Source organism: Melitaea cinxia, chromosome 6, assembly GCF_905220565.1.
Source record: "Melitaea cinxia chromosome 6, ilMelCinx1.1, whole genome shotgun sequence".
NCBI classification, from domain to species: domain Eukaryota; kingdom Metazoa; phylum Arthropoda; class Insecta; order Lepidoptera; family Nymphalidae; genus Melitaea; species Melitaea cinxia.
The window spans coordinates 10,892,524-10,964,612 of NC_059399.1; the positions used below are offsets into that span (position 1 = coordinate 10,892,524).

Consider the following 72,089-nt stretch of genomic DNA (forward strand, 5'->3'; position numbering starts at 1 on the left):
CTAGGATCCATAATATCTGTCAAATATTCGTAATATATTTGTAATATCTATGTCAAATATTTGTTATTTGTGATAACCGTGAATCAAAACATGTTTTACACAGACCCTAAAAGCTGCTTGTGCCTCCTGCTGAAACACTCTCTCTGTATTTATAAAGTACCCATGTACAAGACAAGATAAAATTTAATAGCAAAAATTGACTCTGGCCTTAATAAATAATAGCAAAATACATAAAAATTTTATGGGCTTAATAACAATTTAAGATGATTAATTTGTAAGCAAACTAATAATAACGGCTATTTATATTTTTGGAAAAACGATGCAATAAAATATTATTTAAAGGCGGATAAAGGCTATAAAGTAAAAAAATTAAATCGTTAATAATATTATAGCACCAAAATACGCTAAATCGATGTCTGACGTAACGAGTTTTGGCTGGATAGCAAAAATAAATCGTGATGAATATTATAAATACTTCAAAGAAAATTAGTAGAGCTGTTACTACTTATTTATATAAGTTATACTATATTATATTAAAAATAGAAAATAGACATTATTCTCACATTGTCTCAATATGATATGAAAAATGAATATTGTAATAAAAAGCTACAGTATAACTAAGCGTGGGACTTTACTCAGGTGCGGAACATAATCTTAAAGTTTATCCTTTACTTTATATGCTTTCATTTTATCGTTTTACGATATGAAAGATTTATGATAAATCTTATCAAACCTGTCAAAAAGGAATTCAAGTTCTATAAGACAACATTTGCGGCTGTCGAACTTACGCAAAAAAATTATTGGAATTTCGTTTACATTCACGAATTCTGGAAATAATTCCTAAATAATTAGAAATCCCTTATTATAGGAACATACGAGTACGTTCTAAAAGTAATTAAGAAAATAATATCTTGTTTCTTGATATTTAATAATGTAACTTGGAACTAATTTTACTAGATTTTAACCGACAAAAAAGAAGGAGGTTACTCAATTCGACCGTATATATATATGTGTATGTTCGGGGATAACTTCGTCGCTTATGAACCGATTTTGACAATTCTTTTTTTGTTGAAAAGGAGATATCTCTGGTGTGGTACCGTGATAAGGAAACCAGGATCTGATGATGGGGTCCCAGAGAAATCGAGGGGAAACTCTCGAAAATAAAATACGCATAACTTTTTGCTGGGTGTACCGATTGTGATGATTTTTAATTTAATCGAAAGCCGATGTTAATCATGTACATTTAAATTTCATCGAGATCTGATAACAACTTTTGGAGTAATCTTTGATAATGCGTATTTACTCGACTATTTTTTCGTCTAGCTACGATGTATTACTTATCGATTATAATTGAAGTCGGTTTTTTTTAGTTTTTGTAAGTTTAGTGAGCTATTTAATATATAAAGACATTTAAAAGATAAAACTTCCAGATTTGTTTTTTCTCTTTTACCATCAAATTTCGTTTTTATTGAACAGATAGGTATTCGCAACCTATGAAACCAAATTTCGTATTTCTTTAGTTGAGTTAGGCATTTACCGTCAACCCATCAGTGACCTATAAACAACTGGCGAAATTCGTACTTTGAATACTAATATGCGTGTGCCTAAAAATCTACGATAAAAAACAAGTAAGTTAGGTTTTCACATATTGTTTTCTTATGTTTACGAATTTCACTCATTATAATGAAACAACTTTTTCGGATTTTATCGCGGTTTATTAAGTTATAACTTTAAAAATTGTTACAGAAAAAACTAGTAATTTTCTTATTAAGTTTCATTAAATTTTAAGTTCACGTGATTATTATAATATCTTAAAAGATATTCTTGATGTATCACTTACCGATTCTTTCTCTCTAGCGGAAAATGGTATCATTATTCAGTAGTAGGAAATGAGTCTCAAAAGGAGCTGCGATAGAATATAAGTACAAAAGTAATATGATATACGCTTTACAATATCGGTCATTATCGAGACTACAATTTGCTTCTCTCAGAATTTTTTTAATGGCGCTAGGAATCTGAATAGGGTTAACCCTAAATAGGATCTGTGAAACAGGAGAAATTATTTTGTACTTTTAGCTCTTTTAAGAAGTTATTTATTTTTAGTATCCAGACTGCCGAGCTCCTCTGGAATGAAAACAAAGATAATATTTCAGCTACGAAATAACTTGACTACAAAGCAGAAAGAAAGCTAGATTGACTTTTTACGTCCATAACCCAAAGTTACAAATTTCTCGAAGTTATTAGAGCTGTTTTCGAGGTTGTAATTTATATACTTTGCTAGTTTAATAGTACATACATTCATAGTTTTAATAATAAACAACGTATCGATTGTCATACAGTAAATTACATAGTTTACATAAATTATAAGTTTTGTGATATCCATATTTAAAGTATTAAAATATTTAGACATTAGCATAATTTAGTTTGTATAAAGCTACTATATATGACAATGACCTCAATATCGATTTCTCTTTTCTGATACACACTGCTCATAACGAATCTACTCAAATGTAGTAACAGTTTATTTTTGTTTAAAGCGTTAATCTTGTTACTTAATAGCCCAATAAAAATGAAATAGTTCGTTTATTAACTATCAAATGAAATAATGGAATACCTCGGAACGGTCTTATAAACACTTTACTATCACATGTGGTAATCCGAATAAAAATGAAAGACATCGCGGCTGTAACCGCAAGGGGTAAATTTTATTATACAATACAATGACAATTTCATATGACTATTTGTAACATTATTAGGATATATTTGACTGTAACATGACTCGTCGTTTCTTATTGCGCAGAGCGTATCATATTTCGTATTTCATATTTCGTAATTCATTTCACATTTTCATATTTTTTTCATACCACGAACCGTGTATTATTGTTTAAGAATTAAACTCCAAACGCTTGAAAACTTGTGCTAACCCCGATTAAAACGTGTGATCAAATGGTATCTACTAACATATTCTATTCCATCATGGATCAATATCATAGCTGTATATGTACGTATGTTACAAAAATAGTACGTTTTGTGGTTTAGTACCTCGTAAATCCGCTTGTAAGGGATACGAAGAGACTGCTATTAGCTCGTTTTCTATTACACATTAATTCTTAGTATCGCCCGCAATCCGTACTACTTAGTATTACGATTAGATAGTATTTAGCGCGAGCACTGGTCATTATGTACACCCACACCAGTCATTATTGTTGTTCCCCACATTAAATGCAACGTCTTTCCTCGTCCTCAAAAGAACAATTACATCTGGAATTAAAATTACTTATATTAAACAGTTCATAACATAAATCATGCAAGTATAATAAAGTGTTAGTGTTGTGAGCTTGATATAAGAGAAAACCTTCAAAATTCTTTTTCCGTCAGGCTGTATAATATCATACTAGAGCTTATAGGAACGTATACTAACCATAAATGTCAGTTAAGCTAATAAGTACAGAGACTGTGAGGAAAAACAAGTCAAATTAATGTTATTGTTGAAAAGAATTTCAAATATAGACAATGTTGGAGTAAAATTTATACGGAGAGAAAAAAGGTTTTTTTTTTGTGTCGTAGCATCTGAATCAAAATCAATACGAGGCCAATTTAACAGGTGCTCGAACGAGTGTTATTTATACATGCGAAAACGAATGTTTCAACTTCCACGTTTTCAATTGACGGATAATGACGGAGATGACTCGGCGTTTTTACTCGATTTGCTTCAGTCAGATGCATTTAACGTTTCAGTAAGATTCGTACGACTTTTTTATGTATATACGTACAGCAAAATCCGATACGATAGCATTATTTTTACTACTAAATGTATTTTATATTAGTAAATAACATAACCGAAAATTTCTTAAAAACTTAATTTATGTAGATTATGTTAGTTATTGTTTTCTACTATTAAGTAATAAGCAAAAATGTTTGCAAATTTCGCTTTCATTAGAGTTACCTACTCCAATTATTATTATCGTTAATTATTATAGTAACTGTCTTCGTATTTAATAATAATAATAATAACAAATAACTTTATTGCACACAGTAACATATAACAATTACATAAGTATAAAGCTTAAAGGGAAAAAAATAATTACGTCGCATGCAACGGGCGGTCTTATCACTAGATGGTGATTTCTTCTAGACAACCCACCAGAAAGGAGCTTGTTGAATTTAAGGGCTTGTGCTGCTTAAAAATATAATATAATCTACAATTATATAATATATGCAATCCATATATTATACATATATTCGCACATGCTCAATACTCACAGTATTAAAAAGTATAAATAGATAAAAAATAATTAAACATATAATTTAATAAATAAATAAATAATAATAATTAATATTGTATATCTTATACTATTAAACGAGCAATTCTTGTATATATATATATATAGAATTTGGATCTCGGAAACGGCTCCAACGATTTTCATAAAATTTAGTATATAGGGAGTTTCGGGGGAGATAAATCTATCTAGATAGGATTCATTTTCAGAAAATGTCGTTTTATCCCTATTTTTAGGGAGTGAAAAAAATATCGTTAGAATGCGAAGGTAAATTTCGCGTTCATCAAATTAGTTGCAATAGCTCGGTGGGAAATCGGTCGGTCGGGATCAATCCAGAAGATCATGGTTCAAATCCCCATGTCCCTGATCAATTATTTTTTCTTTTTATTTTTCTAAAAGCATTCGTTATTTTTTTATTTAAATAGGCTGTTCTTATTTTTTATTATTATGTCGGTAAAATCGAAAAATATTATTCATATTTTATCATTATTATTTTTTAATAATTTTTTATTTTTGATTTTTTATATTTATTTATATTTTTATTATTATCGGTAAAAAAAAATATTATTCATATTTTATAAATATGTAATTCGTATTTAAATGTGATTTTCAGAAAAAAAAAAAACAAGATTTGAGCGCCTGTCAGTTTTTGAGACGCAATTACTCTCAATCTTGTAATTGTGTGTGACACGCGTTGGGGCAACGGTTACGCCATGGATTGTACCTGTTGCGTTGGCGGTTGCGGGTTCGATCCCCGCACGTGACAAACGTTTGTATTGGCCATATAGGTGTTTGCCGTGGTCTGGGTGTTTGTGTAGTCCTTGTGGGTCTCCCCACCGTGCTTCGGAGAGCACGTTAAGCCGTCGGCCCCGGTTGTTATCATGTACACCTGATAGCGATCGTTACTCGCTTAGTAGGGAATATATCCGCCAATCCGCATTGGAGCAGCGTGGTGGATTAAGCTCTGATCCTTCTCCTATATGGGGAAAGAGGCCTATGCCCAGTAGTGGGATATTACAGGCTGAAGCGTTGTAATTGTGTATTTTGTATCAATTTTTAATTTATCGTTATTTTTTTTGCGTTAATTCATTATTAATAATTGTGTTTGCAGGCAAACGAAAAAAAAATCGACTTCAATTACATCGACAAGTAATACGATGTAGGTACACGAAGAAATAGTCAAGAAATACGCATTATCAAAGATTACTCCAAAAGTTGTAATCAGATCTCGATGAAATATACACATGATAAACATCGGCTTTCGATTAAGTTAAAAACCATCAAAATCAGTACACCCAGTAGTATGTTAAGTATTATGTAGTTAATATAAAGTTATGCGGATTTTCGAGAGTTTCCCTTGATTTCTCTAGGATCCCATCATCAGACCCTGGTTTCCTTATTATGCCACCACACCAGGGATATCTCCTTGCCACCAAAAAAAGAATTATCAAAATCTTTTCATAAACGACGAAGTTATCCCCGAACATGCATTAAAATATATATATAGATAAGGATTAATGCTGTATTGGTTAAGATCGCTTTGAAATTAGCCATTATCTGTCGTAAAAAGTAAATGACAAAAATATGTTATTGTGGGATATCCATAAGAGATAGACATATACCATTGCGGAGTTTTCTGTAGAACTTTTCAATGTGTATAATACTTAGTACATTATTTTGATAAATCTCGTAGGGTTCAGGCTGCGTTTGCAATGTAAGCGGAAAAAATGTAATTATTTACGACATCACATTAGAAACCTCAAAAATAACAGAATTTCTCCACTATTTAATGGATTTTATTATACATATAAACCTTCCTCTTTAATCACTCTATCTAATAAAAAAAACCGTATCGAAATCCGTTGCATAGTTTTAAAGATTTAGGCATACATAGGGACATAGGGACAGAGAAAGCGACTTTGTTTTATACTATGTAGTGATATATATATATATATATATATATATCGCACCTTCGGTGCAATAAAGTCAAAAAAGCTCATTTCTTAATTTTACAGGAGAGGACTTTTAATTTTTTTTTTTTTCGCTTTTACTTCCTCATTTCTGGATTACTATTTATGGTAGGTTTGAAATCTTTATAAAATTAATAGTTTACTTTCTTTGCTATAGTTTAAAAATCTTATATTAAATTATCAAAAAGTCCTAATAAAAGACATAACAAAAAAAGTGTCCTGAATTGTGACTTTGTTGCACCGAAGGTTGGATATATATATATTGAGTTTCCTTCAGCCGAATTGAGTAACCTCCTCCTTTTTTGAAGTCGGTTAAAAAAGACTTCATCCAAACCGGCAGCGAATCATTTTAACTCTCTCTTCTACTACTAATCCTTCACGATTTACTAAAAATACCGAGCTGGGCTCGGTCACCCAGGTACTCTCGTATAAAGTTCTCTCATTATAAGCATATACTTTATAATCACGGAAATCTTATATATTATTGATACCTTACTATCTGTGAATAAAAAAAAATATCGTCCTGTTCGCAGAGTAACAAAATAAATAAATTTCTAAAATAAAAGTAGCCTAATGAATAATCCTTATTACATCAGCTATCTGCCAGTGAAATTGCCATAAAAATTGGTCTAGCCGTTTCAGAGATTAGCTGGAACAAACAGACAGACAAAAATTGTAAAAAAAAAATATATTTTGATATATGACCGTGTATACATCCATATGCATTTAGTAAAAAGTGGTTATTTTAATGTTACAAACAGACACTCCAATTTCATTTATTTGTTTATAGGTATAGATAACATTATATAAACAAATAAATGAAATTGGAGTGTATAGATAACATTGTGCTGTGTGGCTACGGCACTAAAGAATTTAGCCACCCCCTCTCTTCCCGTGGGTGTCGTAAGAGGCGACTAAGGGATAACAAGGTTCCACAACCACCTTGGAACTTAAGAAGCCGACCGATGGCGGGATAACCATCTAACTGCTGGCTTTGAAATACACAGGCCAAAGACGGGCAGCAGCGTCTTTGGTGCGACAAAGCCAGTACTGCGGTCACCAACCCGCCTGCCCAGCGTGGTGACTATGGGCAAAACACATGAGTTCACGTTATTTTTGGCGTAAACTTGTGGAGGCCTATGTCCAGCAGTGGACTGTATAGGCTGTAATGATGATAGATAACATTCACACACAGTCCAAGTCTGTCCTAAGGCAAGCAACTTGTGTTATAGGTAACAGCTGGCTGATATAGCTAAATATATATATTTTGATAAATAAAATAAATAGAAATTATACATATTTAAATACAAATATTACAACCAAACTCAGGCGGGAATCATAACATTAAGTCGCCTTCCATCCTACCATAGGAACAGACAAACGTGCGTGTATATTATAGAAATTATATTTATATATTTATTAAATAGATAAAAAATGTTAAATCTTACATTACAAAAAAAACACTTATCATTTTGTCATATACAATTCTAATAAATTATTCTATTATATTATTCATTAAAATATTTAGTATCGCTAGTGCTCTCAATACCCAGAGGAATTGCGTTGCTGATTTCGCTTCAAATTCTAGTATGTATATCTATTATACAATTAATGTGAAATTATGTGAAAGCTTATTTTGTTAAAACTTATTTTAATAAAAATAAAACATAAAATATTATCGAATACTAATAATAAACATAAACATAAATTAAAATGAAACATTAACACCAGCTACATGTAACTACAGTTCCCATTTCACATATTCGAATGTATCAAAAACATCGCAATAAAGCAAGCTACGTAAATATTAATGTATAAATCCGTGCCGCAGCTGACCGTGTGTTTACCGCCTGAGTCAGTAGTCTGACGATGTGATCATAAATCCTAATTCATTCAAAACAATCTCTATTTCTAAAGCCATCACTTGGTTTCAAACATCGACCATAGTTTTAATTCTGTAGGAGTGCATTAAAACGTATAAATAAACAGAGCAACGTTGAACTAACGTACTCTACATTGTATCCATTACACATACGGTCGATGCCGACGTAGCGCTGTGGAGTTGCGTTCTTTGACTCTATACATCGAATAAAGGAGTAAAATATTTATTTATAAATTTATTTTTATTGTACATCATTATACAGGCACATATAGAAAAGATACAATACAAGATGTACAAAGACGACCTTGATAGCCTTTGGGCATAGGACACAATAAGCAGTAGTTAGAAATATGCAAAAATTAAGAAGGAAAATAATAATAAATAATATTAAACGCATCATGTCCATATTTAATAGTAAAAATACAAGGACTTCTATACTTAATTCTTAAATAGAAAAATCTTTATTGTTGTTTTTTTATTATTATTATTATTATCCTAAAACTTGCTAATCCACAATAATAGTGACCAACTATTTTAGAATGTAGCATTTAAAGTGGAAATGTAACTAAAGTTATTGATAAAACAACAAAATTATATGAATGAAGGTGGTTATGGAGTAATCTATGAGGTTCTAAAACCTCCGACAAAACTCATATAAATTTTCCAGACCAAGGCTTTGTACGGTCTATACAAAAAACCACATTAATGGGAAATCGTCTGAACACTTTTAACGCAATAGTAATGTAGCAAAAAATGCGTTAACATTCAATAACTTTTCCGTTAAATCACAGTCACAGCAATTAGTTATGAGTTAGGTTAGGAAAACAAACGAATTTTTATTACATTTTTTATAATATGTTATAGTATATGGGAATCTATATATTAAATACGTGAAGCAATAACTTTGTACCCCTTTTTACAGAAATTGCGCGAACGGAGAAGTATGAAATTTTGCACACTTTTAGTTTATATAGAGTAGGAGTCCAGAATGCTAATATTTTTTTTTTAATTATGTATGACAAATACATTAAATCAATTAAAATCCATTACATACACTCCCATGTATTTGATCCCACGTTTGATACACGTGCATTTATACTCTTTTGTATAGTCTTTGACAACGAACATTAATAATGTTCAAACTTATAAATATTAAATTAATTATGGTCGAATTTCGACCACTGGACGACCACTAGTATGTAATTAATTGGTAATATAATATTTATCCAATTGACGATTAAATAAAAACTCTTATAACATTAAGTAAACCCTAAATGAGCTAATGTGCTGTGTGGCTACGGCACCAAAGAATATAGCCACCCCCTCTCTTCCCGTGGGTGTCGTAAGAGGCGACTAAGGGATAACAAGGTTCCTCTACCACCTTAAAACATAAGAAGTCAACTGATGGCGGGATAACCATCTAACCGCTGGCTTTGAAACACACAGGCCGAAGACGAGCAGCAGTGTCTTAGGTGCGACAAAGCCAGCCCCTGCGGTCACCAACCCGCGTGCCCAGCGTGGCGACTATGGGCAACACACATGAGTTCACGCATTTTTGGCGCGAACTTGTGGAGGCCTATGTCCAGCAGAGGACTGCAATAGGCTGGAATGATGATGATGAAATGAACTAAAGTACTAAAAAATTAAAAATAGTCCAGTTAATCAGTTAAGTTAGCCCAAGAAATAAGATTTTTTTTGCACTGTTTAGCTTAAAATTATAAAACTTACCGTTTATCGGAAGAACACTATAAAACTCATTTTTGGGCCCTGTGATTTTGAATATTTTTTTTTCATGAGACTTTTCACATTTCATTTATAATCGTGTTCCGAACAACTATACCAATTTTAGCTCCATGCGAATCGTTGTATCCTAAAATGTCTAACTTGTCTGAATCTCAAAAAAAATTGTTCATGATTGTTTAAAATAATTATGTCAAAAACGTTAAATAGCAAACAATATATTTTGCTTGTATAATGTTTCGCATTTATTCCAAAGTATTTATTGTTAACATTATTTATTATGATCTGTTTCACATGCTGTTGCTTTTATTCCGATGATCCTTCGAAATCAATCATCCCAGCTGAGGTCGATTAATCATCGCAGGTATGATGTGAATGGATTAAACATAAAGATTTACACAATGCTTTCACTCAATAACGCCCGCTCTACATATAAAGTGCTACAACAAATCCATACTGGCCCAAGAGTGACTACAATAACCAAAGGGTGCGAAGCAATATTTCTTATATTTCTGCGAAGTTGGGATATTTCTCATTCCGAACGTGTCGCCTCAATTGAATTTGTAAACATGAATATACGATTCTTCGTTGCTTAAAAGCTTTTAATTTACCTACCATAGTAGGCACTCTAATCGCCGGTTTTAGAATTGCCAAACGCTGCGCCATGTAAATTTAATGAAAAGCGCACGTGAAATGCGCGGTCACGCTTCTATTTAAGGTGGAAATAAACATACAAAAATACCTTTTACAATATTTAAATAATACTAAAAAATTAAAAAAACGTTCTAGAAATAAGATAATCAAATAACAGCTGTACAATAAAATTTTGAATATCAATTTAAAGGGAATCGAATTTCGTGTCTACATCCATCCGCCTTTACAAGTCCTCACATACGCAAGTAAGCTTGTTTACTTTATAAATCAGTCGGCTTTTACTCTCCCCCTATCGAACGAGTTTGTCACCGAGATTAATATCATAAAGTATAACCTTCCTAAAGAAACCAAATAATCAGGAAGCTGAGCTCACACTCAGTCACACTCAAAGCCATATTTTCTTTAAGGTACATGTAATTGTTTAGTCGTCATCAATTAATATATATATACGAAAGAATAAAATATAACGTATAGGGTAAACTTTATACGATATATTCAAAGACTTACTACTGACTAAACTAATTTTAGCAGAAAATACCATAAACCACCAGTAACTTTGCTTTCTTGTAAATTTTAGGACTGTACCACTAAAAAAAATTTATACCCAATCTTTTATTCGCTTTTAGTAGTTTTTCAGTGAATTCATCCTGTTTTTCTTCAGCTGTTTGAAAGCAATAATAATCTCGTATGAATTATATAAACATATATGTATATAGCACGGTTAAGGTGACTCTAACGAAATTTTAACCCCCGTTAACCGTTAGAGACTAACCCGTTGGCGCAGTTTGTAGTGACCCTGCTTTCTGCTCCGAGGGTTGTGGGTTCGATTCCCACCCCGAGTCTGGGTGTAATATAAATATTTATTTATATATTTATATATGTATTATTTATAAGTATGTTTATCGAAAAAAAAAATGTAGCTATATATCAGTCGGCTGTTACCTATAACACAAGCATTAAGTTGCTTACTTTAGGAACAGACGACCGTGTGTGTATTGTGTAGATATTTACATTTATTTATATTTATTTATTTTGTTATTATTTATTTTGTTTTGGAAAAAGTTACTATCTTATATTTTGACTCTCACGTATGAGGAATATTTTCCGGTTTTTCTATCTAAATCAATCCGCAATGTTATCTTATTTTATAGACTATAACATATTAGCTATTTACCAATGTTACAAAAATGACCACAGACGGAACATCGACTACTGTATCATGATGCTTTAGTCAATAATCACAATTTATGGTACATTGTTGCAAACTTTGATTTTCATTGAGACTCAATTGAACCGCTTACATCTGGATATTTATAACTTGTCGACTTGCGCAGTTTTACTCACATTTAGCCTGAATATGACCCGGTAAACATGCTATAATTATACTAACCTTCATCAAAATCCATCGACAAAAATAAATAGACAAACTGATAAATAGACATGAAAACAGGCAGCAAAACAAATATATAAACTGTTGACTTCTCAATCGGAGAACCATAAAATAATGACGACCGCTCTGGTGTAATGGTGCATGTGCTGTAACACCGACAGCCACGGGTTCGATTCCCGCTCGGAGTGTTTATACAAATATTTGTTTTCGGTCTGGTTGTTAGTACTTGTGAGTCTCCCCACTGTGCCTCGGAGAACACTTTCAGCTGTCAGTCCCCGTTATTATCATCATATAATGTACACCTGATAGCGATCGTTACTCATAGTAGGGAATACGAGTATATCGCCAACCCGCATTGAAGCAGCGTGGTAGATTAAGCTCTGATCCTTTTCCTACATGGGGTAAGAGGCCTATGCCCAGCAGTGGAATATTACAGGCTGAAGCGTAGCGTGAAGCGTAAAACAATGTTCCAAACTGATCTCTACCGTGCTATTAGTGATATATGTAGACTTTAAAACCCAATGCGTTTATTTAATAGGTATATCCCATATTATCAATACAGAACAATTTTCGCGTACGATGTGTTCACTTTTAATAAGAGATACAATATATTTATCCTATAAAATTACAGTTTAATAAAATATTATGTTAAAAATATAACTATTTTTATATGATTTTGCGATAAATTTGAATGAAAATTTAATAAAAAGTAGCGTATTCAGTATTTATACTAAGCGTCGGAGAAGAGTATATCATTCTTTCATCACATTGCGATCGGTATGGTCACTAAAAATAGACCGAGGTCGTGGGTGATACGGGGCTGGTAGATCCACAAGAAGCTTTATCATACCTAACAGTGTCATTTCAGAGAAAAATAAGTAAAAAACGTATTTCTAGTTCCCATTTTATAATTTATGTTTTAAATTGACATTATCTTTTATCTTGTTATGAGTTAATCAAATAAAAAAAATATGTAGTACTAAATAATAAAGAGAAAATTTAAATTTACAAAAAAAAAGTACGAATGAATGAATAATATATTTCTATAATATACGGTAAATATTAAATACTATGTAGAAATTACGGTGGAATAAAAAGAATCGGCCACGTGGACGTAATTCCACGCTCGTGGGAAATAAATTATACGCATACACATATTATTCGATAGCTGTAAAAAAGTTTTATAATAATAACTAGGCATATCAATTATGTAACACAACAGAAAGGAAAAAATTTTCTGTCCGGTTGTACATTAGTTGCGCATCGCACTAAAACTACTAAATAAATTTAAATGAAAATGGGCATAAATAATTTTTATGGCGAAATTCAATAATTCCTTAGCGAGAGGCCATTAAAATCAAATTATGTATTCAATTGTAATTTATAAGCTAATAATCCGATTTCATACATTCTTTTTACTTTTGTTACAAAGAAAATGTTTTAGAGATGAACCTGTTAATGTTTTAAGGTGCAGCACTGTATGTTCCAACTTAAGGTAGTGTACCTTAAGTTGGGTTATACGGCGTTGTCTGTACCTTAAAACATTTACCTTAAAACATTTACATTTTTTTTTAGCATTACTATCTCTAAGTAATTGTAAAGAAATATAAAAATGCAAATACAAAGTCGTGGGTAAAATCTAAATACAGAACATATTGGATATCTTTTGAACTCTTCAAAGAAATCAAAGCTGGTGTCTCAAATGAATCCAAAGAAGTTTTTGAATTTTAAACATATTTTTTTCGCACATTTAATATATCATTTTTTGGTTCTTTATTTAAATTCATTTTATGAGTAATTACGTGCAAATAAACAAACACAGAAATAATGTGCTGAAAAATAATCAAATATAAACAAACGAACAAAAGATTCAATATTTCATCCCTTCGTTTCGTAATTAATCCTTCATCGGCTACTCCAATACATTTAAGATTCATAAGACTAGTTCAATATTGTGAAAGCAAGATTCTTGTTTAGAGGTAAGTTTGATTTAGTAAATCATTAATATTATTTTTATTACTTGTGTGTCTTACTTATTACATATTGAGAGAAAATTTTAAAGTCAAATCTATTATGTATGGTTCCAAAGATATAGCTTAGTAATAGATAATGAAAACTAGACACAAGAGTCTTAATAGTGCCCAAAAGAATTTCTTTTGACACGAAACCCTAAAAAGAAATATTTTTAGGCATTCTACGAAGGTAATAATGCCTAGATCCTGCAGTATAAATATTCTCTTGTCATATAATAGAGTGGACATTAAGCATTAAAGCCTCAACTGTAACAGGACAATAGGCCTGTTTTGACAATTCCTTCATTTGGTCATTACATAATACATATACAAGACCTGCCCATAATAGTGCACAAAATAGTGAATAACGAGATTATCTATAGGCAGCTAATTTATCAGAATAATTTATTAGGTTATTATAATAGGAATCGTAACCGACGTCTATAAAAATACAACATCGCAATTAAAGGATTTCCGCTTTAATAACCTATTAACTTTACGAGCCTTGAATTCCTCGATTAAACCACTTTGTAGATCCTCAATTCCGAAACATTTCACATCCGTTGCTGAAGTACTGTATAAAAATAAAAATTGGTGAAGACATTTGGAAGAATACAATAAGTTGTAATGTTTTGATTGTGATATATTTGATAAGTGCTAATGTTTTGATTTGTGGCTAAAATCGCTAATTAAACTAGAATTACACCTTGGTTACAATTACAATTAAAATTTAAGGGCATTTCATCGCGTTATTTGTAACTATAACCCATTGAAATGCATAATTGTTTGACTACAACTTAAAATGTCAAATTATAACTTACCGAACATTTGCTAGAGTGTGACGACGACTTTTGAGGTATCTCCCGTGATACTTCTGAAGCTCACCGATGCTACCCTGTTCAGCCTGCATCTTGCCGTGAGTGGTCGCGGGCGCGTCGTCTCCGACTTGCCCGGCAGGCGACGCGCTAGCAGTGCTGGAGCCACGCTTACGTGCTTTGTTAGACTTCCTTGCTGCTGCTGATACACATATCTTTACGGATGAAGGACTTCCAAAACTACGCTTCTTTCCAGAGCTTCTTGACGAAGTATAAACAGTATCAGTACTACTCTTTGTGCTTTTGTAAGAGGGAGTAAGAGTGGAATCTGCGGCGTCCTCGAGAGGCCAGTCGGAGTCGTCCTCCTCTTCGATACCGGGCAAAGGAGATTGCTGGCCGAGTGGACGTGGAGAACTTATTACCGTCTCCGGAACGACTGTAAATAGACAAAGAGATTACCAAAAATAATTATACAAGTAACATTGCCATATCACTCGATAAATAAGCACATATTATTGATTGGAGCTAATAATTCTTAATGACATGGTCTGATAACGAACACTTATTTGTTTTAATTTGCTTCAATTTTCGTAATAGTACTGTTTGTTTTATGAAAAGTAATAAATCGTTTTTAAAAGATCGAAATCGGTCCTCCCAGTCAAAAGTTCTGAAGTTAGCATACATAAAAAACAGTCGAATTGAGAGAATCTCGCTATTTTTGAACTCGGTCAATGATAATGATCGATGGTCCCGCCTTAAGCAACCAATGTCTGTAGATACGCATATTTACAGGTCCTAAAATAATTATTTAATTACGTGTATACTCTTATATCTAATCTAATACTATTAAACGAGCAATTCTTGTAATATATATATATAATCTGAATCTCGGAAAAGGCACCAACGATTTTCATAAAATTTAGTATATAGGAGGTTTCGGGGGAGATAAACCCATCTAGCTAAAATTCATTTTTGGAAAATGTCGTTTTATCCCTGTTTTTAGGGAGTAAAAAAATAGCTGAAGGCAAATTTCGCAACTGTCAATTAAGTTGTAATAGCTCGGTGGGAAATCGGCCTGTCGGAATCAACCGAGAAGATCATGGTTCAAATCCTCATGTCTCTGATCAATTATTTTTTCCTTTACGCTCGTTATTTTTTATTTCAATAGCCAGTTCTTATTTTTATCATTATGTTGGTAAAATCGAAAAATCATATTCACATTTTATCATTACTATGTTTTAATTATTTTTTTATTTTTGATTTTTTATATATATGTATATATTTTTCAGTATTGTCGGTAAAAAAAATATTATTTGTATTTTATAAATATGTAATTCGTATTTAAATATGATTTCCAAAAAACACGATTTGTTGGAGCACCTATCAGTTTTTGAGAAGCAATTACCCTCGATCTTGTAATTTTGTAATGTGTATCAATTTTTAATTTACCGTTATTTTTATTTTATACATTGGCTTTGTTACACATCGTGCGTTAATTCATTATTAATAATTGTGTTTGCAGGAAAACGAAAAAAAAATTAATTTCAGTTATATCGACAAGTAATACAACGTAGATATACGAAAAAAATAGTGAAATAATACGCATTATCAAAGATTACTCCAAAAGTTGTAATCAGATCTCGATGAAATGTGACCACATGGTAAAACATCGGCTTTCGATTAAATTAAAAATCATCAAAATCGGTACACCCAGTAAAAAGTTATCTGGACTTTCAAGGGTTTCACCTCGATTTCTCTGGGATCCCATCACCAGATCCTGGTTTCCTTATCATGATACCACACCTGGGATATCTACTTTCCAACAAAAAAAGAATTATCAAAATCAGTTCATAAACGAAGAAGTTATCCCCGAACATACATTTATATATATATATATATATATATATATATATATATATATATATATATATATATATATATATATATATATACTAGCTGACCCGGCGAACTTCGTATCGCCTAACACAAACTTTATCGTATGGTTTTAAAGTTCAAATTGACTTTTAAGTATTATCACAAATCTTTTGTATGGGAGTATAGAAAAATGTTGTTTTTAGACTTTTTCAGGAAATTTTAATTTTTTTTTTTTTGAATTTTTTTCTCCGTAAGAACCATCCTCGTACTTCAAGGAATATTTTTAAAAAAGAATTAGCGAAATCCGTCCAACCGTTCTCGAGTTTTGCGCTTAGCAACACATTCAGCGACTCATTTTTATATTATAGATATATATATGTACAATATACGGTCGAATTGAGTAACCTCCTCCTTTTTTGAAGTCGGTTAAAAAAGACAATCCAAACCGGCAGCGAATCATTTTAACTCTCTCTTCTACTAATCCTTCACAATTTACTAAAAATACTGAGCTAAGCTCGGTCACCCGGGTACTAAGTATGTTTATGTAAGTCTATAAAATCGTAGTTTATATACACGTACTTATGATAATGCCTTGTATTTTTATTATTAAGTATGTAACCAACTTGTTTAACGTTATTTATTATTGTTTTTCCCTCCTTAATATGTGCACACTTCTAACCGCTGCTTCTGTATTGTAATCTGTGCACAAAGTTTATCTGAAAAAAATCACTCTTTATCGACAAGATCGCCTTTGCATATCTTAATTGAAATCTGACAAGTTACTTTTTGAGTTATCTTTAATAATGCGTATTTAGTTGACTATATTCTCGTAGATCTATGTTGTATTACACCTCTTATTTTATATTGGGTGAACCAATTTTGATGACTCTTTTATTAATCGAAAGGTGGTGCTTGTCAAGTGGTTTCATTTAAATTTGATCAAGATGTGATCAGTGCTTTTTGAGAAGGTAATCTATACTAATATTATAAAGAGGTAAAGTTTCGAACTTTGTTTGTTTGTAGGGGGTAATCTTCGCAAATACTGATCCGATCAAGAAAATTCTTTCACTAAAAGAAAGCTACGCTATTCAGGAGTGATATAGGCTTAATATTTTATTGTTATTGAACAAAAAAATTAGTGAAAAATAATAGTACATGTAAATTAAGTCGGAGAAATAGTCGAAGATGAAAACTTTACCATATATTTGCATCACAAAAATAATTAACGCCCAACGAAGTTGGCACTGGTCGGCTAGTCTTTAATAAAGCGTATTTACTTGACTATTTTTTCGTCTACACTTCAGCCTGTAATATCCCACTGCTGGCATAGGCCTCTTTCCCCATAGGTGTGCGCCGCGTGGGAGTTACAGCGGCGCGCGCTTTCGGCGGTCCTCGGACGGGATCTCTCACTGCCGAGCGTCGTAAAAGCCATGCTCGACAGTGAGAGATCGTGGCAGGCGGCGGTCTCCTTCTGCGAAGAGGTAATGACGCAGAAGGAGACCGCGGAGCGGGCCAGGGAGAATGACGTCTCCGCTGACCCACTCCGGCGCAGACGTACGGGGGCAAGGAGGTGACGATTTGCCCACCTCCTCCCCCCCTCGTAATAGTGGGGTCGCCGGCCGATAGTCGGGGGACTTCGGCCGGCCGGGTGACACGGTCCCACACTTCTAAGGGGTGGCCTTGTTGTGAGTGAGGCCACCCAACCATTGTGCCGGGGCCCGGCGGCTTTATCCGGGCCTACCGCCGGGGTGAGATGGCGAATGCTAACGCGACCCCATCTCGCCCCACCCAGGCGGATGACTGCTCACACGTGGGGGTAGGCCTCTTTCCCCATATAATGACGTCTCCGCTGACCCACTCCGGCGCAGACGTACAGGGGCAAGGAGGAGACGGTTTGCCCACGTGCTCCCCGCCTCGTAATAGTAGGGTCGCCGGCCGATAGTCGGCGGACTTCGGTCGGCCGGACGACACGAACCCACATGTCTGAGGGGTGGCCTTGTTGTGAGTGAGGCTACCCCCACCATGGTGCCGGGGACTCCATTTCGCCTCATCCAGGCGGACGACTGCTCACACGTGGTAACCCTCTGGCTCTCCCGCGCCGGAGGGTATCCATGATGTATTTTCCAACGTAAAAAAAGGCCTCTTTGCCTATTTAGGACATGGAGAAGGTAAAATAATGAATGAATTAATTAAAAATATTGTGTCTAAATCAGCATTTGTCTTTGAGACAGAAATATAAAAAAATGACAATTGTAAAATAACTTTTGTTGTTTTATTTTTATTTTTTTATTCAAAATGCTTTAAAACTGTTAAAAAAACTGCCAAAAGACAATTTCGTGAAAACTGTAGCATGTTACAATAGGCACCGGGTACAGTAATCGGATATTGAGCGCTTATCTTCAACCTGCGCAGAAACGAATTTAGGTGTCTTTGTTAGTAGAAGTAGCGCAAAGAAGCGAGGGAATCATATCATCATACAATGAGCAGTCATTTGCAATACTAAGTTACTCCTTAACCATCGTCTAGTACAAAAATTTGCCAATTTTTTTTTTTATTGTGACGCAAATAAAATCGTATTTTCTTAAATTAAATTAACATGTGTTTTTTAGAAAAAAATAACGAAGATGACACTTTTAGTTTCATTTTACAAATCGTCAGATCATTATAGTACATTGTTTTCTTATATGAAAAATTGTCAAAGCTACACTATGCAGGAGTTACACAGGCAATATTTATATTGTGATTGAACAAGAAATTTCGGTGAAAAAGCTTATATATAAAATTCTCGTATCACAATGTTAGTTAAAATACTCCTCCGAAACAGCTGGATCAATTTTTATGAAATTTTGTGTGCATATCGGGTAGGTCTGAGACGGCCAACGACGGCCTTTCGAGTTTTGTATCAACAAACTATGTTATAGGTTAACTAAGAATGAGATTTTACCGAGTAATTTGTTCCCAATTGTTTTTGCTGTCGGAGAGATGTCTTCAATACACTACAGCTGCTACCCTTTTGCAGTGAATTGAAGACATCTCTGCGAGTCTCTTTCGTAGTCTGATCCTATAAGGCTTGCGTGTTAATTATACGAGCGTTTCAGTATGTCCATACTTAATAAGCTATCTCTATAGCGACCTCTACGTAATCTAATTTTCTTAGTTATATTTTTACAAATCTAATAAAAAAATATATTCTTATGTATAAAATTCTTTTGATTTGATTTGATTGATTTGATTTTAATGAAATTTTGTGCATATCGGGTAGGTCTGAGAATCGGCAATATCTATTTTTCATACCTCTAAGTTATAAGGGGAGGGGGGATTAAGGAGGTTAATAACATATATGGCAAAACAACGTTTGCGGGATCAGCTAGTAGTAATATAAAATGAAAGACGAAAATTTTTCCGTACTACGTGACTTCGTTGAAATCATCCGTGCTATTTTGACACTTGTGAAAGCCATTAATTCTAATGAATAAATTGATGGACGAAAACCGAATATCTAAAATGTAGAATAATTTCATTTTACGAACTCAATAACAACGTTGATAAAAAAATCAATACGAATAGATATATAAGCAGTGAAAAAACATGAGTGATGCAAAGTATTACTAACTATTACATATGAATTAGGTGCATATAAAATAAAATAAAAAAAATGGTATATTAATCGTCTGTCGCCTAAATGGCTGTCATTAAAATGACATGTCTACCTTAAGAACAGTCAACCGTGTGCGAATATGAGATCGAAAAAAAATTATTTTAAGTAGTATTCATAACTCAAACACTAAACTGTTACTTGTTTGAAAAATTTAAAAATACCGAACATAGGTTATTAAGAACGAAGTATCTCTACCGTGAACGGTCCCAATAGAATTATGTTACGATAAAGTAACATATAGATGTTCGGCATAATTATATGTCGATCGCGTTATTCGTGTGTGGAGGCTCGAGTTTCGATCTTAAGTAGATGTTGTCCTATAGAACCTACGAAGGATACAAATGAAACTCTGGTTTAAACTTTACCCGTTTATCTATCAAGGAGCTGTATCAGTTGAATAGGTGATAAAGAAACGCAAAAAAAATCGTACCAATATGAAAAAAAAAATAACAAAAATATCTATTTAAGACTAGTGATTATATTGGTATTACATTTATTAAACATAAAAGAAATACATTAAACCATAAAAATATAATCATAAGGTGACAAGTGATGATGTGAGATGTGATGTGATGTGAGGTGAGGTGATGCGTATAATAACTAATCCCAGATAACCGATAACGAGTAGCAGGTATACAAATAATTTATATAAAACGTATATGCCGTGTAGTGTCGACCGAGTAGAGTAGAGTAGAATAGCACCACCCCCTTTCTTCACGTGGGGTCTTAAAAGGCAACCGAGGGATAAACCTGGCTCAAAATCGTCAGGGTCCTGGAGAAGAAAAACTTCATTTGAAACCCGGAATGGGGTCTCCGTCAAGCATTCGTGGCATAGCTCTAAAATGCGAAAGACTCATGCAGCCGAACTGGCTCCACACGTATCGACTCGTCGATCCTGTGGGCCTAGCCAGTGAGGTCGTGAGGGTGGCGCAGAGCTTAGGCAACTCTGCGTTTTCCTGAAGAGTGTCCTAGGCAACACAGTGTCTGTCTGACACTGTCTAAATCGTCTGCAATAGACGGACGGGATGATGATGGTGATATAAAACGTAACTATAAATGTCATTACGCTTACTCTTCAGAATTGGATCTTTTGGATATTACAATATCCAACTGCTGGGCCTTTTCCCCATGTAGGAGAAGGATCAGAGGTTAAAACACCAAGCTGCTCCATTGCGAGTTAGCGATTCCCTACTATGAGTAACGATCGCTATCAGGTGTACATGATGACAACCGGAACGGACGGCTTAACGTGCTCTCCGAGGCACGGTGGGAAGATCCACAAGAACTACACAAACACGCAGACCATGGCAAACATCTGTATGCCCAATAAAAATGCAGGGATCGAACCCGCAACCGCCAGCGCAACAGCCACAAACCAGTGCCCTGACCGCGTAACACGTTGCGTTTTCGTCTAGAAACATGTCATATAAGTAGGTATATTAAGATAATTATTTCTGATATAAAATTAGTAACATTAGACATAGATGTTATATTATGGTAGCCCAAAAATTTTTTTCTCTCTCTGGTACCAAAATATGTAAGTTGACAATGTTTTAAGAGTCCGCTCCAAAAGGCAGGTCAAAAAAAATTTAGATGTCACACCAAATTTTAACTTTTTTTTTTAAATCGTCTAATATACATTTTTTCATTGTTTTTCGCATTATTTCATTTTATTCTTAAAGAAAAATTATAAAGATACTGAAAATCTCAATTCGAAATTCCAATATTAAAGGTCGCTCCAAATATTTCAAAGTTTCCAAGACAAGTATTTTATACATTTTCTAGCTACTTCAGAACATGAATATCAACGAACTCAATTTTTTTTTTCTTAAATAGACATTGTTTCAGTATACATATAGTATATATACAGTAGTACAAAACAAATAAAATTCAAGTTTGACTGGCATTTATCCAAGCAAAAATAACTAATAAAATGGGCTAAGTTAAACAAAGAGACTATCCGCGAGAGAACGAAAGTAACCGACGTAGCCCGCAGAATTAGCAAGTTGAAGTGGCAGTGGGATGGTCATCTGTGTCGCAGGACCGATGGCCGTTGGAGTAGACGGGTCCTGGAGTGGAGACCGCGTCTTGGCAAACGCAGTGTGGGACGTCCTCCGGCCCGTTGGACCGACGATCTACGTAAGATTGCCGGTGTAGGCTGGATGAGGATTGCGGAAGACCGGGATGTCTGGCGCGAACTTAGGGAGGCCTATGTCCAGCAGTGGACTGCGACAGGCTGAGATGAAGTTAAACAAAGGGGTAAAACATTAATCACATGCTGTTTTTAGCAACTTTTTCACCCTCTACCTCCCTTATGAGGTTGAAGCCCCCCCTTATAACCCTACTAATTTCAAGATTGGCTTCGAGACTGCAGGACGTTGGTATTGATTGTGTTTTGGTTTAGAAAAATAAATACACACGGTATCTCCATAAGCCCCCTCCCCTCCCCCTTGTGATATTTCGTGATGTTTTTCCAAACCCACAGCCCCCTGAGAATCGCGTATTTAATGAACGAACCTAAAGGCTTTAGCATGATAAAAATTACTTTTTTATTTTTTTTTTCATAGTTTACTTAAATTTACTTTAAAATATATCATTACAATAAAAAAAGAAACGTAATTCAGTAACGATATAAGCTAGTCTTCATTGCTTGATGAAAAAATGCTACTTTTAGTAGGGGTCGCCAATATTATTGTAAAATAATAAATCAGCCAACGCCCAGTGGAGCGTGGTGGATTAAGCTCCAATCCTTCTCCTACGTAGAAAAAGAAGCCTATGCCGCTAATGCCTAGCAGTGGGTTGTGACTAAACTATATACATTGTGTATAATCTAAAATTACAATGTTATAAACATTAAAATTCACTAAATATAATTTAAAACTCGACCCTCCATGTAAGACGAGAATAACTAATGTAATAAGGTGCTAAATAACAAATAAATTTTTATTATTCAAACTTACCAAAAACGAAAGAGAAATACAATAAAGGATCCAAACTCAGCCTATATAATAATTAATCCTAATGTCTTACAGGAATAGTCCATCTTAATTTTATATGAAGCAATTTTTAAACCACACTTTATTTTGTAAATTTTGGTTACTACTACTACCACCAGTGTAGAATAAAAATAAAGGATTTTCTATCGCTTCATTATTTGACTAGCCCGTTGGCGCAGTTTGTAGTAACCCTGGTTTCTGCTCCGAGAGTTGTGGGTTCGATTCCCACCCCGAATCTAAGAGTAATATAAATATTTATGTACATATTTATATATGTATTATTTATAAGTATGTTTATCGAAAAAAGAATGTAGCTATACAAGTCAGTTGTTACCTATAACACAAGCATTAAGTTGTTTACTTTAGCAACAGACGACCATGTGTGTATTGTGTAGATATTTATTTATTATTTATTTATTTTTAATAGTTTTAAATATTTTATCTATAAGACAAAAATAATTAACATAATCTGTTAAAAGTATTAAAGTTTGAAATATCATTAAAACGAAACAGATTTGTTTGGTTACTTTCTTCGAATCTTTACGAAAACAGTTAACGTTTATATGAAATTAACATATCCCACCAAAAACATTTTCATGTAAAATGTTGCCAAGACGAGATCATATGGCTCGCATTGTCAAAAAGTTATCAGATCTCATGTAGAGACAAGCTTCTAACTCTACACGCCCTAACTTCACAAACTCTACACCTTAGTCAAAATATCTGGCTTGGCCGTTTCGTTACTACCGGCTGCCGATGTTGTAGATGACGACTTTCCTGTCTCATTTATATAAATATATTTTCTCTTTTTATTTTTATTTGTATTATATGTATATCAATTATTCTTCTTCTTTTTATTTTTTCTTTAATAGAACTATTGTATGACAGAAAAGTAAAAAACAGTGAAAAGAATTTTCACCTTACGCCCACGTGACGGTAGCGAAACGGCCAAGCCACATATTTTGACTAAGGTGTAGAGTTTGTGAAGTTAGGGCGTGTAGAGTTAGAAGCTTGTCTCTACATGAGATCTGATAACTTTTTGACAATGCGAGCCATATGATCTCGTCTTGGCAACATTTTACATGAAAATGTTTTTGGTGGGATTTCACTTCTTTTTGTAAGTTGCTTATGACAATATTATAGTTGCATTTTACCTCCGACACATTTTATACCATAAATATCATCCAATCTTCACCACATTCGGTTTAAGCACGCTGTTTTTGATTTTATGTTGAACTGATATGCAAACGGTGATGTCCGCCAAAACTTAAATACCAAAATTACAAAATGTAAATTTTCGACATAAACTAATAACCGATTTTTATTTTTTATGTATTTTATTATTATTATTAATAACAAGGAGTCCCTATATCAATTTTCAGACCTCTAGCATCAAAATTTGCGGAAGTCTCATACAAACTTCCATCTCCTAGTTTAAGGGGTTGGGGGGTAAAAGTTCCAAGTTTTAGAATTTTTTTGTTGTTTGTGTACTAATACTAGCTTACATACCAAATTTCAGCTTTCTGGGACTTCAGGAAGTACTCTTTGAATTTTGATGATCATCAGTGAGTGACGAAATCGGGGTTTTTTAGATATCAATAAAATCTAAAGTATAAGCGCTATGCAATTGAAACTTTATATGTTTAATAAGTTCACTATTGACATCATATCCCTAGAATTTTGTTTATCTAGTATAATCCAAACCCAAGTTATGAGGGTTCAAAAAAACGACGAAGCACTTCGAGAAAAGATAGGTAGTGCTTTTCGTTTTTTTTTTTTTTTTTATTTCGTCTTGGCGGGGGCACTACCGTGCCCCCAGATCATAAATAAATAAAAATACAATGAATGAAATGATTTTGAGAACATTTCTAATTAAAAAACTTGTGAAAATTTATAAATTATAAAATACGATTATTTAATTATATATAATAAAATCTATATTTCTAAGAATACTAAAACTACTTACGCATATTTGATATCTTCATACATTATGTCTTACTAGATTTAGTTCACGATGTTGTTGTGGTTAAGGGGAATTTGTCCGTCATTCACTTGGTTTTCATATACCATAATACTCTTTAAATGTACGTATAACACCGTTTTATGTAATATTTTAAGATCACAATATTTACAATATATCCACAGAAATGTCTCATCGTTAGCTAATTTAATCGTTTTAGAATTTTTAAAACGTGATTAAAAAAGGTTTTAGTGCTTATCTTTATTTATTGCAGAGATTAATCCTTACGATTATAAAGTTATAAAAAATGTTAACGTTCATTAATTAATACATATTATGTAAAATTATGTACACATAACGAAATTTACATACGACAGAGGCTTTTAAACAGTATTAAATAATTATATTCAACGTCGTTTTCCTCTTAGATATTAAGATCTTCACAAAATAAACTATTGAATATGTTAATTTTAAATTACTTAATAATGAATTATGTTTGTAAAGTGTAAGTACAATTTACGCACGCTTAATCATAAATTACAAATAATTCATTTCAAATTATATATAATTGAAGGATGTTTTGATAAAATAATTGTTATAGTACATATATATGTTGTTGACTTCTTCTAAGACTTCTAAACAAGGTTACAAGATTCATTACTTAATCCGAGCACTAAAGCATCCTATGTACATACGTCTGTTTGAAGAACGATACGTATGTTTACAGTAGGAGTATTATATTTTAAAACCCCGGTCCTAAAATAAGTATAATAACATAAACCGTTGTCCTACACTATAACTAATTTTATCTATATTTATCTGTATACCACGCACCATTGTAAATTAATGTTATTATAGATATGAAATTACTTTCGACCTGTTATCGCACGTACGCATCAATTATACTAATTATCATGTCCCACAGCAACATATCGATCAGTCATTGCTGTCGGTTTTTGTTGGCCATGTTGTTGTCGGTCTATGAGTCGCATTCCCCTTGGGTTACGAACACCATGGCCATAGTCTCCAACAATATGTTGTATGCCTGTATCACCAGTGGTGTTTCCTACCTTGGCATTAATGTCTCCAGTGATGAGTAATAGCTCTCTTTTAGGAATCTTAGCCATAGAAGACTCAAGTTGACAATAGAAGTCTTCAAATTCTTCATCCCTGGCAGAACTTGTAGGAAAATACACTTGAATAATGTTAAGTGGGGTACAAATATTTAACTCAGTATAAAGTAGGTCTCAACGAGTTAGCTGATGTCACGTAGGACGGATATACTTAAACAACCCAAGACGAGCACGCTAAGTCGTAGTCAATTAACTTTCTGATCTCGCTTTCTCTAGAAAATAAAAATTACCTTTGACGATCACATTATAAAAACACGGATGTTTACTTGAAAATTTGGCTCCCAAAACAAACTTTGATTATAATTTAAGTCCATTTGCCAGCTCCTTTTATAAGTGAGATATGAATGAAAGTATTTTAATACGATAACTAAAAATAAACAATATAACTCTAATGCGCAAACTTTAAATATTATACTTTATTTACGATAGGATTATTCTAATATTTGCCGGCTAGTAATTTACAATTTACATTTAACAAACTTATGTCTATTTGTTCGATCTTTATCTAAAAAGGATAAATGCTAATTTTTTAAGTTATCTCGTTACCAGATTACTAAGGGTTGACAAAGATAAGAATATAATGTCTAAAACTTACCGAAAATTATAAATATAGTACAATGTAATATGATGTGATACGATATGATACAATATAATACAGTATAATATAACATTAATATAGTATAACTAGCTGACCCCGCAAACGTTGTTTTGCCATATATATTATTAACCCCCTTAATCCCCCTCCCGTTATAACTTAGGGGTATGAAAAATAGATGTTGGCCGATTCTCAGACCTACCCGATATGCACAAAATTTCATAAAAATCTGTCCACCCGTTTCGGAGGAGTATTTTAACTAACAATGTGACACGAGAATTTTATACATAAGAATATAATTTTTTTATTAGATATGTAAAAATATAATTTTGCAACTTAGATTATGTAGAGGTCGCTATAGAGATGGCTTATTAAGTATGGACATACTGAAACGCTCGTATAATTAACACGCAAGCCTTATAGGATCAGACTACGAAAGAGACTCGCAGAGATGTCTTCAATTCACTGCAAAAGGGCAGCAGCTGTAGTGTATTGAAGACATCTCTCCGACAGCAAAAACAATTGGGAACAAATTACTCGGTAAAATCTCATTCTTAGTTAACCTATAACATAGTTTGTCGATACAAAACTCGAAAGGATCAATAATATTAAATGCGTTTAACAAATTTTTTCAATAAGTAAGTCTAAAAATGAACTCGAGCATAGTAAATATTATCTCAAAAATACACATGAAATACTCATATTTTGTTTAGCAGAAAATAAGACAACTGAATAAAATGACACATAGTCCATCTCCGAGAACTTTCCGAAATCTTCACGTCAAAGAGAATATTACGTTAGTACCTGAAGATATATATTTTTTTAGTTTTATTGACCTCGTAAGGTTAAGCTTCCTAGGCAGTAATGAAATGAGTGATTGTTGACATAATGAGTGATAGTTGGCACTGAACGAAATATTTGAGGAACTACTAAATGATTATAATCATCGGAACCCAAAAGTACTAAAATTGTGACACCATAACAGATGGACAGATGATCTTGAACGAGTCGCTACGAATTATTGGTTTCTGGGGAGTAAAAGCGCGACCATTCTAAGTTTCAAGACTATTAATTAAGCAACGTTAAATTTAATTTATATGTTCATTTTCTGGCGTTTGATTTTAAGAAAATTATCTACGGTAAAAAATAGAGAATATACTGGTTAGAGAACTTGCTTAATACACCTGCATTCATAATAGTTTGAAATATTTATTTGCCTACACGCTTTGAATTTTGTTAAAATTGAAGAATGAATATTTATTAATTGTTTATACATACAATTCAACAGCTTATTATACTTAACGGTGTAAACAACAAATAAGCTTATTGTACGGGTAATAAAATATTAATTACTTTTTTTGCTAGGTTCAACCATGTGCAAAGTAAATTAATTATACATCAGTGATAGGAGAGATCCGTAAACTTAATATTAATCATATTCACCACCACAAGCAACTAAATCAAACATGTATAAGGGTCGTCGGAATTACACACGTCCGCATTAACTGAGTATAATTCATGTCTACAGGTATAAAGGAAATGGATATTTAATATTTTTAACCGACTTCCAAAAAAGGAGGAGGTTCTCAATTCGACTGTATTTTTTTTAATGTATGTTACATCAGAACTTTTGACCGGGTGGACCGATTTAGACAATTTTTTTTTAATCGATAGGTGGTGTGTGGCAATTGGTCCCATTTAAATTTATATGAGATCTAACAACTACTTTTCGAGTTACATTTAATAATGCGTTTTTACTTGACGCTTTTTTCGTCGACCTATGTTGTATTATACCGCATAACTTTCTACTGGATGTACCAATTTTTATAATTCTTTTTTTGTTGGAAAGGGGATACCCCTAGTTTGGTACCATGATAAGGAAATCAGGATCTGATGATAAAATCCCAGAGAAATCGAGGGAAACTCTCGAAAATCCGTAATAACTTTTTACTGGGTGTACCGATTTTGATAATTTTTAATTTAATCAAAAGCTGATGTTTATCATGTGGTCACATTTAAATTTTATCGAGATCTGATAACTACTTTTTGAGTAAAGTTTGATAACGCGTAGTTACTTGACTAGTTTTTCGTCGATCTACGTTGTATTACTTGTCGATGTAATTGAAGTCGGTTTTTTTTCGTTTACGAGCAAACACAATAATTATTCAAGTATAAGATATGGCATTATGTAATTATTATTTGACAGTTAACGCCGCGTTGGCGCAACGGTTACAGCCATGGATTGTACCTGTTGCGTCTGGCGGTTGCGGGTTCGATCCCCGCACATGACAAACAATTTTATTGGCCATACAGGTGTTTGCCGTGGTCTGGGTGTTTATGCAGTCCTTGTGGGTCTCCCCACCCTGCCTCGGAGAGCACGTTAAGCCGTCGGTCCCGGTTGTTATCATGTACACCTCATAGCGATCGTTACTCATAGTAGGGAATATATCTGCCAACCCGCATTGGAGCAGCGTGGTTGATTAAGCTCTAACCCTTCTCCTACATGGGGAAAGAGGCCTACGCCCAGTAGTGGGATATTACAGGCTGAATCGTTTATTTATCGGTTAATTTGATGGAACCTATATTAATTAGCTGGAAATCATTTTGTGTACCTATTGACAATTACATACGTCTTTATTCAGTATTTTCTAATTTTTTGTGTATAGTAGTAAAGATTAAAAAATTAAATAAGTCAGGACACAATAACATTTATATACCTTGTTTACAAACAACAGGTGTAGTGGTGCGTGTACCATGTAAGCGCTTAAACACCTGGGATTTGTGGGTTCGATATCCTCTCGAGATAGATTTCGAGATATAGAGTATTTGTACAACCGGTTCTTTTCGGTTTGGATGTCTGTTCTTGTGGGTCCCCCCACCGTGACTCGGAGAAGACATTATGCTGTTGGTTTATTGTTAGTTGGTGGTTGTTGGTTGGTTGTCATCATATACACCTACTAGCGTCTGATTCTCATAATAGTAGTGTGGTGGATTAAGATCCGATCCTTCTTCTATACAGAGAAAGAAGCTGAATCGCTATCGTAATCGTTGTATAACATAAACGTGACCAAAACGGCGAATATTATAGGTACTCGATCAACTAAATTACTGAACTGTAAAAAGTAGGTATATATAAATATTAATTTATGCATCTAATATACGAAATAGGTACATTACTTTGAGGTGGTAATAAATATTATTTGATTTTATAACGGGTCTATAAGGGTTTTTTTTTTTTTTTTTTATATGTCACTAGGTCGGCAAACAAGCTTACGGCTCACCTGATGGTAACCCAACAAACATTTACGACGTTGAGTAGACGTTTTGGTGACAACTTAATGTTATTTAGTATAATCGTATAAACGACATTAGAACGTTTACTCGACGGCATTAGGGCCCATTTTATTCAACTTAAGGCGCTAAGAGTTTCGTGTAACAGTCATATAGATACCTATATAGTCGCATAGGAGTCATATACACGTTGGCGATTTGACTACATGTCATGTAATGATAGCTGTCGCGGCGTGTATTCGACTTCGTGTCGAGTAATGGCACACAATATGACGTTTATCTAACGTATTCGTTGTATTATTGTCATTTAAAGATGATACTTTTATATTGAACGAATGAAAAATTGTAACAGATTATAAACATAACACACACTAATTGAATTTGGCAGTTTTTTTGACAGCTGAGTTAAAATATTGTATTTTTTACTTTGTTGAGGTGATAAAACCATTTCATCAGTTACAAACCATTGTGCAATCGAATTTACTGATTAATGTGAGGTAACTTTGTAACAAATTTTTCATGCGCTTTTAAAATTTTAATGTTTTCGTATATTTTTATTAATAATTTATTAAGTGACTGCGTTATATGACAACTATATAACTTCCCGACGTATATACTGCGTACATATTGTAAATGTGTACGCCATGACAGTTGATTTAGGGATCAATAATAAAATAATAAAACGCCTAGCTAACTTATTTCAAATAATTTATATTTTCTGAACAGAAGAATTTACGAGACATATAACTTAGTTAAGTCTGAATAATACTTTTTTTTAGATATACCCCACAATTATGATCCATATTTATGTGGATGTTGATAAGTTTTTATCGAAGATGGACTTCATCGAAATGATATGCGCACATTTGAAATGGCCGTGGTCATTATCATTTTTGTAATACTTTAGGATGTATACAAGTTACACTAGTACACTTATTCGACTTATATATAATGGTTACAAGTACTACGTGTAAACAATTACTATTCGTTTAGCAGATGTTTAAAAGGTAATTATATGACAAAATTAATAGTATTATGACGTTTACACTACGAAAACGTTTACACGACGAAAAGTTGTATATGTAAGTTTTATAGATGTCTTCATAGACGCTATTATATGACGATTGTAAAGAAATGTCGAAATAACGTCTATACGACAATGTTATACGACAAAAAATCTATACGTCTATTTGGACACATAATGCACCATAACATGACGTAGAGTTAAAAAAATACTGTAATATAACTTTAATAAGACTCAAAGTCATATAATTGTTTGATTATATGACAAAAATGTTTGTTGGGAAGCGATTACCGTAGCCTATAGACACCTGCAACACCAGAAGCATCGCAAGCGCGTTGCCGACCCAATCCCCAATCCCCCCAGGAGCTCTGGTCACCTTACTCACCAACAGGAACACAATACTGCTTGAAAACAGTATTATTTTGCTGTGATCTTCTGTAAGGTCGAGGTACTACCCCAGTCGGGCTGCTCCGTATTTTGAGCAGGAAATTCCTGCTGTGCCCTACCTCAGTTAAATCTGGTCTATCTTTTTAATAACTATAATTGAAATTCAAATGGATATTACTTATCAATAACATACGATGAAATGAGAGACACATTACATTTACATTACATTACATTGGTACATATGTACATGTATATATAATAAAATTACCATTTCATTGTTAGTACTTGATATTTTTAAGAAAAACAAATTTTTAATTATTTTTATGAAATCAATACAATTCCAATAACTATTCGAAAGAACGCGTCTGCCTGTATGTTCATCTAATATAAATTAATATGAACAGAATATATTGTAATATATTTTTTTTACTTTTAACTATTTCATAAAATTTGCAGTAACATGTGTTGTAGTTCTAGAATTTCCCATTAACGCTTGATGTATGTTAATATTTCGTCTGGAAAGACAATTACTCAGAGCTGTATAGTAGAAGTTTCCAAAATAGTAATTTGTATCGATATATCGTGTCATAATGTATCGCATGCTTTTGTATTATTTACGATATTATGGAATTCTTTTGTATCGATAATATCGTACGGTATTTTCGATATTTTTATCATTACGATATAATAGAGGTAAAATTGTAGCTTTTAAGTCTACTCTCTTAACTTAGAGATTTGAATTTTTAACAATGCAAGAATTTTTTACAATTTTTTTACAATTTTACAATTTGATAAAGCAAGAAGTCGGTTTTTGCACGACACCAAGGAGGCTGTACTATAACTCTCACAAAATTAAAATTACAGAAAGCACTTACTTTTGAATCACTATATTTTTATAACGACTCATTAATATGCTACAAAACACACATTTTATACAGAATACACATCGAATCATAAATTAAATATCATATGAATACTAATATAGTAAAAAGGAGGAACATTTGCTCCTAGGAGGCCGTGCTTTATTTTATATATTTTATTTTTTTACTTTGTTTGTGATGCAACAATTTTTTCGATTGAAGCTATTTGTGAGATAAAATCATATCAACTTTTTAATTTTAAAAAACAATTAACAAAATGATTTTTTCTAAATTGTCATTTGCCAGAGATATATAGCGTAACATACCTACAATATTATATTTATTTCTCTAAACAATTTATCGAATATTTCCTAAAACATGTAAGACTGCCTAAATGTGTTTCCCTAAAGGTGAGTGGGTACACATATACCTACGTATACATATCTTTTTTTAATAAAAATGTACATTTTAGGTTAAAAATCATATATCTTTATATAAAAAACAAAGTCAGTTACACTATCTCTAACTCATGAATGGCTGAAGATTTTTTTATCATATTACATTTTTTGGATTTCTCTTAGTCCGAAATAGAATAATAATAAGTATTAAAAACATTGGAAAATTGACAAAAAAAAAAAATAAAAGAACAGAACAATAATTTTCAAAAACAAAATGTTCATGGATTTCGTAATTGTCAAACATATAATGTTCATCCCGTTGATACGGTAAACTATCCCCTAAAATTAAAGAACGTGTTTAAATAAAGGTTTCGATACGACTATATAACTATATCAATCAAAAATCATCGAAATCAGTTTACCTTGTCAAAGTTCTGAGGTAACATACATAAAAAAAATACAATCAAATTGAGAATCTCCTCCTTTTTGTATGTCGGTTAATAATTCAATAGTTAGATCTCTATGAATAATAAACAAACACCTGCGAAATGATAGGAGAATTACCATGTGAATTCAAAACAAACGGGCGGGCCGCAGCCTGCGTTGACATCGAGATCGATTCAACAAGAGCCAATATTTGAATTTACCGCTCCCAACATCATACATCACTCGATGGTCACATTACAAAACCCTCACTATTTTCTTTTAATCTATATTCTTTTCAATCGCTTCATATTTTTATAGAATATTGGTTTATTTTATTATTTTAGCTGTCTTCTGAACCGAATTCCTTCGAAGAACTTTCCTGTTCTCAATTCGACTGTATTTTTTATTGCTGTTACTGTGTAACTTTTTATTGGTCGATTCCGACCGATTTCCGACGATTTTTTTAAATCGTAAAGTGATGCTAGTTATGTTGTCTTATTTAAATTTATTCGAGATCTGACCATCACTTTTTGAATTATCTCTAATTAATGTCTATTTACTTGACCATTTTTTTTTTTGTTTACCGACGTTGTATTATAACTTTATACTGGGTGGACCGATTTTGATAATGATTTTTTTTAAATCAGTGTTGGTCCCATTTAAATTTGATCGAGATCTGACAAATACTTTTTGACTTACATCTAAAACTGCGTAATTACTTGACTATTTTTTCGTCTACCTACGATGAATGGTCAATGTAATCGTAGTAAGTTTTTTCCTTCGTTTGCAAGCAAACACAATTACTGGTTCTGTTAATTTTGTCTTATTCTTCAAAACAAGTTAAACAAGCTTAATGAAATGTATTCTTTGAGAAATTAACTCTGAAACTTTGTAAAGAAACTACGTCTAACCAAACTTTGTCAAATGAACAACGAACTTGGCAATATGGTAAGTGTGAAAACCGAAAAGTTATTTTCTTCTTCCAAATATTTAGAAATTTTATTTCATTTCAGTCAAACTAAAGTTGTTATTTTACATCATACTTTCACCAAAGTCAATTATTATATTAAAATTATAAAAATATGAAGCGGCAATGCTATCTTTCTTAGTTGTTATAAAACTAAAATTCATGAATTTCTTCCGAATCAGTTAAAACATATTTTTTTTATAAATATTATCTTGGTACGTACCATGTATAATTTTTTAAATTATGCAAAACATGAATAACGAAGTCTTTTTAGACTAATAACAACATAAACGTAGTTATACAGTTCAAGTATAATTCAATAGAAACGAACATATCACAATTAGTCGATCTACTCGTATATTGCAGTAGCCATTGATATTTCATATTTAATTGTCATGGATAGATTATTGTTGATTTAGAATTTCGGATAAATTGTATTTTCGTACGGCAAAATACATGACACTATATATATAGGATATAAATAATAATTAACTAGTATATTAAGGAAAATGTTTTTTATTCCTTCAGTCATCTACAAATCTATAAATATACTAGACTTCCTGTGATAAGTAATGTAAGTCGAGCTGTACCCTTTTTGAGACTTAAACATGGGCATTATCAGAAACAATAACGATTTTTTGTAATTTTTTTCTGTATATATTATGATTACGGAAATAATTTCTGCACAAAGTGATGTAACTATTAAAAAATTCACGAATATCGATATTTATCAACTTGTACACTTTTGTCAGTAATCAAACACTCTAAATATTCCACAATATTTTCATTCTTTAATTTTAAGTATATTTTTCGATAATACTGATGTATCTAGAGTTATCATCTTTTAAACCTAGCCAACTTAGTTCACGAACAAGAATTTTTTAAACGTTTTTCTTTTGTTCTTCTATGAATGATGATTTTTTACTTGTATCACTTGTCCACAAGGCACCATTTTACATATAAATATGTATTTATAGTTCCTAGAGATTAGTTTCGATGACTAATATAAACTCATATAATTTTAGTTAACAAAAAACACAAATAGCATATTTGTTTTAAATATGTGTGTATGTGCAATGTGCATGTATACTCGTATATAGCTATATACAATGTGTGAATGCACGTGAATCCGTAATATTAATAAAATTCGTAATCGTAGCTACAATTAAACATAAAAGTAAGTATCATTTTTATATAGTAGCTGTATAACTCAACGAACAGTAAATAACAAATTGAATTATACTAGTGATATTTTGTAAATAATAGTACTACACTCACATAAACGCAGTAGTTGATTACAACTACTCTTAAAGTTTAGGATACACACCTACAAAATAAAACTGAAAGTTTTTAAGAACGTCGTAAAGTGTCTTCATGTAATATTAACAATGTAATGTTTAAAATGTTTAATAAAGTCAATCTAGTGAGTCCAGAGATCTATTGCAAGTTAATGAGTTGTAGAGCTCAAGTGACCCACATGCAGCCTCCTGGGTGGTTTAGTGAATATTTGGCAATGGGAACACATCATGATAATTAAAGTTTTCCAAGTGAAACTCATATCTAAACACACGATATTTACAAATATAGTCAAACAAATTTAATTAAATTTAAACGACTTCAAATTAAATTTATATAAATTAAGCTAATCAAACAATTTTATGGTTAACACAATTATTCAATTACCGTGCGCGGCTAGGTCACTAATGGAAGGCCATTGTAATGTCATTCTACTGTTGAAAAGTTTTTAACATATCCATATCTATTACCTTACTAGAAATGTGACCGCAACTCAAACACATTAAACTTTCATTAACATAGGGTGCCTGTTTAATGTACCGAATAGTATTTTCATCTACATAAAATGTATGTTTGACTCTTATATAATAAAAATAAACTAGATTTTAATGTAAGCACTGTCAGCTTCGAATATTATTCATGTTTCAAGCAACCAGACTTACACAACAAAATTAAATTTAATGTACCCGCTAGGTTCTTTCGTAATTTTGCGCCATTTTATATCACAACTTCTAATAGTAATTATCGTCGAAATTCCTTTACTTTTAGATCTACTACACGATTTAATGACTTTTTGCGCGATCATCGTTATGTTGATGTTTTTCTGATTAAAATGGGATGCGGTCGATCTCTTAGTCCATTAAGTTGACAGAATCTTAGACTCAACTTCAAACATTTTTATTTAATATCATCGTTAGTTTTAAAAGTACAATATTTTTTAAGAACAGCTTATATTTATCCCTTGACACAGTTCGAATAAAAATCCCTACTAATATTATAAATGTGAATCTGAGTTTGTTTGTTACGCTTTCACGCAAAAACTACATAACCGATCATCATAAAAATTTGTACACATATTCTTGGAGGTATTAGAAGTTACATAGAATACTTTTTACTAAAAAAAATGTAATACGAGCGAAACCGCGGGTAAAAGCTAGTATTTTATAAGAAAGAAAGCTTAATAAACACATTTTAAACAGCATGTTATTAAATTTTGTAAAAATAATTGTTAAATTATAATGCACTAAGCTTCGAAATTTAAAAGTTTTCACAATATTCGAATTGTCGGTCGTCAGAGCGTTATTAATTAATGGCATTTTTATTATTGTCACAAAAAATCTCTACTTACTAAAAAAAGATAAATTTCAAAGTTTTAATAAAAATACAAGAACTTATTTTGCAATTAAATGGCAAAAAAAATTATTTAGTGTATTTTAAAATATTGTGGAACAACACGTAAGTCGAATATCAAAATTCAAATCATACAATTCATATAATAAAAATTCCAAATTCCAAATTCATATAATAAACATTCCAGAGATATCATAAATTACACTATCGTTTTCTCTAAAAATAACTTGCTAAATTGTTTGATGGCAAATATTAATCTTGGCCTATTTTCTTACACTAAGGGGTATAGTAGCTATATAGTTGCAAAATACTTCGATCTCATAAACATATTACATTCAAACATCTATATTTGAAACAAAGTGAGCTATATAGTTGTTACAATTATAAACACTATATATAAACAAAAGTTACACTGAAATTTCCCACATTTGAAAGTCTTTTTTTTTTCAGTGTCTTAAGCTCTATAAAAACTTGTTTATTCTATTATAAAAACAGTAAGTAGTGCTGAATATTTCATATTGTATTTTAAAGTGTCAATCAAAACTTACAAACTCCTCAACGTAAAAAAGTACTTGGCTAACAAGACATATCATCGCATCGTAGACTTCACTTTTCAGCTTACAGTACCCACTTCAATCTTTGGACAATGATAGAACACTAGCGGCTATCTAAGCAACACGCTCTTTACCTACTACCTACTGCTACTACAATCTTAAAGGAAATCATCCATCAAATAGGGACGGGACCAATAGCTTTACGCTTCTCTAGACAAAGGCTCAAGATTTATCGTTCCATTATACTCCCTACAACCGCCCATCAATGTGCTACTGCATACATTAATTTACTTAGTTGATTTGTATTTGAACAAATTAATGATTCTGTGAAGTATTTTCCATGTCCATGAGATTAGAGTATATTAAAAGTATAGCAATTACTCTTAATTCATATTACATAAACCTTTTTTATCGCACAACGTGAATACAGTTACTACACAAACATAAAAAATACCAATTGAATTGAATAAATCAATGACGTCTAAATAAGAATTTAAGTTTGCTCTTAATTTTTATTCGAATTCCAGACCATTATGGATCGTACGATTCACTTTAATTAATACTTGCATTAAAGTTGATTAATGTCGAATTTTGTGTTCTTCAATAGAACAAAAAATCTACCATGAGCAAACATAATTTATACTCGGCTTAATATTGAGGACATAATGTGAATTAAATCTTGCAATTTTTATTTCCACTTTAATTTCTTATTTCTAAACATTTAAGCGTTGCTTATTAAATGTGTCATGGGTCGAGGAAAAAGTATTTGCATATTTTATGATAAAAAGTTACAATAAAATCTTTTTGGCTGGAAAAGGTGACATTTAAAAATGAAATTAAAAGTAAAAAACAATTTGCTGCCACTTTTCATTTGTTTTTCTGTTCGCCAAAATGGTGAATCCATCGAAGAATTCAGTATGTTTTAAAGTTTTACTTTAAAAAAAACTAATTAAATGGAAAAACGCGAATTAAATTGAAAAACGCAAAAGCCGCGAGAAATATTAGTAACGTTTGCAAACCTAATGCAGTGTCTATAAGAGCAGCACAAAATTGGTTTAAGTTTCTAGTCGGAAAATTTTGATATCAAAGATGCATTTAGCTCTGGTCACCCAATTACGAATAATAATAATAAACGCGACGACATTTTTGAAAAAAAATGGAGCTAGATCAACAGTTGAGTTTACAGTTTTTACCCATTTTAAAAAAGGTGGCTATACAAAAAAGCTCGATATACGGGTGCCACGTGAACTTAATGATCACCGGTGACAAAAAGTGGATGAAGTGGAACGATAAGAATGTATGTATATTTTTAAAGTCATTATAAGTCAAATGTCAGTCAAGCTGTACAGACTCGCGAAACCCGGGTCGACACGCATGTGGTGTTGATATTTGAATGACATCATTCATTATGAGCTTTTACCGTTGGGCAAGCGATTGATTCGAAATTGGCAAGCAAGAAATTGAGAATAAGCGGCCAGAATTGATCAAAAGAAAAGGTGTGGTCTTTCATCACGACAGGTCCGAAAATTTCTACACCAACGGATTCCTATAACTACCTACGAGACGGCGGCATGTTATCGAACAAAATAGTATATACCTATTATAACATATATGTAATGTAAATAATGTAAATGTATATATGTATAATTAATGTGAGTAAACAAATAAATAGTCAAGTGAATACGCGCTATTAAAGATTATTCAAAAAGCACTAATTAGGTCTTGATCAAATTTAAATGAGACCACAATACAAGCATCAGCTTTCAATTAAAATAAGAACCATCAAAATCGGTACAAACAGTAAAAAGCTACAAGGTATAATACAACGTAGGTTGACGAAAAAATACGCATTATTAGATATAACTCGAAATGTACTTGTCAGATCTCAATTAAATTCAAATTGGAACACATGACACGCACCACCTTTCGAATAAAAAAAATCGGTTTCAATTTAACTCAAGAATTCAAGTAAACTTGTCGTTAATAGTCATTTTACATTATTTAATGCTATTTATTGTTCAATAAAATTTAAAATGAAGCAACCACCGATATTTAATCATAATAATTGAGATTAGTAAGAAGAATTAATACTTAAAATATAACGCGTAGGGATTTACAGGTTCCAAATTATTTATCGATCCCTACTAATATTATAATTGTAAATGTAACTTTGTTTGTTACGCTTTCACGCGAAAATCGATCATCATGAAACTTTGTACACATATTCTTAGAGGTATAAGAAGTAACATAGGATACTTTTTATTAAAAAAAATCAATGCAAGCGAAGCTGCGGGTAAAAGCTACTATGTTAAGATATTGTAGTGCCTTTCTTGCTATCATCGAAATATCTGACGCAGATTTGCGATATACTAATAGCTACATGAAAAAACAAAGTTTCTATGTCTTACATTCAAGGAACCACGGTTACGGTTTAAGCTTGTATTGTTGTCAATTCTGACTTGACAGTTCCTCTTTGTCGTGTTCGGAATCAGTAACGTACTGCCAATCAGAAGATAATCAATGACAAAATATGCTTACTCAAACATAGTCACTATTGCTTTGACATTGTCGGAAACTGTCGTGTTTGACGTAATTGTGCTTTAGCATGACCTATTTAGCAAAGTACAGACAATATAAATACATCATCCTATTTATATTAGAAAAATATATAATAACCTTAACATATTTTGAACGTAATAAAATGACGTATGAACGTAATGATATGGAGACCATGATGTAACAGTGGATATTCAAACCTTTAAAATTAATGATTTGATGCTTACTTTACAATACTATACAATACTTTATTTTGTTAAATAAATATTTATAGACATACATAAAATAAAAAAATACGTACCGAATTCTTGGTGAGACAGCTGCGGGCTGCCCTCTCTCAGGGCATAGTCGGCGTCGTCGGGCGCCGCCGCGCGCGCCCCGCACCAGGGCACGCAGCAACGGAACACCCCCCCTCCGACCACCTTGGTGCCGTGCGCGCCCGACGAGCCAAGGCGCACGCGCCGCCCACCGCACTACACTCACTCACGCAAACACCAGCACACACTTTTAAAATCACCATTCGTATTTCATTTCACCAACATGTCCGATCTGATCGGAAATCGCGTAAGGTAAGTTCTAGTTTTGGCACGTGGTAAAGCGTAAATTCTCAAAAAATCTTTATCAGTCTTGAAAGTTAGCGAAGATAATTTTACTGATATGCGAGTTAGGTTGTTGGAAATGTTTGAAAGGTAATAATAAACGTCAAATGTAAATTTATATTAAAGTTATCACTTAAATACATAAATTAAAGACACAGTCATAAAACCGGTCTATTTTTTATGTCAATTTAACCCATACTTGTAATTTTTTACTTGATACATCTGTAAAAAATGTATTTCTTATAAATCATCATTTAACGGTTAAAATAAAATTTAATTTATGAAACCAATGCTATCGGTTCAATATAAAAATATTTAAATACTCATATACTATTTTCGCTCTAGGAAATGAAGAATGATGACGTTTTTATAATTGAAATACGGACGCTACGAGTTCTAATTGAATCAAAGTTGTTACGTCTCGCTAAACGAAACTTTATTATGTTTAACCGAAATCACATTGAAATTTGTTACGTTTATTTCTATTTAACACTTGTAACTAATTATTTTATACCAATCTTTCGGATATACATATCAGTTACTCTATTGTGATATTTAAAACTTAAAATGTTTTCTTAAATAAAATAAATAATAATTAATGGAATAATTAAATTCTGTAATCAAAACATTTTACGCTCGAATTCGTATCGCTACATACAGCAATCGGTGCACACAGTAAATATGTCATAATACCTTTATCTTACATTAAAAGTCTACAGCTAAAAGCGCACTAAAATGTCCCCTTCAGGGTCACTAAGCCTCAGTGTCAGTTGCTTCACATGATTTAGCTGCCAATATTTTTTTCATACCACACGCCTTGTATCGTTTCTTAAGGGGTAAACTGATCCTCGTTTAGGCAGTAAAAGTTTAAAACTGTTTTGCTCTTATCACACTCTACCAGTTATTGTTATCATCAGAAGTCTTAATAAGCCCCTATTCTTAAGTAGCCGTGTAAGGCATTCCATTCCAACATTTAGATACTCGGCTGAAGATGGCGCCTGATGTTAGTACTGCCAACGTTACAAAACAAAAAGGCTACTAAAAATATTTTTCTCGAACACCTAATATTAGTAAATGTATTTCTAGAAAATAAAAAAATAGCTCATTATATTTTTATACAAAACAGGAGTGATAAAATGTTTAACGCTTCACCATTTAATTAGAATGATCGTTAGTATAATTAAACATGAAAATCTATTCACAATAAAGTTTACTCGAACAGACAGTTTAATTGTATGAAAAAAATAATATGAGTATCTTTCTAAATATCATCGTTAATTTTCCATATAATTGTGTAGATCAAAGTGCATTATGATTGTGACGAAAAGATGATCTACAAGTATTTGTTGGCCATCTTCCAATTAGACTCATAGTTATTCCACACAGAATTATTAATGTCAAGAATAGGCACTTGCCCTCCAGTGACATCGAAATAGAAATAGACATATAGGAGCTGTGATATAAATAATTTTTATTAATGTTAACAGCAATATGACATGTAAATATGTTTTAGAAGGTCACTTCCTTGTTAAAACGATGCTCATGATAAAGTTTACTAAGAAATAAAATATTTACTAAACAATATTTAAATGTATATCTATCTGTGGTCGCAATACCGTGAAAGTTGCTAATTTTAATTTGTTACATCTCAACATGTGTTAAAGTCTGTCAGACAATATTTTCCGGTAAAGTAAAAATTATGTTGCTTGTTTCATTTTGAATGTGGTTTATTTTCATTTACAAAATATTTTTTAAACGAACAACTAATTTATATAAGCAGGATTAATACTTTTAAGCATTTCACGTATTCCAACTATAGTAATAGTATAAACGAGAAAGATATAAAATTTTGCATTCGCTTATAAATATATTAAGAATTATATTGGACTTTTTCAAAAATAACTAATATGTATTTTCCGTATATCAACAAATATCACTTTTTTTACTACAACTAGATCGGCAAACAAGCGTACGGCTCACCTGATGGTAAGCGATTACCGTAGCTTATAAATAATCGCCTGCAACACCAGAAGCATCGCTAGCGCGTTGCCAATCCTACCCCAAATCCCCCAGAAACTCCCCCAGAAGCCGATCTTATATAAGGTCGAAGTACTTCCCCAGTCCGGCTGCTCCAGATTTTCAGCAGGATATTTCCTGCTGTGTTTTATATTAGTTAAAATCTGCATCCTCAGTTAAAACCTGTACATTTTTGATAGAGTATGGCTTGAAATTGTGTTCGATTATAAATTATCACTAAGGCGCAAAAAGTATCCAATAGATAAATAATTAGCATCTTTGTTGCAGAAGGTAAGGCTAAAAAATAACAAATTTTTAGCAATGTATTTTAACAAATTACAAGGCTTTGGCACAATTACTTATTTATCGATTCAAATTTGTGACAATAATGAAGCTTCTAAGCTTTTTCAAAAAGGATTTTCTTTATTAAGGGTTATTTTTCTTTATCCGTGGTTAGATTTAAGGGTCTTTCGTTCGAAATTAAAACTAGCGAGACAGATCGTTAATTTTTTTCATGACCTTGATATTTAATGATGATTAGACGTCTTTATATTATTTTTATAGTATTTTCTTACTATGTGTCTCGATATCAGGATATCGGTGGCAATAATTTACCAATGAAGCGATATCATTATCACAAATGCTCAAGATAGAATAAAGATAAAATTAAGGATGCGTGAAATAACCACCAGCTGATCTTACACGGTTGAGACAATTCGAACATTTTCCTAACTCTTGTCATTGTAATTAAAGACAGAGAAATCCAAGCTAAATTTTTCGTATGTTTTCGTGTAAAATTTTATTTATAATGTATTTTTAAGGATTGTGTGTGTAGGTACTTAGATCTATTATATATTTATCTTATTTCATTCTACTTCAAAATTCTTTCAGATATATAATCATGAAGACAAACAACTTCTCAAATGTATCAAATTAAGATAGGAGTCTATATTCTCTTTTGAGTTTGAGGTACTTTGCGTATACGGTTCACGCCTGATTTGTTTTTAAGTTGACAGCTTCAGTTTTTTCGTCTACGGTATCAGTAACGCATCGTTAAATAAAAATGCGCAATAATGATACTAGTATCGCTTCAATAAATTGGAAGGGGCACGTCATTCGTTATCGAAAAATGTGAAAATGGTATCTTTTTAAATAATACAGACTATATGCACACTAAATTGCACTATCAAGCTGATGTTACAATACTTCCAATTCGTAAATTACTCTGCACGTATCGAACATCAACAATTGAGCCAAAGATAATGTAAAAATTATTCAAATTGTTAATAATAAAATTCAATGACATTTAATTGTATCATATATAGTACTCGTTTATATTTGCATTTGTCGAAATGTAAATATTTTTTCTGTACTATTTTTGGTTTAATCTGTAATTATAAATTTGTTTAAAACATTTTTTATTATTTGAAACCAGATATTTTTGATTGGCTTTCAAATATTGTAGAAGTAAACTATTTTTATATCAAGAACGTTATGTTACAGCTAAGTATTCATTTGATTTTATTTTAAAGTTTTACACACTCAATAAATCAATTTAATGTCATATTCCTATTAAATTCGAATCATCTTAATTTTAAGCTTACTTTTACACAAGCGATATTCTATAACCAAAGTCGACCTTGAACACGTCACACACAATGGGTGATAGAAATATTCAATAATGCCATTTTATTAATATTGCGAGAACCATGTATGGTGAAGCTATGATCGAGACATACAATCAATTACTCCTCATTGAGCGGTCGGTGTTTCAATTGCCAGTCGTTTTTGTGATCATCATCGCTAACTACCTAATGATATAGACGTGTTCTCAATACGAACTATGACGTCAGAACACTATCAAAACTACTACTAACCGGAATTATCCGTTTTGGCTTTTAAATAAATCTCTATCATGTTTTACCGCTCGCTACATAGAATTGATTTTTTTGTCATTACGATACTCGTTTGTGACATTTGTAGTCATGACATTTACAAAAGAATAAACTAAACCGCTTAAAATTGACAATAACAAAACTACGGTCGATAACAATCACAGATATGAAATATAAAAATATGAATAAAACGATTTGTATACCATTTGAATTGAAAATTTCTCAAACATTGTTAGTTAATATCCGTAATTATTATGTTGTTAACTAAAACAACTCATTCATCGATATAAACATTGCTCACGCACAAACAATACTTGTTGATTTAGCAATAATCATCTAAAGTAAGACTGTTAATAAGTATACGTCAGTAACAAATAACTAATCACTGCAAATTGTAAGCTGTTCTGTTTTTCAAATATAGTTTTTTTTTTTTTAATATATATAATTCTTGATAGCATGAGCCTTATATAATATTAAATATTTTAGGCGCGAATTCTGTAGTATATTAGATTGGAGATCAAGCGATTTGTTTATGTAACTTATTTATGATTTACTAATTTTATATAACGTATGATGTTTGCAAACATTCAACAAGTTGTCGATATACAACGTAAAGTCATAGGAATATATACTTCTACGTGACATTGGCGAAATCATTTGTGCTCATTTGGCACTATTGAAAGCCATTTTAACCTGAAGAAGAAGAAGAAGAAGATATATCACACGTTTACGATATTTTTTTGTTTCGATGGTTACGTATTAAAGATTAACAATTTTGCAACTATTAAACGAATTACCTTTTGAGTAAAAACCGTAAAACGTGGTAAAGTAAACCTTGACCTTTTTAATACATATTGTAATACTAGATTCCGTATTTTTCATTCGCCTCATCTAAACCTCACGCAGAGTAAAGTGCTAATAAGTGTTTTTACCACATCATTATCAGATTATATTGTTATCTTATATATCGTAACGTTGATCGCGTTGTGTGAAATAATTCATAATACCTCTATAAACCTAAACAAACTTAACCCATTAGTGAACCGATAGCACGGTTACGTTACGGTAAACGGTTATTCACAAACAGGCAATGTGTGTGGTGTTATTGTCACAAAATTTATATACTTTGAAAATATAAAATTAATGAGCTCTTAAAATATAAAACAATGTCCCAGCGGCACACTGCACAATAAAGTTGAAGCGAAACGCGACAGAAAGAATCGGGAGAGCGTGACCGGACACGGAGTCCTACGAACGTGGTAGAGCCGGTGTATTGGGTAAAAGTCGAACGCTCAGCGTCGCAGGCAAGCACAGCAGTGCATTTCACGTTTCCCACATGATACGCGAAAAGCAGTCCGGCAGGCGGCGCGGCGGAGCGACCCCGAGCGTCGCGACGGCCGGCAGACCGCGACTGGAGCCGTGAAGCGACGCTGCGCCGCAGCCTGGGCCTGAGCGAGCAGGACGAACATACCGCTTCACGTCGCACAACACCGACGATTCTAGCCCTTGAACCCAGTGTCTTAATTCCCATTTACCTTGTTCGTATCGAGTCTCTTATGGTATAATGTGGTTGCTAAAGGGTTTTCACCCCGCAAACCGTTCGTTTCCATGAGCGGAATTACGTAGACGCAAGAGATAGAGATGCTGTGTGGCCTTTCCTACAGGCTGTTTTGCTGTTATATCACTATTGAGCGTGCCTTTGACTTGTTGTTTTGGCCGTGAACGAGTTTTAACTGTATACTTGTTTCTACTGCGAGATCAATTGGTTTTGTCAAAAAGTGCGACTAACGAAGAAAATATTTTAACTTAGTTACTTTGTTAAGTTATTTATAATATAGTGTATTTTATATTTAGATAAATTAAAGAAATAGATTAAAGTAAGAAGTTTTTAAAATATGTATTTGAAAAGTTAATATCATAATAAATATTTATAATGTAAACTATAAAATTTACATTTTCAAATGAAAACTTTTTAACCATAATATTAATTTTTTACACATTAACCTTGTCATTTAATTTAATTCAAACGTGTCATGTAATTTGTATTTATTAAAAGCTAATCGTAATTACAATGAATGTGTCAATAAATTATTACTATTATTTGTTAATTATAGTCAATGTAAGATATCTATCGCCAGAAATTCACGGCATTGGATTTAAACATGAAATATTTCTAGGACAAATGGCATAAGGTGGGTAAGTCTTTGATGCTACGAATATCTAAAGTCAAGCAATAGATCGTAGCATTTTATCGTATCGTCAATTCGTACGCCAAATCGATCACTATTTATATCCGAGTGCTCACAACTGGGCATCTGTTCCAATACTAATTTTTAGAGTTACATAAACAAACATTTCATCTAATTAAGAATTAGCAATAAATATTAAAGAAATATATGTTGATGTGTAAAATTGGTTTTCATTTGAGTGCTAATAAAATTGATAATATATGTATCCATTAATTCAGAATAATAGTTTTTGTAAAAAGGTATATTCACTTTGAATATTTTGTAATATTACGTATGTATGTGTGTTTTATATTATATACTTTATTACACTCAAAAATACATATAGAAACATAAAATAATAGTAAGGTTTATGGCAAAAGTGAACTTATCTCTGAAATAGATTTCTTCCAGTCAACCCATATTATAAATTACTAGCTGCCCGGACAGACTTCGTTCTATCAAAAATTAATAGTAAACATTATTTTTTGAAATTATTTTTTTAAAGTATTAAAACCTTCCGTGGATCTTAAGGAACATACAAGAAAATAAATTAGCGGAATCAGTCGAGCCATTCTCGAGTTATGCGCTTAGCACCATTCATTTTTATTTATATAGATTATTTTGAAGGAATTGTTTTTGCTAGTTATAATTCTGTATATGTTTTATGAATGTATAGATACTACTTATGTATGACGACTTATTTATATGACCTATGCTTACCTACTCTCATAAGATGTACCTAGATGTACGAGTAGAACTTATCAAACAAAATATAACGACAACGTTGATGTTGCAACAGGTTGTTACATTAGGTGTATACTCACTCACTCGTATTGCAAAAATTAAACATTAGCAAATAAGTAAATTTATAACTAATATATGTATATGTTACATATATATAAAAATAAGAATTAATAATATATATATATATATATATATATATATATATATATATATATATATATATATATATATATATATATATATATATATACATATATATATATATATAAATTCGGACCAATTCGGCTAATTAATTTTGTGGTATATTCCTTAAGGCCCACGGAAGGTTATAATGCTAAAAAAAATTAAAAAATATATATTTTTACTATTAACTTTTGACAGAACGAAGTCTGTCCGGGCAGCTAGTATATATTATAATTAACATCTGTGTGTTATAGTAACGAAATTTAATTTAGGTAACATGAACTGATGAAACCATAAATACGTTATAGATAAATAGATGTCTTCATATTTTATCTACACTAACACGATAAAACGAATGAGCTTTTTTTGTTTGCACCTAGATAATAATCTCCAAAGGATCTTCAAGGATCCACATACATCTATAAGAATACAAAGGTTACTATTGTGGAAGTTTATTGACTAGAAAGTAAATTGTATCTAGATTTGAGCTTAAAAGAGACGTTTAATGAATTTAAATTTAAAATAACACAAATCTATCACACACAATAATAATTTTATTTTTAATAAAAACTTATTTTGAAATATGCTTGGGAATATTTTGCTACTAAACAAAATCTATATTATGTCACGTATACAGACGTAGCTGACGATCGTAAGATTTCCAAATAGACGCTAAAAATACAAAACGAATTAGAGAAGACTTCGCCAAAGGACAGATTGAACGCTAGTCAAGAGCAATAAACTCGATTGTAAACAAAAGTATACACTCTTTACATCTATATCTATACAAATAAATAAATTGGAGTGTCTGTCTGTAATATTAAAATAAACGCTTCTTACTAAATGCATATATATATATATATATATATATATATATATATATGCAATATATAATATAATATGTATACACGGTACATATACCAAAATAATATTTTTTACAATTTGCGTTTGTCTGTCTTTCTGATTGTTCCGGCTAATCTCTGAAACGCTGGTAGATAGCTGATGTGATAAGGACTAGCTTAGGCTACTTTTATTTTAGAAATTTATTTATTTTATAACTCTGCGTACTGAAAAACAACTTCTCGCGGGTACAGCTTATAAGATAAAATTAAAAGGTTACTAGGAAAACTCATACCTTAAAATCTTTAACCATTAATGCTATTTTCATATATTGTTTTTTTTTTTCTATAGGGTTGGTTAGCAAAGTCAAGAAATTTCAATATATCTGTATATTAAGATATGATGATATAACCTTGAGATGATATGACCTTGTTTCGTGTGCTTCAAACAAGAGTAGCTTTACATAAATCTACCAAACTTTAATTAAATGTTTACAAAGGTTTATTTATTTTAGTTAGTATTTCGTAGCTTGATTTTAAATCATACATCGACAAATATATGTATATTTATACAAGTTCATTTCAGCGGTTTTATGTAGACATAACAGAAAGCGGCATCACCGAAACTTCATTGGCGTTGGGCCACTTTGAGTCAGTTTGACCAGTTGCTGATAAGATTTACTAGGAGGTAAAACAGGCTCCTAGGGCCTGTTTCATCGCTACCATAAGCTACAAAATCTAAATTTAGTAATTACGAATAGAAGTATTTGATAGGTGAAGTAGAGTTTGATGGTAAAAAAGCTAAATATGTCATAAATTTCTATCTGTTAGACACCGTTGTAAGTCAGATAACCTTATCAGAAACCGATCAAACAGGAACTATCTATTAGTTTGAATGTGTAATTGTTACACGGCTACGCTAATTCCACAACTCCAGAGAATGGTTGGAGCTTAACGTTACTACTACAACTTCAGCCAATCGCAGTCCATTCCTGAACATAGACCTCCCCAAGTTTGCGCCAAATATCCGGGTTTTATTTCTGATCCTAACTTTGAGAGAGACCCTCAGAACGGGATACCATTACATTGCACGTTGAGTGACTTCAAACTTGTGGTCTAATCCCTTTGTCAGTGTCCACGTCTCGGCACCGTATGTAAAAGAGGCAAGACGCATTGCTCGGGGATGTTTGTATTCAAAGATTGGAGAATCTTCCAAGTAAAGACTCGACAAAGTTTGCCTAAATTACTAAATGGCAATTAAATACTGTGTATGGTGCTGATATCATTAAACTGATACTTTAAATAACAAAACATATTCATAGTATACATGTAACAGTATGATAATAATACAATAATAAAACATAATCAACCCAATGAAAGTTTATTTTTAACACTAGGTTTAGATAAGTAGATATTTTTGCTTGCATAGCTTATCTCTCGAGTCATGACGTAAATATTTCAAGCGCAATCAAATTACTCCACTTTGAAGCATAATATCATAAAAGATACGAATATAATTTACAAGCAATTTGATAAATTATGTCATTAAATCCGCATAAATTTTAAAATTGTAGTAATTAGACGTTAAATATATGTATATTATATTTGTATATATGTATTATTATGCTCAACTATGTGCTGTTTTATTTCTCAAATATTATCTTTGGTATTAAAAAACATACATTCGTGGTGAGTTCAAGCTATGGAAAAAAAAATCTCCTAACGCGTCTAAATTGTTATTTTTTAACTACACAACTTTTTACTAACGTACTGATTAGATTTAATTATTATTTAATTTAGATGTTGTGCTCGGTTGCCATTGAAACACAAATCTAGAAATATGTATTTTGTTAATTTTTTTATTTTATTTTGTTAGATACCGTGCTAAAAATAAATAAATGCTTACACCTATACCCATATATAAATTTACTTTAACTATGATTACAAAGTAATGAATCATTATAATTAATCCTACTAATAAGTTGAAACAAAATGATATACGCTAACGATCAACATGATTATATCAGTCAGAGAAACTTTTTCGTGTAACTTTGTCTTCATTTAATTATTACACTAATGTTTCCGACTGATGTGACCGATTGACGACACGTTGGCGCAGCGGTAATAGCACTGGCTGTTGCGCTGGCGGTCGCGGGTTCGATCCCGCTCACGAAAGACATTTGTATCGACCATGTAGATGTTAGTCGTGGCCTGGGCGTTGTGTTTATATATTGTGTGTGTTTCCGGACCCCCAACACAGGAGAAAATCCTACTGGGGGATCCGTTGAGTGTGAAGCGTTTATTAATTCGTAATTAACTAATGTTTCCGATATATGATACATTCTGAATGAAAGTTACAAATTTGTAATGTCTGCGGAGGAAAATAATATTTAACATAATAGACATGAATTATTACGGTTTGATTTATTGAGAAGATTTTCGTTTTGTCAACTTATATAATTCTCGTATTACATAATTAAATCAGGCGTCAGCTACTCCGCTCTAATTATTATTAACTAAAAAAATCGGCAGTATGGTAGAAAAGTTGTTAGTGTTGTGTTAATGTTGTTGTTATTAACAATAATGCCATTACAGAAACAAATCTTACCGAAAATATGCTTATGATAAAACTATAATAAATACAACTCTGTACAATGTAGATATTTTGAAAATTTTGGAGATCGACCTATTTTTTTTATACTTCTAGGTCGGCAAACAAGCATCCAGCCCACATGGTGGTAAGCGGTTACTAAGCAAAGAAAATTCTTTAAGCGTTAAAATTGTTATGCTTACACATATTATTACAACAAAACCAAAAAAAGTAAACAAAAAAGACCTTCTAAGTCGTAATTTCTATTTAACACTTTATATACATTACAGCGACCTGCCCCAGCTTCGCACGGTTGCAAAAACTACCAGTGTTCCTCTACTATGTTATGCGTGTATTATACATAATTATAACCTTCCTCTAAAATCTCTCTATTTACTAAAGAAAGCCGCATCAAAATCCGTTGCGTAGATTTAAAGATTTAAGCATACAGACAGCGGGAAGCGACTTGGTTTTATACTATGTAATGTGTATATATAAAAAATACAATTGTAATACAATTATTTTTTTACATATTCCATTTTTCATGAATTTTAAGCCATTTTTTTAATAAAAAAATGCTTTTTACCTTTTCAAATGTCATAAATGGATTGTGATGTGGGTGTAGCATTGTTCGCTTGTTGCCGTGGTAAAACTTAAAGAGTAACGACAGCTTTTTTGACAGACGTATTGTTGGTCTAATTTTATGACATCAATTTGTGACTTCATATATACAACTCAAGAAAATTTCTTATTTTACAATGAACGGTACGACAGACTAAAGTTATTACAAATAATAAATATCCGATGCGAATATGGCCACGGATATGTAAATACTCGTAATATTTTGTCGGTTTTAGTCACGGCTACGGATACTAAACTATTTCAGGATATCAGAATTTTCAAACTATAATATAAATACATATGATGCTACAATGAGTAATTTAAAATAATAGTTACTATTAATTAATGAATTGTAATTGTAATTAAAAAAAAAGCTTTAAGTTAAACTTGATTGTTGGTTTGACCGGATAAAATAAAACAATAGCATGTTTTATTTAGACTCCCGATTTTTTTCCCGGTAAATTATAAAATCAATCCACCGATTTATTTCGGTTGTTTCAAAGTAAGATAATTAAATTTTTGAGAAATTTACACCAGGTGGCCGTAAATATATATTTTAATTTTTTTATAGAGTTTAAAAGTTTAATATTATGACCGACCGTAATGCGGACGTAATTTTATATATACGTAAATATTTTAACATGAATAATTTAATAATATTTTTTTAAAATTTGATTTGTACAAATATTTCTTTCCGGTCTGTCCTTGTGGGTCTCCCACCCTGCCTCGGAGGTACGTTAAGCCGTCTTTCTCGGTTGTTATCATAAATACCTAATAGCGATCGTTACTCATAGCTAACCCGCGTGGTGGATTAGGCTCTAATCCTTCTCCTGCGTGGAGAAAGAGGCCTATGCCCAGCAGTGGGATGTTACAGGCCGAATGCGTATGTATTTTAAATATGACATAAAGTATGTACATGAGTTAACCCTTTTAAATAACATAAGCCTGGCCAACTTAAGACTCACCTAAAGAGTTTTTATATACGAGAAATTCGTTTTAGCAACTCTTTTTACATTTTAAAGTAAACAAGCTGTGAACAACGAACTTCAACTGCCTGAAAATAATTTAATTTCTACAATATTATTATTGGTTAAACAAAAAAAATAAACATATTTTTAATTATATTTCGTTACTGCAATAAAAAAAATTTTTTCGTCTGTATTGTCTACTACTAATAGATCGACTTAACATACTTACGTCAGGAACGTTTATGTATAGGCCCTAACGAAAATCACACGATGATGTTTCAAATTTATGTAAAATATATTATCTGTAAACATTGGGTTTTTAATTTTGTTGTGAACCCTTCACGTACTAATGATGATTAAAATAAACAAATTAGTCGTGGTACTCTTTATAAAAGAATAACTGTAGATGATGTTGTCATCACAAGTGTGGAACGCTTGCTATTATTAAACAACACTGAAGCGCCTAGCTCTAATAAATTGGCTTTTTCAATTCAACGTTAAGCCACAGTGAAACTATCGACATGGGTTTGAAAGCACTTTTATGCTTAGACAATAACACAAGTATTAGTACATTACATTAGTAAGTATTAAGTACATTACAAATACTTTAAACCACAATATTGAATAATAAGACGTTAAAACATTTAGCTTCTATATTATAACGATTGTACCGATGTTGTTGTAACATTTCCAATGAATAAAAAAAAAAGAAAATAAAAAGTAAAAATAACTAATATAAATTTACCAAAATTATTTACCTACATACGTTAAACTAGTAGAAATGTCTATATTAAATTATATGTTTTATCATACTGTAATTTGAGCAAAATAAACGAAGTATCCATGTGGCTTAACCTGACAGTTTAAATGCTGGGTAATATATCACGTCATCAATATATCATTCTAAAGACGATTGGTAATTATTTAAGCGGAGCTGTCGGGCCAGTTTATGTGAAATTTCATGCTAAGAGAAACTCAAACATTGTTTATTTTGGCATTTGAGTGTGCTAAATAACTGTCGCACCTGTGCATCCTGGCACATAGTACAGATAATGGCAGAGAACGTTTTATATTTTTCAGACAGTTTGTTTTAGCATAACTACCATAGTAATGATAAATATAGAAGATAACATTACAAGAGTATATAGAACTAGTAAAAATAAATAATAGTTAGAAAACAAAAAAAAAAACAGCTTTTATAAATAAACCAAACTAAAAAGTAAAAAATCTTGTAAAATTAGAGTATTGCTATCGGTTCTCAAAAAGCCAGCTAAGTTTAAATGAAATCTGAACATTCGAAGTGCGTCAAAATGAAGTCCAAAGAAGAAGGTTACAAACACAAACATACAGGTATAGCTAATAATAAAATAATAAAAGCGTGTAAAAAACGTGTGTGTTGTATGTGTAAGCGTGTGTGTGTGTAAGCTTGTGTGTGTGTGTGTGTGTGTGTGTGTGTGCGTGTGTGTAAGCTTGTGTGTGTGCGTGTAAGCGTGTATATGTTTCATTTACGTTTTCTTAAAAGTTGTTTCCAACAACTATTTAAACCCAATTGAGCGCATCACCTCTGTGAATTTTGTATGTAAATAACAACTTGTGACCTATATTAACAGAAATTATTAAATAAAAACAAAATAATAGCATCTAAACTAAGAGAAACGTTACCCTAATTTTATTTGTCAGAAATTTTAAATTGAATTAGATGGTCCTTAGAGAAAAACGATAAAATTGTTATATATGTATTTAAACTTTTTGGCATAGCTGAATACAAAAGCAGATCTATATCTCAGTCAAGTTTAACTGAAACGGAGTTAGTAAATGTTATATATTGTTTTACATATTGTTTTAAATTTATATAATGTTCTTTAAAATACAATTGAGATACGATTGATAATAAATATCGATGACCTGAAAATACTTATATTTCACTAAAATTCAAGAGTAAAGTTTCATTTGAAAAGTGTTAAGGAAATTCAAATAAATTGCATGATTACGTATATTTGATACTATAGTAAAGCTTATACTTATCTGAATACAAACATCACATGCTTTCCACACCAAACAAAAACGATTTCGTTTGAATAAAATATTATCAGAATTGATCAAGAGGAAACTTGTCAGTATGTAATTTATAGTTAAGCATAGGTACATTTAAATTTAAAATAGGGTCATGTCTATTTCGAAATAGTCATATTTTATTTACATTTTTTATTTGTCTAATCTTCGAGTACATTAACAGTTCAGCATAAAATCTGCTATACTAGACCCTGGCCTACCCGTGCTTTTAAATCCGGCAGTTCACAAAGCATTATTTATTTTTCAAAAAAGGATGCAGTAGAAATCAGAAATTTTACGTATTTAATATTTTAGGTTTTTTAAAGATTTTCATTTTGTCTTTAATAATGAATGAATGTATATAAATATTCGCTATATTTTTCTTAAGTAGGGAGAGTGGGGTAATCACGGACGCGGGGTAATCGCGGAAACGTTCGTTTGGCTGTGTTAGAAAAGTGTAGAAGATATTCCGAGTGATGAAATTGTGAGTCTATCCCGAACGTAGTGCCGAACAAAAAGTGGCAAAGCTACAACGCAATCGTTACCTTTTTGTTTTTTCGACAATTTCATATAATTTTCGATTAAAATTGACTAGATGTAAAATATTTTAGGTGTGACGTAAAAATTCGGTATCTTTTTTATGAAATAACGTCCAATTCAAAAATACTTTTAAGGACTTGCCATGCGTATCACGCGATTCTAACCTAAAAAAAAGATATAGTTTTGTGTTACTGTCTCTGTTGGGTAATGACGGACGATTTCAGTGGGGTAATCCCGTAATTATTCCTAAACAATTAAATTATTGTCTTTTATTTTATAATTTATGTGTAGCAGTCGACTGCGTTGCGCGGATGATAATAATGATGAATTTAGATAAAATAAGTACATACGTAGAAGTTTGTTTGTATATTTCTTTGCTATCAGTCCTGTACCTTTACGAACTTATTTATACCTACTATGTAAATATGTTTCAGGTGCCACAAAATTACCAAAGTGTCATAACTAACGACGCTGCGTTGGCGCTACGGTTACAGCCATGGATTGTACCTGTTGCGCTCATGACAAACATTTGTATTGGCCATACAGGTGTTTACCGTGGTCTGGGTGTTTGTGTAGTCCTTGTGGGTCTCCCCACCGTGCCTCGGAGAGCACGTTAAGCCGTCGGTCACGGTTGTTATCATGTACATTTGATAGCAATCGTTACTCATAGTATATATATCCGCCAACCCGCATTGGAGCAGCGTGGTGGATTAAGCTCCACGTGATCCTTCTCCTACATGGGAAAAGAGACCTATGCCCAGTAGTGGGATATTACAGGCCGAAGCAAGTAAAAATGACAGAGTAAATAACAGAATCGCATATCTCTCTAAAACCGTATCGGGATCGGATCAAACACTGAACTGTAACTTAGAAATGCAATCACAATGACATCTCTCTTTAACCGACCTCAAACGGAGGAGGTTCTCAATTCGATCGGTATATATTTTTAATGTATGTACTCCGATTACGCCGATATGTCTGAGCAGATTTACGTGATTCTTCTATGCCTAGTAGTGGGATATTACAGGCTGAAGCGTCATAACCAAAAAATAAAAAAAATCGTTCTAGAGAAAACATTCAGCTATATAGTAACCAGTAGTCCTATAAAAAATATTTTAGAAGAAAAAGAAGAAAGAAAGAAAAATATGGAGCACATGAAAGGAAGCGAAAAGGCTGCTAGTTCCACTAAAGGTTCCAAGAAAGATGTGAAGCGTTTGTCAAGCATTTGCAGATTCTAATATTAAGATAAAGGTTTAATAAAGGGACGCTACACGCAAAAAAAAGCCAAAGAAGTAGATGTGAAAGAAAATGAGTATTTTTGCTTAGTTTGTGATGAAAAATATGAAGATCCTCCACATGAAGATTGGATAAAATGCTACAAATGTAATTTATGGGTCCATGAAAAGTGTAAGAGTGGTGAAAGTACATCAAAAGGTTTTATATGTGATGATTAGATTATGTCCGTAATTACCCCCCGTACTGTAGGGTAATCCCAAACCCCATAGCTTTTTTTTCGTATTAATATTTTATTTTATTTTAGAAAATTTATCTATTTTGCTTATTAGAACTTATATAAGGCTGATTAGTTAAAGTAAACGTTAATTAATAAATGACATTCGTAACTGAATCTGGTTTTGTTCAATTTTAGTTTTCCCTTAAGTGTTCGTAACTACCCCACTCTCCCCTAATATATAGTTTTTAACCGACTTCCAAAAAAGGAGGAGGTTCCAAATTCGATTGTTTTTTTTTTTTTTGTGTATATTGCATCAGAACTTTTGACTGGGTTGACCGATTTTGATTAATTTTGTTTTAATTGAAAGTTGTTACATGCAGTTTGATCCCATTTAAATTTTATTGAGATCTGATAAGTAATTTTAGACCTATATCTAATAATGCGTATTTACTTGACTATTTTTTCGTCGACAAACGTTGTATTAAACCGTATAACTTTTCACTGGATTTATCGATTTTGATGATTCTTACTTTAATTGATAGCTAATAGTTGTCATGTAGTCTCATTTAAATTTGATCTAGACTAATTACTAATTTTTGAGTAATCTTTGGTAGCACGTATTTACTTGACTATTTTTTCGTCTACTTATATTGTATTACTTGTCGATGTAATTGAAGTCTGTTTTTTTTTTTTTCGTTTCCGAGCAAACACAATTATGATTTTTGTGACCGTGTACCGATGGTAGACAGTCGTCTAGCAAGGAACACGTGTTCTTATTGTACAGGCAGTAAAAATAAAACTCGAAAAATATGTTTTATGATTTGATGCAGAGATTGTGTATTTTATTGTTTTTTTTTTTTAATTTATTTTTTTGTTTGTTAAAATATGTATTTTTCTTTAAATAGTCAACGATATGTTATTACTAGACTAACATTTTATTTATATTACACATAAGCGCCGAGACGATTGCGATTTTAATCGCATATTCAACATATTCATATATATACTCGAATATAGGTATATTCATTTCGAAAACAACATTTTCTAATAGAGTATCTGCCATTTTATTAATAAGAGATTGTAACAAATTCTATAAGTATGTAAGCTTAATAAGTAAGTAACTAGCTAACTCGTGAGTTGTTAGTAATCAAAAGTTTGATATGCTATTTCTATCAACACACAATTTGGGCACCTACGTATTGACATTGTGTATTAGTGCATTATTCGTCTATACCTATCCCTACTAAATAAACACGTATGTTTGTAGATTTGAAAATGTGTGATTTCAGTTCTGTCCTGTACAACATATACATACGTAAATCTGAAGTTTAATTTATGTACAAATAAATTTTACGAAAGTATACATAACATATGTCTAAAATAATTCTCATTAAAAAACAACTCTTTAAAGCATAAATAATTTTATCGATAGCCTATTTATGTACAATAGTTGGCTAACCAGATTATGTTATTTTCTATTATTAGCATTTAAATTGCAGAAATATATCTACCCATATATTATTACTATATTTATATTTTAAAAAAATATAAGAGGCATAAAGATAGGCTATTTAAGCTCTGCGATTGATAATAACTAAAACGAAATATTTACCATTTTTTGTGGACTCTTTTAAAAATAATATTTCAGTGTACCCGTCACCATTGATTTTGATCTCTTCGATTAAATTAAGTAGTAGTAAGTAGGTCACATTAATAATATTTCATTTTATTTTAATAAAGTTATAACAATACATAATTATGTACCTCGAAACAAGGATAAAAACGCTTATTTCTACTGAATTTTTCGTTCCTATTGCGTTTATAGTATGTAAATATATCATAATATGAGAATATCATTCTAATTTTTCTAAGAAATGTATGTATGCCAGTTTTCATTACCTAAGCTAATATTTTAAGGTCATGAAAGATGAAGTCGGTCTCCTCATATCGTATTTTATGCTGTAAAAAAATATTAAATTACTTTTTTATTTATTATAAGTATGATGGATGTGTGGAGTAACGAGAAAAGATCGGATTAGAAATGAGTATATAAAGGGAAGTTTGAAAGTAGCACCCGTGACGGAGAAAATGAGGAGCAATAGGTTAGTGTGGTATGGGTATATAATGAGGAGGGATGAACGCTGTGTTGGTAAAAGAATGTTAGGGATGAATGTCGAAGGACCAAGAGCGATCCGCAGACCAAAAAAGCGATGGATGGATTGTGTGAGAGAGGATATGAGAAAGAAAGGAGCAAGCGCTGAAGTGACGAATAACAGAGAGGAATGGAAGAGGAAAAGATGTTGTGCCGACCTACATAAGTGGGATAAGGAAAATGATGATGAAGTAAGAAGTAATTATGTGTTAATCTAGTTACTAGATTCTAGTAGTATTAAAATATCAATGTACTTACCATAATAGTACATGTTTCCACTAATTTATCTCATAGTATATTTGGTACTGTTTTAGGTTCGTCCAAGGCTTTAGGTTCTTCGTAAGTTGACCATGTTGTAAAAATAAAAAAATTGATCTGCGTCTGTGCTTAAAATCTTATAAAAAAACAGTTAGTGATGAAACAATTATGTGATATAAATCTAAAAAAAAATCTTTTAATACTCTCTTGATACAGTTTCTTTTAAAATTATTTCAACGCCCGCCCTTGTGACTTATGATTTACCTGTAACAAAAGAGATTAAATTAAAACAAATGCTCTATAATTCTATAACTTATTTTATTTTATACTTATTTTATAATAATTTTCGTAAAAATACTAACATATTTTCTCGAAATCGGTAAAAGAAAATTTAATAAATTTACGATAGGAAACACAGTATATGTACGTCTTCTAAATATCAGAAATACGAGTATCAATCACAAAATCTTTCGAGCTTGTGATCACGCTCCAAGATATGAATATGTTACCATATGCTTCCTTGTTTATTGAGTTAAATTTATAGAACCTTACAAGACATCTTAAAATAAATCATTTACCATCGAAAACCCCTTACCCCTAGGAAATATTAATATTTTTGAATGTTTGTTATGGATAAACTCAAAGACTGGACTGATTTTAAAAATTCTTTGCCCTGGAGATGACTTGTTATCACAGCTCAACAAAGGCTGTATTTTAACGATAAGATACGCCAAAACCATGTAATTCACGCGGGCGAAGCCGCGAGTTTATTAGCTAATTGAATATACTTACGACACAGTGTGATATTCAAGGTATTTTTTGCAACTTCATATACATAATTATTATTATGATTTTACGTCTAACACCATAAATCACGGTTTGCTATTCAAATATTCAACATGCATAGAATTGCAACAAAAGTGGTTGAACGTACTTTAAATAAAACAATTTTGTTCACTCTATCATTGAACGAGTTAAAAGCAATCAAAGTTTAATTAAAACGGTCGCAGAAACTATGATGCAACTAAGAATATAAATCAAATTATTCTTTTATCTATTTTTTTTTCTTTTTCATGAATGATATTCGGTGTATATTAAAAATGGAACCTTTTTATTTAAACGTAATTTCGATTTATAATATTGACGCGTAACAAGTTAACTCGTGGGTGAAACCATGAAGAATGCTTAAAATAAACAACGTTTTAAAAAGAGAGTTAGGATTTTTTAAACATGTAATTATATATACGACGCAAATATTAAACTTGTGTTCAGAAGATTATTGAAAAAAATACTGGAACTAATAATTTATAGTTTTAAATATATATATAGATAACATTCTTTAGTATGCCCTTAACTTATTAATATAAAAGGATGCGTAGGTGAATATTGAGATATTTTTAGCTTCAACCTTTAACAAACTTGGACAATCCTGATTTCCACTCGTTTGAATTCTCTTTCAACTTAAAAGCCGCTAGTATAAATAAATCCAAATGAATATTCGGGCGACCCGTAAGCAATATATTTGCAAGTTCATTAAAAATATATGTGATCTCTGAACCATACAAATTGATTACACACAAATCATAAAACCTAATATTTTATAATTTCGTTCAAAAATTGTCCCAATACCAAAGACTTGTTCTACTTTTTATGTCGACATAAAATTATTTATTTTATTCAACTTAAGTGCACATGCTCACTTCGTGCTATTTATAATATTCTGCTTACAATGGAATACTTTTTTATTGAAATTAACTTATTTTACTGCGACCCATGTACAGTCACTGTTTCCCGTTAAAGTAAAATTAAGGTTTAACTTTCAACACTTCACACTACAGCTTGCTACAGGATGAAAATCCTGAAACACAACACACAGCACAAGACAACGCCCAGGCCAAAACCAAACACGTGTATGGGATCTAAACCGTAATAGCTTTTTTTTTTTTTTTTTTTACGTGGGGAAAATCCATCATGGATACCCTCCAGCGCGGGGGCGCCAGAGGGTTATGTCAGACTCCTACTGACTAAAAACCACCACGTGTTAGCAGTCATCCGCCTGGGTGGGGCGAGAGGGGTCGCGCTAGCATTCGCCACCTCGCCTCAGCGGTAGGCCCGGACAAAGCTTCCGGGCCCCGGCATGATGGTGGGATGGCCTCGCTCACAACAAGGCCACCCCCAGACGTATGGGGTCGTGTCGTCCGGCCGGCCGAAGTCCCCCGACTATCGGCCGCCGACCCCACTATTACGAGGGGGGGAGGAGGTGGGCAAACCGCCTTCTCCTTGCCCCCGTACGTCTGCGCCGGAGTGGGCCAGCAGAGGTGTCTTCCTCTCTGGCCCGCTCCGCGGTCTCCTTCTGCGTCATTACCTCTTCGCAGAAGGAGACCACCGCCTGCCACGATCTCTCGTTGTCAAGCATGGCCTTTACGACACTCGGCAGCGAGAGATCCCGTCCGATAACCGCTGAAAGCGTGCGCCGCTGCGGTTCCCAAGTGGCGCACGCCTCCAGCGTGTGGAGCGCCGTATCTTCTGGCGCTCCACACTCGTGGCAGGCTGGAGTCGCCTCCCGTCTCGCGATTTGGTGCAGGTACTTACCGAAGCACCCATGTCCGGAAAGCACCTGCACCAGTCGGAAGGTCAGCGGCCTGAACCGCCGCCTCACCCACTTCCGGAGGACCGGCTTCACTGCGTCCACCGTCCACTACCCGGGGACTGGCGAAGCCAAGTCCTCCGTCCACCGCCGCAACAGGGTGTCCTGCGCCAGCCTCTGCATGCGTGCGAGCTCCTCCCACGTAGGAGACTCCCCCCGGGATCTCCTCGCCGCCACAAAATGATATGTTTCGGCGAGGATCTCCGCCTGCAGTTCCCAGGGGGGATCGCCGGCCAGCACGCACGCCGCCGTCCAGGACACCGTCCGGTAACCGCGTATCGCCCTCGTCGCGATGACCCGCTGCGGCCGTCGCAGCTGGATTTTGTTGGCGCGACCGAGGGCGTCCGCCCAGATGGGTGCCCCGTACATGGCCATACTCCGGATGACCCCAGAGTACAGCCGACGGCAATGGGCACTCGGACCACCCACGTTCGGCAGCAGCCTTCCCAGTGAGGCGGCGGCTTTCACGACTCTTGGGGCTAGCTCTGCAAAATGAGCCCCAAAAGCCCATCTCCCGTCCAAGGTGAGACCCAGGTACCTCATCTGGGTCCCCACCCCGAAAAAAACCGTAATAGCTAGTGTAGCAGCTGATTAAATAATAAATAAAATCACTACGCCAACCCGCAGTTAAAATAAGTAATTCAAGTTTTACGTTGCAAAAAAAATCGCGGGTTCATGTCAGACAAAAGTCCCTAAAATTAATAAAAGAATTTTAAAAAATCAATAATGTATTCCTGATATCAAATTAGTATCACAAATATCGCATTTTAATCATTATAGTCACAAATTTCAATATTTGAAAATTGGTTCCGAGTCCGAGCAATAACATTAACAGCATCATGAGCAAAAACAAGATTATTTCGAAGTGTGAACTATTTCTTGTTAATTAAAATAACTAGGATTTTCCCAATATTAAAACAAAAAAAAATGTACTTTTACTTTATATTATAATCTATTTGTCTTAATAATTCTTCAAATAATTATCTTTGACAAGAAATTTATTAAACGAAGTACACTAAAAACTTTATATATTTTTTTTTTATTCCAGAATTTTTTTTTTTCTATGTGATGAATCAATATATGTATATCGCAGTAGGTATAACACATTAAATATTGTATGTAATGTAAATTAAATTATCGTTATAATAATGATACTCTCAGTCTTATTTACTAAGTAATTAAGATAAAGTCTAGAACAATCTTTTATACAAAACACGTGAGCACAATAAGCAGATTAATCAACACTAGTTATAATCGCTTGTTTAATAATAAATTTCTAAATGCTTTTTAATAAAATTCTTGACACGAATTAACTGATAGACGAACAAACGCATGCTAAATCTAATGTTATCAAGCGTATTGTAAAAGACATGTTAATTTACAGTACTAATTTGTAACAGCCCTGTCGATAGAAAAAAACTTCTATTGTGGTTGGGAGCTTTATTAGTTATTTACAGTAGACCAGTATTATCATACCGTTCTTCTGCAAATTGACTAATTGTTGCCTAACATCATTTTCCCTATTTCCGATACCTTCACTTATGATCACATAATATGGAAAATATTATATTAAATAGTTTAATCCATTGTTTAACGTATCGCCTGATGATAAGATTTTTCATAGCACATATAAGCACGTAAACAGGATGCTTTTCTAGCACAGAAACTTGATAGAAAAGATGCCAATGTATCAGCTTTTCTTTTTTCCGACAACTCACTTTTTTATTATGATTTAGAATGGTGTGGAGATTTTGTGTGAATCCGGTAAACTGTAAACCAATTGGCGTTACATTTTTTTTTGTAATGAAACCTGCTATCTATTGTTAGCATTTAAATTTGTAATTATTAAAATATTGGATTTTGTGTCGATATTAGATACTCTTATTGTTTATTCATTTAATATCGGAACAGTACAAAGATATCGACACCATCTTCCGAATGGTTAATATTCATTTACGATTAGTCAGTCGCTGTCTTTGTTATCTGTTTTGCAGGGTAGTTACACAATAAATTCTGTTATCATTTAAATTTATACCTCTAATAATTTTATAAGATTATATTGTTCTTAGTGTGATTATTATTTGTTGAAGTACCGGAAGAGCATAAAGATGGTGACACCATCTTCCGAATAGTTAATACTAATTTTCAGATTGATCAGTCGCCATCTTTGCTCTAGAGGGCTCTCAATTGAAAATAATTGACCAGATTCAAATATCTAGGTCACTGGGATACTGAGATCTTTTCAGATACAGCATGTCCACTGTAACATGTTGATTCCCAAATTTGAACGCTGTTGTAAACAAGCCAAACTGACGCTTTTCGAAGCCTACTTACTGTCAATCATTGTACACGTGCTATCTGTGAGTCGATTTCATGCAGCGGGTATACAACCCACTGCGCATCCAATACAATAACGCGTTCAGTATACTGTTAAGGGGGTGAAGGGGGTGATAGACGTGCGAACTTAAAGTACGCGGTTTTTAATATCGCGAACTTACTCGGCTCGACGTCGGTGACACACGTGAAACTTACTCATTCTATATTGCAATGTCGTCGATACAAGAAGCTTTGTATTATTTAGGAATTGTATCGTATTACATTTTAAAAACAAAAAAAAAAGACGAAGATCTGAAATAATTAACGGAACCCTAAAAACCGACTTCAATCACATTGACAATTAACACATCATAGGTAGACGAAAAACAGTCAAGGCAATTATTACATATAACTAAAAAAATACTTGTTAGATCGCAATCAAATTACACGACACACACCACCTGTCGATTAAAATAATATTACAGGTGAAGCGATAGCGAAGCGATATAGTCATACTATTTATGGTAGTAAATGGTTGACTATGACTAGGCAAAACGTAATTTAATATGTGGTGTCATGGGACACCAGGTAGGAACGAGGTTCCTTCGGATAGTATAGAAGCAACACAATTTTTAAAAAAATGTTGAATTTTATATATATTTTCTAGTTCATGATTTTTTTTTTAATTTTGTTGATTAGCTTTTAACTAAGTACATAAATGTATTTAGGAAATTTAGTATTTTAGAAATAACAAATACCGTAAAGAAAATAAATCAAACAAAATAATAATAATAATAATAATTAAAACTATTAAGTGAAATAAAAAACATGTGTCTTTATTTATTTTTGTCGACAGTATAAAATTACATAAATAATTTTCAAACAAAGGTTTGCTAGTAATATTTTAGTTTTACAAATGTCATATTATAGTCGTGTGATTGATATTACGTCACTTCCGTTATATATTTTCTCTCTCTATCTATAGTTTTTTACGGTTTTAGTATCGCATTTTTTTTTCAGTTTGGTCGCCCAGCCAAATGTCCAGCCTGCCGTAAGGAACTTCGTTCCAAAAATCATGAAAATCGGTCCTCCCAGTCAAAACTTCTGAGATAACTTATATAAAAAAGTACAATCGAATTGAGAACCTCCTCTTTTTTTGGAAGTCGGTTAAAAATGGCGGCTTGTGGCTCGCAGTGTTGCTACACGTATGAGCGGAAGCGGGTTACGAGCAAAATTTAAACTTGTTGGATCGCCAACGAACTTACTCGGCGGTTTTAAAGTACGCGTACTTAGGGTGACACACCAGCGAAATAGGTCCTCGTGCCACAAGTTCGCGAACTTACTCGCACGTCTATCACCCCCTTTAGGTCTGCCACGCTTCTATAGTTGTTTCTATGTTTGCCGAGGCGCGTACTGACTGCTTAACGCTACACGATCTATGTTACATAGCGCTGTGGATCGCTGTGGATGCGAGTGCGCGGTGCATCGTACACCAACCATCCTGAGCGCGTTGACCAACCGATGGAAATCCTTCATATACATATACATACAGCTTCACATTCCTGCTATTAACTACCAGCATTATTGCACAGAAGTTTCATCGGAAGCCCATTTAAAAAAAAAAGATTTCCTAATAACCCTAGAATATGTTTTATTGTCACTAACACATAATATGGTTCAACATCTGAAACAAATGTTTTTAATATTATCATATTACCAATACTAAAATTCAGTGTTTATATTTTTCTTTTATTATTACTGTCAACAAATTACTAATCGAATAATCAATGCCATTGTAAATTGTATGTGATAAGTCTTGATTAATACTAAAATCAATGTCTTGTTGTATAGTCCTAGAATTAGAGGATAAAGATTAAATTAACTTAAATAAAATAAAGATTTTCAAATAAATTAAATTTTTAAAAAAGAAACTTGATTGAGTTATAACAAAATTCAGGACTAGATTTAATTTAAATTAAATTGGACTAAATATCCAAAAGCTCAACCAAAACGTTGGATAGATGGGTTTATTACCTGAATATCTCGAACAAAAACTCACTAAATATCAGTGGAATTCAAACTGTATACCAAATATACATTTTATATTTAGTCCTGATTCCGAGATAACTTCAAAATAAAACTTAGGTTTATGTTAATCAGGGTGATCTATTATCTATCGTATCACATTCCATTGCAAACAGATCAGTTAGTTAATTTTAGTTCGCAAGAGGAACTTCCATCCATTCAAACATCCATCATCACAAACTTTTGCTTTTGTAATGTTTATAAGGATCGATATTTAAAAAAAAAAAACATTAGATAAGAATTAATAATTATATTTTTTTAACCTTGAAATGAAATTGAATTTTATAAACGAAGAGTTATTTGAAAGCTTTTGTACAAAAGAATTGCAGACGAAAGATTTTAACTAAAACGTAAAATATTGTAAGGCAACTGAGAAGTTAAACTCATTCGAATGATTATTATAGGCGTTGTTTTATTCTAAAAATGGAAGCGGAGCAGAGCTGGGTCGATAGTTTTTAATAAGCGTACCCCGCTAAAAGCAGTCAAACGAATACTTTAGTCACCGTATCCGATTTTATGGTAACCAATATCGAAATTATGCTATAAAATGTATAATTGAATAACGGAAAATTAATATGTTTATTAAATGTATTTTGTCAAAAAGTAGTTCATTCATTTAGTTAAAATTATTTCTTTATATTTCGCGTTCTACTTTAATTGTGATATCAATTGGTATAAAAGTGTAACTTAATAAACATTACCTTTTTCCAAATAATTGCTGTTTTGTTGTAACTTAGTCGGAAAATTTTAATTAAATTAAAATTAAATTGGTGGAATAGTAAAAGAGCGTCAAATTTGTTAGTTGCAGCTTTGTAATCATTTTTTTACCATGTTTTTGACCGACTTCAAAAAAGGAGGAGGTTCAATCAAACGACAATTCGACTGTATATTTTTTTGTGTATGTTCGGGGATAACTTCGTCGTTTATGAACCGATTTCGATAATTATTTTTTGTTAGAAAGGAGATATCTCAAGTGTGGTACCATGATAAGGAAACTAGGGTCTGATGATGGAATCCCAGATAAATTGAGGGAAACCCTCGAAAATCGTAGTGACGACTAGTGCGTTTGTTAATATTTTTCGTCTACTCACGTTGTATTACTTGTCGATGTAATTAAAGTCAGTTTTTTGTTTGCGAGCAAACACAATTATTAATCTTATACACACACGGCCATCAGTTCCCATGTTAAGCAACTTAATGCTTGTGTTACAGGTAACAGCCGACTGTTATAACTATTTTTTGTTTGATAAATATACATAGAAATAATACATATATAAATATATAATTACACGTATTACACCTCGACTCAGGCGGGAATCGAACCCGCAACCCGCGGAACAGAAAGCACGACCACTACAAACTACGCCAATGGGCTAGTCGATCATATCTCATCACTTTAATTCTACGACCGTTAAATGAAAAATGTCAACAATAAATTAATTTGGATACCTTTCTTTCATAATAAAAATATTAATTCCGATTGATTTATTTTACTTTGGTAAATTTGTAATCCCAGTGCATTTTTTGTTAAACCGATAGTCTGTTTTTTTAAGTAATTTACCATTTGTTTTTTAAACAATAAACTTATTTTTACAAGTATTTTGTATCATCCGAAATAAGATAAATGGAATATTTCCAGACCATAACCAGATTTTGAGCAGGATGTTTCATGCTGTCCCTTACCTCAGTTATTTTTTTTTTGGTTTATTTCTTTTAAAATTCTATATGCTACGGGAGTACTTCCACGTTTAGTTAACTTTAGCGTTAGGTGTAACTCGAGCTACATGTTGAAGAGCACATTTAGAGTCTGAGAAAATAACAAATTTGTCGTAGCCAAAACAACAATACAATGAGGCTTCAGAAACAGTCAATAACTCAACTTGCATGACAGAAATGTTACTACTAATTTTAAAATAAATTATAGCTAAAAAAACGACCAAAAAATGTTGCCCCTATATGACGGTCATTCCGTCGGTAAAAATATTATAAAAGACGTTATAGTGTTCCTTAGTAAAATTCTTACAGTGATTATTTATACTGACGCAGCATTGGCGCAACGGTCACAGCACTGGTTTGTGGCTGTTGAGCTGGCGGTTGCGCGTTCGATCCCCGCACATGACAAACATTTGTATTGGCTATACAGATGATCTGGGTGTTTGGTCGGTCCCGGTTGTTATCATGTACACCTTATAGCGATCATTACTCATAGTAAGGAATATATCCGCCAACCCGGATTGGAGCAATGTGGTGGTTAAGCTCTGATCGTTCTCCTACATGGTGAAAGAGACCTATGCTGAGCAGTTTATTACAAGCTGAAGCTATTATTTAAATATGATATGCTATAGTTTTTTGTTCGCTTATTAATATTAATTATATCTATTTTAATCACTTTTTCTATATAAATATTGCTCTGCTTGATCCGCCTATGTATGGAAGCAAGTAAAATAAATAAATTGATCTAATAGATATTAATTCTTATAATTTTCAAAACTAAGTAAATACGCGTACTTAAAACCCGCGACAAACTTTTAAATCGTATAAATTGTGTAATGATGTTAAATGTTCATTGTAAAAGATTTATTGGAAAAGTTTATTTTTTTTTTTTTCTTTAGCGCATTTAAAATAAAGATTTGTAAAGTTTTTACTTTCAATTTATTTCTTAACATGTATAGTAGTTTCTTGCCACTCTTTTGTGTTTTCGTCCACCTCATGTAACATACGTTTTCTATTCGACTCAAACATTCCCAGACCTTCCTCCAAATGTGTTTGTTCATCGTACGTTTTTTCTATGCATTTAAAGTTAGCGTTGTTCTCGGTTAAATGAATTGTATAATCAGTTTTGTGCAATATGAAATCCTTAGCCGTTATGAATAAGGATAATTACAAATTGTTTGTATAATACAAAACAGCAATAACACAATATTACGGGTAATCGGCTGACGCAGTTGTAAACAACAAAAAATATTTGTTTACGCGGCTCGCACACGTCGCACTCTGACGTGCATTAACACTTAACAAAGATGTAAAAAAATAATAATATGTTTTATTAAGAGTTGATAAGGATGGTGAATTGTGATGTAGTAACTTAGAGTTTTCGTAGACACCAAAATATCGATGCCTGGAGAATTCTGGCTTGTCACAAAACAAAACACCACCTACTGTCTTAAGAATGACTACCATCACAGTACAAAATACTTTTAAATTTTTCCGTGACAGAATTTTACCTACTGTCTTAAGAATGATTACCATCACAGTACAAAATACTTTTAAATTTTTCCGTGACAGAATTTTAGATTATAGTTTTCATTCGTTCATTTGAATTAGTATATTCCGATTTAATAATTGTATCTATTTTGTATTATTGAGCGAAAACTGTAAATAAATTAAAAACTATACTTTAAGATAAATAATCATTCCTAGAAAGAATAAAAAAAATTAACAATATTTTTTTCTATATATACAATATTTTTAATTTAAATCATTGAGGTAGGAAAATTCAGGTAATATCTTGATCAAAATGTGGAGTGGCCAAAGCTCGTAAAGAGGGTTACGTCTTGAACGGTCAACAAACCGCTTGCGATGCTTTTGATATTTAAAAAAAATAATTACGTTTGCCTTAATATTCTTTACCACTGCTTATAATATAATCAAAGTTTTTATCACATTTGTTAGTATATTTGATAACATATAGATTTTTACCGCCGTGCCGTAAAACTAAAAATAGATGTTAAAATAATTTCACGTAAGCAAGTTAGCTCTTATTCAAAAAAAAAATAAGTGATATGTGTGATAAAAGTTATTTAAAAACAGGCAACAGGCACAAGAATTTTCGCGACCTTTTCAAAAGAAATCCGTTTTACGAATCAAAGTAAAAAAGCTACAGAGCGGTAAAAAAAAATAGCTTATCCATCTTAATTATTCATGACAGAGATATCGATCCAGCGCCATCTCAGTCTCACATGGCAGCTGTGAGAGGCACGATCTCATACGAACGTTTATTTTTCTAGAATACTACGACCAAACATAGGCAAGCATATTTATTTCTGGGAGGTATAAACTTTTTTCAATATTCATCACTAATTCCTCACTGGGACTTTAATATGGCGCTAAATATGATTGTATCTTCAATTGAAAGACAAGGCACTATCAGCTAACAAATATCTCAAAGGTCGATATAATTTAAATATTAATTTATAGACTTTTGGTAAACAAAAAAAACGGATAATTGTATTTGCTCACAAACGAAAAGTTAGCATATGATATAGAAACCAGAAAGAAATATTATAAAAGTAATCCTTATCTAGAAATCTTAATCTTATATTTCTAGAATCTTAGAAATATAGAGTGCAATATAATAATAGTGCAAAATTTGAAGTTGAATTACCATCTAAAAATAGCAGGCAGTAGAGAAGGAGAAGGAAACATATTAGCGATGCTAAGACACTTCCAGTACATATCTGTCTATAAATGTGAGAAATTGTCTAACGTAACAAAAAGATCGTAATGTTTAGATACAAAAAATAAAATAATTTTTGCATTTCTCCCTTTATAAAATAACTATTACAATATGAAATTTTACTCTATAATTTCTCTCAACAGTTTATTATTTGTGCTACACTCTTGCGTAGGTACATAGTTTAATAGTTAATAAATCCAATTGATCGGAGTAACTACTTCCACGCACTACACGTGGCCTTGAGCTTTAAATATTAAGTTGAACGTGTACCTAAACTATTAATTTATTTAAAGCGCGATGTAAGAAAATAGAAGCCGTTATACAACTGAAAATCGACGAAGCTTACGTTCATCACTCAAACTCAATAATAGAAGGCCGTTTTACGTAATTTTCTATCAAAGAATACTTATGTAAACGCAATCTAAAAGTTAAAAAACGATTAGAAAATAAGAAGTTTTGCGTCTTAATCTTCGTTTTTCTTCCATGTGAGTTTATCTCTTTCAGTACTTACGATTTCTTTTAAAAAGAAGCTTAATTTTCTTTCGATACCAAGAAAAGAAGTGCGTCATACAAAACAATAAAATGAAACCATTGTATACCATTCTTATATTGAATCAGCGACGTAAAAACACCTTCTGTTCCTTTTTTGCAACAGGTCATGTAGAACCAACGTAAATTGTACGATAATAATCGTACCCAATCTACGACGATTATAAATCCTACGAGTTTTTATTTATTTATTTATTTAAGTTAACAAACAGTGTTCACAATAAAGTTTTACATAACAGACTTACAATACAAACATTATTAGTCGTGACACCAACACCGTCAACTCCAAATTACAATTTTATAATAGTAAAAAATGCACATCAAAGAAAAGAAATGGTAGGTATCTAATATACATAATACATTACAAATACATTTTTTCCTAATTTACTTAGGATTTACGTAGGATTTGATAAACGTCTAAAGGGATATCCAAGAATTTTTAAAAAGATTGAGTAACTTCAAAGACCGAAAGTATTATCTCTAAAACACATAAAACTTTCACATTCAACGACCCCCAGTGGGATTTGAAAGGTTCGGAGGCACACACAGAACACACTCACAAACACCCAGACCACAGATGTTTGTCACATCTGTATGGCCGACACAAAGATTTTTGATGTGTTTAGGACTGCTAGCATAGCAATCATTTAAAAATATTAAACGAAAAACTTTTATTAAAATTGAATATTTCCAAATTGTATTAATGCGGTTGGTTGTAACTTGAATTGCGTAATCAATTTTGTATTTCGAGTCTTATAATATGTACAAATATTCATATTTATTTTTATGTATTTTTTTTAATGTGTACCAATTTTTCATATGTTTTATT

The 72,089-nt window shown here is 32.3% G+C and overlaps 2 protein-coding genes across 2 annotated transcripts; both read right to left on the reverse strand.

Annotated features, from left to right (window-relative positions):
• Nucleotides 1-14,308: 14,308 nt before the first annotated feature.
• Nucleotides 14,309-36,039, reverse strand: LOC123654727. The gene is made up of 4 exons (XM_045590613.1): nt 35,997-36,039; nt 26,239-26,427; nt 14,750-15,179; nt 14,309-14,502 (listed from the first exon to the last, which is right to left on the reverse strand). The coding sequence occupies exons 1-4, from the start codon at nt 36,037-36,039 to the stop codon at nt 14,370-14,372; spliced, it is 795 nt and encodes a 264-aa protein (XP_045446569.1). The 3' UTR covers nt 14,309-14,369.
• Nucleotides 36,040-59,435: 23,396 nt separating this feature from the next.
• Nucleotides 59,436-62,397, reverse strand: LOC123654728. Its single transcript, XM_045590614.1, has 2 exons — nt 62,026-62,397; nt 59,436-59,471 (listed from the first exon to the last, which is right to left on the reverse strand). Exons 1-2 carry the CDS (start codon nt 62,395-62,397, stop codon nt 59,436-59,438), a joined length of 408 nt encoding a protein of 135 aa, XP_045446570.1.
• Between the last annotated feature and the right edge of the window lie 9,692 nt (nt 62,398-72,089).

What these genes read in the sequence shown, in the direction of transcription:
- LOC123654727 (XM_045590613.1), bottom strand. Translation starts at nt 36,039, where the DNA reads ATGACATTACAATGGCCTTCCATTAGTGACCTAGCCGCGCACG. An exon ending in TAGTGACCTAGCCGCGCACG is followed by an intron (nt 26,428 to 35,996) that starts GTAATTGAATAA and finishes ACATTATTCAAG; the next exon opens with TGTATTTTCCTACAAGTTCT. An exon ending in AGACTATGGCCATGGTGTTC is followed by an intron (nt 15,180 to 26,238) that starts GTAACCCAAGGG and finishes GTCTATTTACAG; the next exon opens with TCGTTCCGGAGACGGTAATA.
- LOC123654728 (XM_045590614.1), bottom strand. Translation starts at nt 62,397, where the DNA reads ATGAGGTACCTGGGTCTCACCTTGGACGGGAGATGGGCTTTTGGGGCT. An exon ending in AAACATATCATTTTGTGGCG is followed by an intron (nt 59,472 to 62,025) that starts GCGAGGAGATCC and finishes CTTTTGTTACAG; the next exon opens with GTAAATCATAAGTCACAAGG.